Genomic DNA, 72,089 nt, shown 5'->3' with positions numbered 1-72,089 from the left:
TTTCCCTGATTCTCACAAAGCTGAAGTCAAAATGTTAGTTAGCTGGCTCTTATGCGAAGGTTCTGAGGGAGAATTCACTTCCAGGGATGCTAGGCAGTTGGCAGAATTGAGCATGTTGATATAGGACTAAGGTCCCATTTCCTTGTTTGTTATCACTTAGGGGTCTGTCATTCAGCTTCTAGAGGGCACCCGCATTCTCTTGCCTACAGCCTCCTTCATCTCCAAAGCTAGCAATGATGCATCAAGTCCTCCTCATGTGCCGAATGTCTCTGACCTCTCTGTCTAGCCTCTCTCTCTCCACAATTTCTCTTTGCCATTCCTTCTCTTTCTCTTTTTTTTTTATTTCTCTCTCTCTCTCTCTCTCTCTCTCTCTCTCTCTCTCTCTCTCTCTCTCTCCAGCTGAAGAAAGTGCATTTAAAGGTTCCTGTGATTAGATTGGGCTCAACAGAATAAGTGAGGATAATCTCTCTGTCTTAAGATAAGTAACCTTAATTACCTCTGCAAAGTGCCTTTTGCTTTGTAAGGTAACATATTCACAGGCTCCAGAGAATAAGACATGGCTATCTTTGGGGGCCTATTATTTGGCCTGCCTATACTCCACATACTTAGCTATCTGGTTATCTAGATTACAGGGCTAGAGCCCTAGAATTTGTAAAAATTTGACTTTTAGGTAATTTCAAACATGAGACGGCTAACTTATTTTGTATAACCTCATGTAACAACAACAGGAGTGCACCAACATTTTCCTTGAAGCACAGAAAGTAAATTTGTTTAAGGCAAGGGATAAATTTTTGGTGGAGGGTGAGGTGAGGGAAAATCTTGTTTTTATATTTTTATTTACTTTCTTAATCAGGGAAGGGCTATCGCAACAAATTACCGCACACTGGGTAACTTCCGTAACAAACATTTATTTCTTGCAGTTCTGACGACTGAAGTCCAAGCTCAAGATGCTGACAGGTTCAGTGTCTGGTGAGGGCCCTCTTCCTGGCTTGCTTTCTTCCTGCTGTGTACTCACATGGTGAACAGCAAAGAGAGAGGAAGGAAGCTGGCTTGTGTCTTTTTATAAGGGCTCTGATCCCACCCTCATGGCCTAAATACTTCTCAAAGGCCCTTACCTTCTAATATAACCACATTGGGTGTTAAGATGTAAACATATGAATTTGGGGGGCACACAATAATTCTGTCCATTCTTTCATACTGACGAAACAATGGCAGATCAATGCCTGAGGTTACGTGGACTTTGGCCTTCATGACCTTCAGACTTGCCCACGATAGCTGTAGAAGTGAACTCACTTCACTTTCAGAGGTTTCCAGGGTAGCAGTCAAAGAGATCTTATATAAAGGATTTTTATTTCTACCAGGGCCTCTTTCCTCAGCATATTATTGAGTCCAAACAGTCAATGGACCCTCAAGTCATCACATCCACGATGATAAGGTTATGTAAGGGGTGTTCTTGAAGGTGAGCAAAATCATCAAACATCCATAGGGAACCGATGTCTTTTCCCACTCATCCAGTTCTTCCCTCTGCTTCCCCATTTATTCATTTCTTTATTCTTTCATTCCACAATAATCTGAGAAGCCTCTACTATGTGTCACTGACTACACTGATGTGAGGGCTACATTTCTAAAAAGAGTTAGACAATTTTTCATCTTTGAGAAGCCTTTTCTTAATTTTGGAGACAGTTAAGAGACAAATAAATAGATCCATAAAAAAGTAGTTCTGATTTTGAGTGTTTTATATATTATTAATACATTTATAGAGTAATTTTATAGAGAAAGCAACATATATAGAGGCTGGTTGTAACTTTAAATGAATATTGGAGAAGATTTCTCTGAAGGACAAAAATATTCTAAAAGCATATAGCAAAAATAACTAATGCTTCTAGATATCTTAAAAATTTAACTTTTCATAGAAATAAAATTATTTAAATCTCAAACTATGTGATTCAGTAATTGTCTTCTTAGATATGGTAGAGTTGCTGTAATTCAAACTGGCAAGAAAGTAAATATCTTTATTGCTTGTTTTCACTTAAGTGTCTGGAGGGAAGAAAAGACTGACATTTTTAACTTCTTCCAGCTCCTTAGAGTAAAAGGTTGAAACACAAAGTATTTGGTGATTCTGTTTTAGAAAAACATTAAGGAGCCTTTGGATATTCAAAGATACAAAGGAGAGATAAATTCCTTTGCATGTTGAAGGAATATGGAAGAGTCCAGGAGTCTAAGATGGAGAGTAGAGGAGGTGGGTTTATAACTTTACATAGAAAAGGAACTGAGCCACATACAAATATACAAGCCCTGCATTTCACAGATATTAATTCAAAATAGACATTGGGGAAAATGAAGGAAAAAAACCAGGGGTCCCTCCACAAGTTGCTACAGTGTGGAAACACAATGGAACAGTAACAGATGATGAGATTATAAAGAAACTGATAGGACAGAGGCTTGTGAAGGCACAGGAGGAAAGTTGTAAGCTACCCCTTTTCTCTCTGAATTGCCATAGACTACAGAATTCCAGGCTCCAGGTGTCCATGGAATGGTGTTTAAAGAAATTTATTTTAAATTTCAGAGGAGAGATTAGGTTAGTTGACACCAGCATTACACCCATCTGATCATTCTGTCTCTTTAAAACAGTCCGTGAAGTTGGTTGGAAATTTCATCCTCTCCCTATTTGAGATAAGAGGAAAGTTAAAGACAACCTAGAGTTTACTTTTTCATGAGGACAAAGTGTATGTGCTAGATTTTCATTGTTTTGTTTTAAGCTCCTCGCTTTTCTTCTCCCCTCTTCTTTCTCCTCTTCCAGTTCCCTTCCTCTTCCTCCTGCTTCTCTGTTTCCATTTCATTTTAGGGTTTTGGCTTCTCTGTGATACTTGCTCATGCTCTTGCACAATATTTGGAAGACAGAAAGGGGGCAGCAGGTGTTATTTTCTCTTCAGCAGTGGCATCAGACATATGAGGTTTAATAAATATGATTTTTTTTCCTGCCAATCATCTGTCTTTTTACTGCAGGGCAGCTGTGGCAATTGGCCATGGTTCCATTTTCTGACTTATAAGTAACCGTAGCAATTTCTTGATTCTCTAGATCACACCTAAGTTGGTGGTTTTGAAAACTATAGGTGATCTCTCTTGATTTTCACCTCTCCAGTCATTTAGAGATTTTACAAACAATGAATTTCTAATATTAAATTCCTTTCAGTTTTCTGTACTAGTTTCTTCTTTCCTGACTGAAAATGACTGATAAATAGTTATTTTTCTAGTGTTCTTTTAGTACTCTTCTAAAACTCATATTATTAAAGGATTGATTGCCTTGGCATGGAGGCTTAGAGAATATCATCCTCCTTTGTAGCTTCCAGAAGTCTATAAGACACCAGAGTGCCAATGAAATCAGCTTCCATAAAGCTATTGGAATGTGGTCTGGTTCATACACCGAACCTGGAGCTTCAAGACATGTATTCTCAATAGGACATTGCCCTCCCCATCCCCAACTAAGGGGTGAAAACTGCTCTTGAACATTTAACAAAAATTAACTATGTTTTATGTATAAAACACAGATATACATGCAATACTAAACAGATACACAGTAACCTATGATACTAAAATTTCATGGGCTGGGGGTAATTAGAAAGATAATGTTTCAAAAGGCTCTTTAGCTGGGTAATAACAGAAGAAAAAAGAAAACTGTTTCAAGAGAATTAGAGACTAGTTTCAGTCTAAGAAGACACTGGGATTTTATTTCCATTCTACCTCAGAATTTCAGATGCACCATTGTATGCACTATGGGTGCTCCAGTATCATCCAAAAAGATTCTGCAGGCTATTCTAGACCATTGATTTTCAAACCTTGCAATGTAAATCCTAAGAGTTTAGAGATTTTTTTGGCCTTACAATGGTGCAGAAGTGGTTCAAGAATCAGCCAGGTCAGATGAAATTACAGCTCTTCTCTAACTGTAATAAGCTGTTGCTTTTAGAAGGCCAGTTCCCCATAGCTCTATGGATCTAGAAAAAATGAGGACAGTGAACCTGACTATTCTTTTTGGTGAGTGCGTGTATCTAATACATCCTTTTTCCTGCTTCAGAAATAATGGCATTTTTTCCCTTTGTAATTTCTTCAGTTAATCCCACATTTACTTAAGCTGTGTATAATTTCCAGAATATCCCATTTTTATTGACTCATCATTCCTTATCCTTCTCTTCCCTCACAGACCTATATCATATTTAAGAAGACAATGTATGCTTGTTAGAAAATTAGATGCAGACAATTAAATCCCACCAAGAGTCCTTAAACAAGGACATGTGTCAGTCCCTAAGAGAATTGTAGCACTCCTAGAGTAAAGCTTTTGTTAATGACTGTAAATATCATACATTTAAAAATGAGTAATGTTTCTCATTGAGAAATTTTACTAAACAGGAGTGGCTTTATTGATTTTTCACTCTTCTATAGCAGTGCACCCTGAATATGGAAATATTTTTACTCTGAGATGATGAATCATTTTTGGTTTATAAGAGTGCTGTCAGAAAGAGTATAAAGAAATCAATAGACTTGAAGTTACAACCAAAGTTGTTTAAGCAACATGAGATACAAATAGAGTGGAGTTAAATGAATAATATGACTTATGCAGCATGCATTTTTCAAGTAAATTAATGAGGAGTAGTAGATCCTATTTTAAGGAATACACAAAAACCTAAAACCAAAATGAAATCTTTACTATGAGGAGGAACAAAGTTCTTATTGACTTATCTAAGCAGATTTTTGCTAAATATTTGTGTGTCTAAGTATCAAATGTACATATATTGTACTATTTTTTAAATTTCTATTTCACATGGTAATTAGAATTATTAACCATCAAATCTAGAAGGAATCATATGGAACATTTTTTCCAGTGATATTTTGCTGATAGAAAACTATTTTCCAAAATATTAAAAGGAAAAGTAGAATCTAGGCATTCCTAATCATCTTCTCCTGCTCTTTCTGTTTCAGAATCTTGACATGTTTGATGTCAAACATGTCTTTATAGTAAATTCAATGCTTTTTACTTTATATTTTTCTACATCCTCCAGCACAGGGCTTCACAGCACAGAAATGGCCGGTACTTCACTTGTAATGGCTTCCTAGAGTGTTGTGTTGAGGAAGGAGTCCGTGGGATAGATCTTCACGTGGCTGGCATTCTCTGATTGGTCGTTTCCCTTCACTCATGGCCAGAACAGACGGCACAATCCAATCATCTAAAATACCCTCCCTAGTCCGTTCCCTCAATCACAGCCTATTCCCTCTCCTTGCTTAATTGTCTTCCCAGCATTTCACGTTATGTGAAATTATCTTTCTTGTATATTGCCTTCTCCTACAAGAATGTAAACTCCAAGAAGGCAGGTATTTTGTTTTTCTTGCTCACTGTTGTGCTGTGGACTTATTAGAGTCTTAGCATGTGAGAAACAATAATAATTTGTGGAATAATTTTTAAAATACTGTACTGTATTGCATACGCCCTATATATGTTCCTAAATTCATATTCCCAACTCAGCTTTTGTTAATTTAATATCATTTAAACTTTCACTGGAAGTTCAATATTTTAGAATTATTGTTGCAAAATTTTCTTTATCACAAGATATATTTTGGCAGTCATATTTATATACACATTAAAAACGTCTAGAGTAGGTTAGGTTTTCCAAAAGCAGGATCTATCTGTATGCATGTATACACACATGTGTACTTGGATAGGACTTATCTAAAATGGTGTATGAACCATTATTCTTGGTTCATGTATCATTGTGAAGGGAGTAAAAAATTGGCAAAGAGGATTTATTGGATAGACTTTAGCCCTTTTTCTCCCAAAGTCCTTATAAGCAGAGTCTGAGCTCCTATTCTGATTAAAAAAAAAAGAAAATTCCATCATAAACACCATCACTTTCTACTGAATTACATAATGAAGAAATAAAAGCCAGTTATCATAAACCAAATGTGACCATAGTATATTCAGTATGAAACTATTTTAGATAAAAATTTTAGATAAAAATCTATAGCAAAATTTAGTCTTTTTATAGCTGAGTTCAACTCCTTTCTACTAACAAAACAAATTATTTTAGAGTCTGTAATTCATTGTCACTTTATTCTATATTCATTATCTAAACATTTAATATACTAACAATTCCAGACACTATGCTAGACTCCCAGGATAAAAGGATGAATAAGGCCCTTTCTTCAAGAAGTTAACACCCTAATAATTAAAAATACAGTTCTATATCAGATCATGGAAGACTAGAATTTTTCTTCTGGCTTTCCAATTATAACTTTGTACAATTAAGGAAAAATTCTTTATATTAATCAATTAAAAAAAATTAATTGGCTGAGTGCGGTGGCTCAGGCCTGTAATCCCAGCACTTTGCGAGGCCAAGCTGGGTGATCACAAGGTCAGGAGTTCTAGACCAGCCTGGCCAACATGGTTAAACCCCGTCTCTACTAAAAATACAAAAAATTAGCTGGATGTAGTTGTGGGCACCTGTAATCCCAGCTACTCAGGAGGCTGAGGCAGGAGAATCGCTTGAACTATGGAGGCAGAAGTTGCAGTGAGCGGAGATCGCACCACTGCGCTCCATCCCGGGTGACAGAGTGAGACTCCATCTCGGGGGAAAAAAAAAAAAAATTAATTGACACATGATAGTTGCATGTATTTATGGATTACAATGTGACATTTTAATATATTTATACATTGTGAAATTATCAACTCAGAGTAATTAACACATTTGTCACCTCAAATGTTTATTGTTTCTTTTCAGTGAGAATATTTAACACCCTCTCTTTTAGCTACTGTAAAATATGTGGTATATTATCATTAACTTTAGTCATATTGCTGTGTAATAGAACATAAGAACATCCTCCTATCTAACTGTAACTTTGTATCCTACTCATTGACCAAGGTCTTCCCCTTTCCACCTCTTCACCTCCCTACTCCCAGTCTCTGGCAACCACCATTCTACTCTCTATTTCTATGAGTTTGACCTTTTTAGCTCTCACAAATAAGGGAGGTAGTATTGTGTTTGTGTCTCTGTTTCTGGCTTATTTTACTTAGCATAATGTCATCTAGGTTCATTCATGTAGTTCCAAATGACAAATTTCCTTTATTTTAGGGGTGAATAACATTCTATTGTTTATATATACCACATTTTTTAAAACCCGCTTATCTGTTGATGAACATTTTTCATACGTTGGCTACTGCAAATAATGCTACAGTGAACATGGCAATGCAGACATCTTTCAGGCATACTGATTTCAATTACTTTGAGCATATACCCAGTAGTGGGATTAGTTGGTCATATAGTAATTGTGTTTTTGGATTTTTAAGGCATTTCCATACAGTTTTCCAAAATGGCAATATGAATTTACTATACTAGGAACAATGTATAAGATTTTTGTTTTCTCCACATTTTCACCAATACTTTTCCTTTTTTGAGAACAGGCAATCTAACAAGTGTGAAATGATATTTCATTGTTATTTAAATATGCATTTCTCTGATAATTAGAGATTTGAGCATTTTGTTCATATATCTCTTGATTATTTATATGTCTTCTTTTGAGAAATGTCTATTCAAGCCTGAGGCCCTTAATTTAAAGTGATTATTTTCTTGTTATTAATAGTTTGAATTTCTTACATATTTTGGATATTAGCCTTTTATATGATGCATGATTTGCAATTATATTCTCCCAATCCATGAGTTGTCTCTTCATCCTATTAGTTGTTTCTTTTTGTTGTTCAGAAGCTTTTTATTTTTATGAAATCCATGTGTTATTTTTGCTTTTGTTGCCTATGCTTTTGGGTTTTATTTAATTTTTTTTTGCCCAGACCAATGTCTTAGGGCATTCTTCTATGTTTTCTTTTTCTTTTAGTAGTTTTATAGTTTGAGGTCTTACATTTAAGTCTTTAATCCATTTTGGGTTAATCTTTATACAAGGAGTGAGATAAGAGTCCATTCTTATTTTTCTGTGTTTGAATACTAGTTTTTCCAATACCACTTATTGAAGAGACTGTCCTTTACTCATTTTGTGTTCTTAGCACCTTTGTCAAAAATCTATTGACCACATACGTGTGTTTTTATTTCTGGACTGTCTTATTCCATTGGTCAGTATATTTGTTTTTGTCAGTACTATGCTGTTTTGACTACTATAGTTTTGCAATATATTTTGAAATCTGGTTGTGTAATGTTTCCAGCTTTGTTCTTTTTGATCAAGTTGCTTTTGCGATTTTGTGGATATTAATTTTAGGATTGCTATCTCTATTTTTGTAACAAATGCTGTTGGAAATTCAATAGGTATGCCATTAAATTTGTATATTGCTTTTGGTAGCATGTACATTTAAAAAACACCTCATTCCATGAACTCAGGGTATCTTTCTATTTATTTGTATCATCCTCAGTCTCTTTTATCAATGTTTTATAGTTTTCAGTATACAGATTGTTTACACCCTTGGTTAAATTTACTCCTAAGTATTTTTTTTTTTTTTTGATGCTTTGTAAATAAGATGGTTTTTTAAATCCCTTTTCCAGACAGTTTGTTGTTATTTTATAGAAAATCTGCTGATTTTTGTAAGTTGATTTTGTATCATGCAACTGTATTGAACTAATGTATCACTATAGCAGTGTTTTGATGAAGACTTCAGAATTTTCTGTATAATTGTTAACTGAGACAATTTCACTAAACAGGAACAATTTTACTTCATTATTTCTGATTTGGATAGCTTTTAGTTCTATCTCTTGACTCTGCTCTGGCTAGGGCTTCCAGTCCTATGTTGAACAAAAGTGGTGGTGTGACTGGACATCTTTATCCTGCTGGTATTTTAGAAGAAATGCTTTCTGCTTTTCACCATTAGATGTGATGTTACCTGTAGGCTTCTCGTATGTGATCCTTGTTGTGTTGAGAAACATTTCTTCTATACCTAATTTGTGGAAAGTTTTTAAATCATGAAACCATGTTGAATTTTTTTTTTCAAATGCTTTTTCTGCATCTATTGAGACGATCACATTTTTGCACTTCATTCTGTTAATATATTGAATCACATTTATAGATTTGTGTATAGTGAGCCAACCTTGCTTTGCAGGGTTAATGAATCTCACTTGATCATGGTGAATGATTTTTTAATGTACTATTAAAAATGTTTTGATAGCATTTGTGGAGATTTTCTACATCTATGTTATCAGTTACATTGACCTGTAATTTTCTTGTAGTGTCTTTGATTGGCTTTGATATCAGGGTGATACTGGCCTTGTAAAATTAGGAAATATTCCCTCCTCTTGAGCATTTCAGAAGACATTTCAACATTGAGTTATATCAGTATTGGTTATTTTTTAATGTTTGGTAGATGTCAACCATAAAGCCATCTGATCCTTGACTTTTCATTGATAGCAGACGTTTAATTACCGATTCAGTCTCCTTATTTGTTATTGTTCTGTTCAGATTTCCAATTTCTTTTTGTTTTAGTCTTAGTAGGCTATATGTTTCTAGAAACGTATTCATTTGTTCTAGTTTGTCAAATTTGTTGGTATACAATTCTTGATTTAAATTTTTAAATGAATTTGGTGGGTACCTATTAAGTGTATATAATTGTGGGGTACATGAGATGTTTTGATATAAGCATGCAATTGAAATAAGCACATCATAGAGAATGGAGTATTCATCCCCTCAAGTTTTTATCCTTTCTTCTACAAACAATTCAAATGCACTCTTTTAGTTATTTTTAAAGGTGCAATTAAAAGTTATTATTGACTGTAGTCATCCTGTTGTGTGATCACACAGTATGTCTTATTCATTCTTTCTATTTTTTTCTACCAATTAACAATCCCCACCTTCCCTCTAGCCTACCACTATCCTTCCCAGTATCTGGTTATCATCCTTCTACTTTCTGTATCCCACGTTCGATTGTTTTGATTTTGAGATCCCACAAGTAAGTGAGAACATGTGATCTTTGTCTTCCTGTGCTTGGTTTATTTCACTTCACATAATAATCTCCAGTTTTATCCATGTTGTTGAAGATGAAAGGATCTCAGTTTTTATGACTAAATAGTACTCCATTTTGTATATGCACCAATTTTTGTTATCTATTCATCTGTTGATTCACACCTACGCTGCTTCCAAATTGTCGCTATTGTTAACATTGCTGCAACAAACATGAAAATACAAGCATCTCCTGGATATACTTATTTCCCTTCTTTTGGGTGAATATCCAGCAGTGAGATTACTGGATCATATGGTAGCTCCATTTTTAGTTTTCTGAGAAATGTCTAAACTGTTCTGCACAGTGGTTGTACTAATTTACATCCCTGCTAACAGTATATGAGGATTCTCTTTTCTCCACATCCTCGACAGTATTTGTTACTGCCTGTCTTTTGGATTACAGCCATTTTAACTGGGGTGAGATGATAATTCATTATAGTTTTGATTTGAATTTCTCTGATGATCAGTGATGTTGATCACCTTTTCATATGCCTGTCTCAAAGACATGTCTTTGATAAATGTCTATTCAGATCTTTTTTCCATTTTTTGATCAGATTATTAAATTTTTTCCTTCAGAGTTATTTGAGCCCTTTATATGCTCTGTTTATTAATCTCTTGTCAGATGGGTATTTTGCAAATATTTTACCCCATTCTGTGAGTTGTCTCTTCACTTTGTTGATTGTTTCCTTTGCTGTGCAGAGGCTTTATAATTTAATGTAGTCCCATTTATCCATTTCAACTTTGGTTGCCTGTGCTTGTCGAGTATTGACAAAGAAATTTTTCCCCAGACCAATGTCCTAGAGATTTTCCCTAATGTTTTATTATCGTAGTTTTACAGTTTGAGGTCTTAGATTTAGGCCTTTATTTCGATTTGATTTTTGTATATGGTGAAAGATAGGTCTCTAGTATCATAATTCTCCATATGGATATCCAGTTTACCCAGCACCATTTATTGAAGAGACTGTCTTTTCCCCAGTGTATGTTATTGGAAACTTTGTCAAAATTGAGTTCACTGTAAGTGTGTGAATTTGTTTTTGGGTTTTCTATTCTGTTCCATGGGCCTATGTGTCTGCTTTTATGCCAGTACCATGCTATTTTGGTTACTATAGCTCTTTCATAAAATTTGAAGTCAGACAATATGATTCCTCCAGTTTTGTTCCTTTTACTTAGTGTAGCACTGGCTATTCTGGACCTTTTATAGTACCATATTAATTTTACATTTTTCTTTTCTATTCTTGTGAAGAATATCACAGGCATTTAGGTATGGGTTGCATTGAATTTGTAGTGTGCTTTTGTTAGTATGGACATTTTAACAATATTGATTCTTCCAATCAATAAACAGAATATTTTCCATTTATTGATGTCATCTTCAATTTCTTTCATCAGTTTTTTATAGTTTTCCTTATGGTAATCTTTTACTTATTTGGCTAAGTAAATTACTAGATATTTAATTTTATCTGTGATTGTTATACATGGGATTTTTAAAAATTTCTTTTTCAGATTGCTCACTGTGGGCATATAGAAACGCTACTTATTTTTGCATGTTGATATTGTATTCTGCAGACTTACTAAATTTTTTTTATCAGTTCTAATAGTTTTTTGGTAGAATCTTTAGTTTTTTCCGAATGTAAGATCATGTGATCTGAAAAAAAGGATAATTTGATTATTTTTCCTTTCAGTTTGGATGCCCTCTATATCTTTCTCTTTCTCTTTTCTCATTTCTCTAGTAGGATTTCCAATACTATGTTGAATAGCAGTGGTAAAAGTGGGCATCCTTGGCATGTTCCAGAGTGGCTTTCAATTATTCCTTATTCAGTATGATATTAGCTGTGGGTCTATCCTATATGGGTTTTTTATATGGAGGCATATTCTTTCTATACTCAGTTTTTGAAGGTTTTTATAAGGAAGAGATGTTGAATTTTATTAAATGTATCTTAAAATAATCATACAGTTTTTATCCTTCATTCTGCTGATATGATATATCACATTGATTGATTTGCATCAGTCAATGTTGAACTGATGTTGAACCAAGGATGTTGAACCATCCTTGCATCCCAGGAATAAATCCCACTTGATTATGATGAATGTTCTTTCTAATGTTTTGTTGAATTTTGTTTGCTAGTACTGTGTTGGGGATTTTTTAAATCAATATTCATCAGAGACATTGACCTGCAATTTCCTTTTTTAATTTTTGATGTGTTTTTTGTGTGTATGTGTGCAATTTTAGTATCACAATAATACTGGTCTTACAGAATGAATCTGGAAGCATTCTCTCCTCTTCTATTTTTCAGAATATTTTAAGTATGATTGCTATGAGTTCTTCTTTAAATGTTTGGTAGAATTTAACCGTAAAACCATCAGGTTGTGGGCTTTTCTTTACTGGGACACTTTTTATTATGGCTTTAATCTCATTACTTGTTATTGGTCTGTTTAGGCTTTGAATTTGTTCCTTATTCAATTTTGGTAGATTGTTTGTGTCTATGAATTTATCCATTTCATCTAGATTTCCCAATTTATTGGCACATAGTTTCTCATAGCAGCCCTTAATGATCCTTGAAATTTCTGCAGTATCAGTTGTAATCTCTCTCTTTTCATTTCTGCTTTTATATATTTGTAATTTCTCTCTTTTTTTCTTAGTCTGACTAAAGGATTTTCAGTTTTGTTTAACTTTTTAAAAACCGATGTTTGTTTTACTGATCTCTTGTCTTGTTTTCTTCATTTCAAATTTATTTATTTCTCCTCTAATTTCTATTATTTCTTTTCTTCTACTAATTTCAGGTTTGGTCTGCTCCTGCTTTTCTAGTTCTTTAAGCATTGTTAGATTGTTTATTTGAAGTTTTTTCTCTTTTTTGATGTAGGCACTGATAACTATAAGCTTTCCTCTAAGTACTGCTTTTCTTGTATCCTATAGGTGTTGGTATGTTTTGTTTCCATTATCAGTTGTTTTAAATTTTTTTTCAATTTCCTTCTTCTTTTTTTATTATTATTATCCTTTAAGTTCAGGGGCATGTGTGCACAACGTGTAGGCTTGTTACATAGGTATACATTTGCCATGTTGGTTTGCTGCATCCATCAACTTGTCGTTTACGTTAGGTATTTCTCCTAATGCTATCCCTCCTCCGGCCCCCCACCAAACAAAAGGCCCTGGTGTGTAATGTCCCCCTTGCTGTGTCCATGTGTTCTCATTGTTCAACTCCCACTTATGAATGAAAACATCTGGTGTTTGGTTTTCTGTCCTTGTGACATTTTGCTGAGAATGAAGGTTTCCAGTTTCATCCATGTCCCTGCAAAGGACATGAACTCATCCTTTTATATGGCTGCATAGTATTCCATGGTGTATATGTGCCATATTTTCTTTCTTTTTTTTTTTTTTTTTTTGAGATGGAGTCTCTCTCTGTCGCCCAGGCTGGAGTACAGTGGCCGGATCTCGGCTCATTACAAGCTCCGCCTCCCGGGTTTACACCATTCTCCTGCCTCAGCCTCCCAAGTAGCTGGGACTACAGGTGCCTGCCACCTCACCCAGCTAGTTTTTTGTATTTTTTAGTAGAGATGGGGTTTCACCGTGTTAGCCAGGATGGTCTCGATCTCCTGACCTCATGATCCACCCATCTCGGCCTCCCAAAGTGCTGGGATTACAGGCTTGAGCCACCGCGCCTGGCTGCCACATTTTCTTTATCCAGTCTATTATTGATGGACATTTGGGTTAGTTCCAAGTCTTTTCTATTGTAGATAGTGCTACAATAAATATACGTGAGCATGTGTCTTTATAACAGCATGATTTATAATCCTTTTGGTTTATACCCAGTAACGAGATTGCTGGGTCAAATTTCTAGTTCTAGATCCTTGAAGAATTGCCACAATGTCTTCTACAATGGTTGAACTAATTTACACTCTCACCAACAGTGTAAAAGTGTTCCTATTTCTCCACATCCTCTCCAGCATCTGTTGTTTCCTGGCATTTTAAAGATCGCCATTCTAACTGACATAAGATGGTATCTTATTGTGGTTTTGATTTGCATTTCTCTAATGACCAGTGATGATGAACATTTTTTCATAGATTTGTTTGCTGAGTAAATGTCTCTTTTGACAAGTGCCTATTCATACCCTTTGCCCATTTTTTGATGGGGTTGTTTGATTTTTCTTGCAAATTTGTTGAAATCCTTTGTAGATTCTGGATATTAATCCTTTGTCAGATGGATAGACTGCAAAAATGTTCTCCCATTCTGTAGGTTGCCTGTTTACTCTGATGATGGTTTCTTTTGCTTTGTAGAATCTCTTTGATTTAATTAGATCCCATTTGTCAATGTTGGCTTGTGTTGCCATTGCTTTTAGTGTTTTAGTTATGAAGTCTTTGCCCATGCCTATGTCCTGAATGGTATTGCCTGGGTTTTCTTCTAGGATTTTTATGGCTTTTAGGTCTTACATTTAACTCTTTAATCCATCTTGAGTTAATTTTTGTATAAGGTGTAAGGAAGGGATCCAGTTTCAGCTTTCTATATATGGCTAACCCGTTTTCCCAGCACCATTTTTTAAATAGAGAATCCTTTCCCATTGCTTGTTTTTGTCAGATTTGTCAAAGTTCAGATGGTTGTAGATGTGTAGTGTTATTTCTGAGGCCTCTGTTCTGTTCCATTAGTCTATTTCTCTTTTTGTACCAGTACCATGGTGTTTTGGTTACTGTAACCTTATAGTATAGTTTGAAGTCAGGTAGCGTGATGCCTCCAGCCTTGTTCTTTTTGCTTAGGATTGTCTTGGCAATACGTGCTGTTTTTTGGTTCCATATGAAATTTAAATTCCTTTTTTCCAATTCTGAGAAGAAAGTCAGTGGTAGCTTGATGGGGATAACATTGAATTTATAAATTACTTTGGGAAGTATGGCCATTTTCATGATATTGATTCTTCCTATCCATGAGCATAGAATGTTCTTCCATTTGTTTGTGTCCTCTTTTATTTCATTGAGTGGTGGTTTGTAGTTCTCCTTGAAGAGGACTTTCACATCCCTTGTAAGTTGGATTCCTAGGTATTTTATTCTGTGTAGTAATTGTGAATCTGAGTTCACTCATGATTTGGCTCTCTGTTTGTCTGCTCTTGGTTTATTGGAATCCTTGTCATTTTTGCACATTGATTTTGTGTCCTGAGATTTTGCTGAAGTTGCTTATCAGTTTAACAAGATTTTGGGCTGAGGTGATGGGGTTTTCTAAATATACAATCATGTCATCTGCAAACGGAGAAAATTTGCCTTCCTCTTTTCCTAATTGAATACCCTTTATTTATTTCTCTTGCCTGATTCCCCTGGCCAGAACTTCCAATACTTTGTTAAATAGGAGTTGTGAGAGAGGGCATTCTTGTCTTGTGCCGGTTTTGAAAGGGAATGCTCCGTTTTTGCCCATTCAGATATTGGCTGTGGGTTTGTCATAAATAGCTCTTATTATTTTGATATACGTTCCATCAATACTTAGTTTATTGAGAGTTTTTAGCATGAAGGCCTGTTGAATTTTGTCGAAGGCCTTTTCTGCATCTATTGAGATAATCATGTGGTTTTTGTCATTGGTTCTGTTTATGTCATAGATTACATTTATGGATTTGCATGTGTTGAACCAGCCTTGTATCCCAGGGATGAAGTCAATTTGATCATGGTAGATAAACTTTTTGATGTGCTGCTGGATTTGGTTTTCCAGTTTTTTATTGAGGATTTTTGCATCAATGCTCATCAGGGATATTGGCCTAAAATTCTCTTTGTGTGTGTGTGTGTGTCTGCCCGTCTTTGGTATCAGGATGATGCTGGCCTCATAAAATGAGTTAGGGAGGATTCCTTCTTTATCTATTGATTGGAATAGTTTCACAAGGAATGGTATCAGCTCCTCTTTGTACCTCTGGTAGAATTCAGTTCTGAATCCATCTGGTCCTGAATTTTTTTGGTTGGTAGGCTAGTGATTACTGCCTCAATTTCAGAACCTATTATTGGCCTATTCAGACATTCAACTTCTTCCTAGTTTAGCCTTGGGAGGGTGTATGTGTCCAGGAATTTATCCACTTCTTCTAGATTTTCTAGTTTCTTTGCATAGAGTTGTTTATAGTATAGTTTATAGTATAGTATAGTATAGTATAGTATAGTATAGTATAGTATAGTATAGTTTAGTTTAGTTTATAGTAGCTGATGGTAGTTTCTATTTCTGTAGGATTGGTGGTGATATCCCCTTTATCATTTTGTATTGCATCTATTTGAATCTTCTCTCTTTTCTTGTTTATTAGTCTGGCTAGCAGTCTATTTTGTTGGTCTTTTCAAAAAACCAGCTTTTGGATTCATTGATTTTTTTTTAGGGTTTTTTGTGTCTCTATCTCCATCAGTTCTTCTCTGATCTTCGTTATTTCTTGTCTTCTGCTAGCTTTTGAATTTGTTTGCTCTTGCTTCTCTAGTTATTTCAATTGTGATGTTAGGGTGTCAATTTTAGATATTTCCTGCTTTCTCTTGTGGGCATTTAGTGCTATAAATTTCCCTCTACACACTGCTTTAAATGTGTCCCAGAGATTCTGGTATGCTGTGTCTTTGTTCTCATTGGTTTCAGAGAACATCTTTATTTCTGCCTTCATTGCGTTATTTCCTCAGTAGTTATTCAGGAGCAGATTGTTCAGTTTCAATGTAGTTGTGTGGTGTTGAGTGAGTTTCTTAATCCTGACTTCTAATTGGATTGCACTGTGGTCTGAGAGTTAGTTAGTTGTGATTTCTGTTCTTTTACATTTGCTGAGGTGTAGGGTTCAGCCCTACAGGGCCTGTGGGTTTTTCTCTTCATGTGTGGAGATGAGATAAGAGATCATAGAAATAATGACACAAGACAAAGAGATATAAGAAAAGACAGTTGGGCCCGGGGGACCACTACCACCAAGACACAGAGACCGGTAGTGGCCTCAAATGTCAGCCACACTGCTATTTATTGTGTACAAGGCAAGGGGGCAGAATAAGGAGTGTGAGTTATCTCCAATGATAGGTAAGGTCATGCAAGTCACGTGTCCACTGGACAGTAGACCCTTCTATATTTGGTAGCTGAGGCGGAGAGAGAGAGGGGACAGCTTACATCATTATTTCCATACATTTCTCAGAAAGATCAAAGACCTTAATACATTCACTAATTCTGCTACTGCTATCTAGAAAGCAAAGACAGGTGTACAGAGTGGAACATGAAAGTGGACCAGGAGGGTGACCACTGAAGCACAACATCACAAGGAGTCATTTAGGCCTTCAGACGGCTGCAGGCAGCCCTGACTGATGTCAGGCCTTCCACAAGAGGTGGTGTAGCAGAGTGTTCTCTAACTCCCCTAGGGAAAGGGAGACTCCTTTTCCTGGTCTGCTAAGTAGTGAGTGCCTTCCCAGGCACTGGCACTACCGCTAGACCAAGGTCTGCTAAGTAGCAGGTGCCTTCCCAGGTACTGGCATTACCCCTAGACCAAGGAGCCCTCTAGTGGTCCTGTCTGGGCATGACAGAGGGCTCACACTCTCGCCTTCTGGTCACTTCTCAACGTGTCCCTTCAGCTCCTAACTCTGTATAGCCTGTTTTTTCCTAGGTAATAATTATACAACAGAGACTAATATAATAAAGAGTAATGCTACAAACTAATGATTAATAATATTCATATATAATCATGTCTATATTCTTAGCATAACTATTCTTATTCTAAATTTATTCTTTATTATACTAGAACAGCTTGTGCCTTCAGTCTCTTGCCTCGGCACCTGGGTGGCTTTCTGCCCACACTGAGGAATGTTTTACTTCTGATTTTTGGGTCACTTTTAGAATAAGTGCGATGTGGTGCTGAGAAGAATGTATATTCTATTTATTTGGGTGGAGAGTTCTGTAGATGTCTATTAGGTCCACTTGGTCCAGAGCTGAGTTCAAGTCCTAGATATCCTTGTTAATTTTCTGTCTTGTTGATCTGTCTAATATTGTCAGTGGGGTGTTAAAGTCTCCCACTATCATTGTGTGTGAGTCTAAGTCTCTTTGTAGGTCTCTAAGAACTTGCTTTATGAATCTGGGTGCTCTTGTATTGGGTGCATATATATTTAGGATATTTAGCTTTTCCTGTTGAATTGATCCCTTTACCATTATGTTGGTGGTTTAAAATCTCTTTTATCGGAGACTAGGATAGCAACCTCTGCTTGTTTTTTTTTTCTTTCCATTTGCTTGGTAGATATTCCTCCATCCTTTTATTTTGAGCATATGAGATGGGTCTCCTGAATACAGCACACCGAAGGGTCTTGACTCTTTATGCAGTTTGCTAGTCTGTCTCTTTTAATTGGAGCATTTAGCCCATTTACATTTAAGGTTAATATTTTTATGTATGAATTTGATCCTGTCATTATGATGCTAGCTCATTATTTTGCCCATTAGTTGTTGCAGTTTCTTCATCGTGTTGATGGTCTGTATAATTTGGCATGTTTTTGCAGTGGCTGGAACTGGTTGTTCCTTTCCAAGTTTAATATTTCCTTCAGGAGCTCTTGTAAGACAGGCCTGGTAGTGACAAAAGCTCTCAGCCTTTGCTTGTCTGTAAAGGATTTTATTTCTCCTTCACTTGTGAAACTTAGTTTGGCTGGATATGAAATTCTGGGTTGAAATTTCTTTTCTTTAAGAATGTTAAATATTGGCCCCACTCTCTTCTGGATTGTAGGGTTTCTGCAGAGAGATCCACTGTTAGTTTGATGGACTTCCCTTTGTGGGTAACCCGGCCTTTCTCTCTGGCTGCCCTTAAGACTTTTTCCTTCATTTCCACCTTGGTGAATCTTGGTGAATCTTGATAATTATGTGTCTTGGGGTTGCTTTTCTTGAGGAGTATCTTTGTGGTGTTCTCTGTATTTCCTGAATTTGAATATTGGCCTGCCTTGCTAGTTTGGGGAAGTTTTCTTGGACAATATCCTGAACACTGTTTTTTAACTTGGTTCCATTCTCCTTGCCACTTTCAAGTACACCAATCAAGTGCAAATTTGGTCTTTTCACATACTCCCATATTTCTTGGGAGTTTTGTTCATTTCTTTTCACTCTTTTTTCTCTAATCTTGTCTTCTTGCTTTATTTCATTATTTTGATCTTCAATCACTGATATCCTTTCTTGCACTTGATTGAATCGGCTATTGGAGCTTGTGTATGCTTCATGAAGTTCTCATACTGTGGTTTTCAGCTCCATCAGGTCATTTAAGCTCTTCTCTACTCTGGTTATTCTAGTTAGCCATTCATCTAACACTTTTTCAAGATTTTTAGCTTCCTTGCAATGGGTTAGAACATGTTCCTTTAGCTCAGAGAAGTTTGTTGTTACCAATCTTCTGAAGCCTACTTCTGTGAACTCGTCAAACTTATTCTCTGTCCAGTTTTGTTTCCTTGCTAGTGAGGAGTTGTATTCTTCTGGAGGAGAAGAGGCATTCTGGTTTTTGGAATTTTCAAACTTTCTACTTTGGTTTATCCCCATCTTTGTGGTTTTATCTACCTTTGGTCTTTGATATTAGTGACCTATGGATGGGCTTTTGGTGTGGATGTTCTTTTTGTTGATGTTGATGCTATTCCTTTCTGTTTGCTTGTTTTCCTTCTAACAGCCTCCTCAGCTGCAGGTCTGTTCGAGTTTTCTGGAGATCCACTCCAGACCCTGTTTTCCTGGGTATCCGCAGAGCAGCAAATATTGCTGCCTTCCTCTGGAATATCCTACCTCTGGAAGCTTTGTTCCAAAGGTGCACCTGCCTGTATGAGATGTCTGTTAGCCCCTACTGGCAGGTGTCTTTCAGTCAGGCTACACGGGGTTCAGGGACCCACTTGAGGAGGCAGTCTGTCCATTATCAGAGCTGAAACGCCATGCTGGGAGAACCACTGCTCTCTTCAGAGCTGTCAGGCAGGGTTGTTTAAGTCTGCAGAAGCTGTCTGCTGCCTTTTGTTCAGGTATGCCCTGCCCCCGAGGTAGAATGTAGAGAGGCAGTAGGCCTTGCTGAGCTGCAGTAGACTCGGCTCAGTTCGAGTTTCCCTGCCACTTTGTTTACACTGTGAGCATAGAACCTCCTATTTAAGGCTCAGCAATGGTGAACCCCCTCTTCCCACCAAGCTCCAGCATCCCAGGTCAATCTCAGACTACTGGGCTAGTAGTGAGCAAGGTTCCACGGTCATGGGACCCACCAAATTAGGCATGGGAGGGAATCCCCTGGTCTGCCAGTTGTGAAGACTGTGGGAAAAGCACAGTGGGCAGGAGTGTACCGTTCCTCCAGGTACAGTCACTCATGGCGCCCCTCGGCTAGGAAAGGGAAATCTCATGACCCCTTGCACTTCCTGGGTTAGGTGACATCCCACCCTGCTTTGGCTCACCCTCCATGGGCTATACCTACTGTCCAACAAGTCCCAGTGAGATGAACCAGGTACCTCAGTTGGAAATGCAGAAATCACCTGTCTTCTGCATCCATCTCGCTGGGAGCTGTAGACCGGAGCTGTTCCTATTCAGCCATCTTGGAAGCAACTCTTTCTTCTTCATTTCTTTATTGTTCTCCTGATCTTTCATGATCATATTGTTTAATTTCCATGTATTTGTATAGTTTCCAAACTTCTTTTTGTTTTTAATCTCTAGTTTTATTCCATTCTGGTCAGAGAAGATGCTTGACATAATTTCAATTTTTTTAGTGTTTTAAGACTTGTCTGTGACCTAACATATGATATATCCTTGAGAATGATCCATATGCTTAGGAAAAGAATGTGTATTCTGCAACCATCAGATGAAATGTCCTCTAAATTTCTTTTTGATCCATTTGTTTTATAGTGCAGATTAAATCTGATGTTTTCTTCTTGATTAAAATTCTTCATAATAGTCTCATGATTATTTGTATTTCTGTCTTATCAGTTGTAATGCCTCACCTTTAATTTCTGATTTTATTTGAATCTTCTTTTTTTCCTTAGTCTAGCTAAGGGTTTGTCAATTTTGTTTAGAGTTTCAAAAATCTAGCTGTTTGTTTTGTTGATCTTTTCTATTGCTTTCTATACCTAGCTCATTTATTTTTTTCTATTTACATTTTTTTCCCCTCCAATCTTGTTATTCCCTTCCTTTTGCTCACTTTGGGTTTTATTTGTTTTCTTAATTCTTAGTGTTGTAATTTAGATTTGATTACTTGGAATCTTTTTACTTTTTCTACATAGGTAATTGCTGTAAACTTTCCTCTTAGAACTGCTTTTTCTGCAACACATAACATTTGGTATAATGTGTTTCCACTTTCAATTGTCTCAAGATATTTAAAATGTTTCCCTTTAGCTTCTACTTTGATCCAATCATTTTTAAAGAACCAGTAGTTTACTTTTAACATATTTGTTAATTTTCCATGATTCCCCCTGTTATTGATTACTGGTTTTGTACCATTGTGGTTGAAAAAGATACTTGATATAATTTTAATCTTTTTTTTTTTAAATTTATTAAGACTTGTCTGGTGACAAAACCTATTGTCTATCCTGGAGAATGTTGCATGTGCACTTAAGAAGAATGTGTATTCTGTTGCTGGTAGGTGAAAGTTTCTGTACATATCTATTAAATCCATTTGGTCTCAAATATAGTTCAAATCCGTTGTTTTCTTGTTGATTTTCTGTTTGGCTGATCTGCTCAATGCTGAAGGTAAGGTATTAAAATCCTCTGTTATTATTGTGTTGCAGTCCCTGTCTTTTTTCAGATCTCTGAATACTTGCTTTATATATTTAGGTGCTTTGATGTTGAGTGTGTATGTATTTACAATTACTATATCCTCTTGATAGATTGACCCATTTATCACTATATAATGATCTTTCTTTGTTCCTTTTTAAAATTTTTGCCTTAAAGTCTATTTTATCTAAAATAATTTTAGTTACCCCTGTACTGCTTTTGTTTCCATCTGCATGGAATATTTTGTTTTTACATTCCTTTGCTTTCAATCTACGAAAGTTAAGATGAAGGCCTACATATTCATCTTGTAGGCTACATATTCACTCTGTAACTTTTGATTGACAAATTTAATCAATTTACATATAAAATAAGTATTAATAGGTAAGAACTTGCTAGCTCAATTTTTAAATAATTTTCTGGTTGTTTTCTACATCCTTTGTTTCCTTCTTTCTTCCTTCCTTTGGGGTTTGATTGTTTCCTGTAGTCATATAAGCTTTTGACATTTCATTTTTATCTTTTGTGTACCTATTATAGGCTTTTGCTTTGTGGTTACACTGAGGCTAACATAAAGCATCCTATACTTACATTAGGCAATTTTAAATTGATAACAACAATTTTGGTTGCATATACAAATTCTATACTTTTACTTCCCCACCTCCTGTATTTTATATTTTTGTTGTCACTCTTTTAATAATTTGTATTCCTTAACAAATTATTTGGTTCTAGTAGTTTTTAATAGCTTTGCCTTTTGATTTTCTTACTAGAGATATAATTGATTTATTCACCACCATTACATTATTAGAGAGTTTTGGATTTTACAATGTACTTACTTTTACCAGTAAATTTTATACTTTCATATGTTTTCATGTTACTAATTGGTATCCTCTTCCTTCAGCTTGAAGTACTCTCTTTGGCATTTCTTGTAATATAGGAGACAGAGTCTCCTCAATTTTGTTTGTCTGAGAAAGTCTTTATCACTCTTTTGCTTTTAAAGAAAGGATTTTAGGGTACTGTATTCTTGGTTGGCAGACTTTTTATTTGTTTTAAAATGTTGATTGTTTTATTCCACTCTTTCTGGCCTGTAAAGTTTTTACAGAGCAAGCCACTGATAGTCCTATGGAAGTTCCCTTGTATGTGACGATTCAGTTTTTCCTTGCTGCTTTTAACACTTTTTCGTTTTCTTTAACTTTTGATAATTTAATTATAGTATGTGTTGGTGTAGTTCTCTTTAGATTCATCTTATTTGATGTCTTTTGGGTCTTCAATGTCTGCCTTCCTTTTCTTTCCCTAGGTTTCGAATATTTTCTGCCATTATTTCTTTTAATATATTTTCTGTCCCTTCATCTCACTCCGTTTCTTCCAAAAAATTTATGATGCTCTGTAAGTTTTTAAAGCTATTTTTACTAATATTCCTTCTTTTCTTCTTTGTGCTCCTTAGATTGGATGATTTCTAGTTACTTGTATTTCAGTCCCCTAATCTTTTCTCTTGAGTGATCTAGTATGCTTTTGAACCCTTCTATCACATTTTTCAGTTCAGTTACAGTATTCTTCAAATCTATGATTTCTATTTGTTACTTGGAAATACTTGCTATCTCTTTATCAGTTTGCTCTTGCATTGACCACTCTCTTGACTTTGGTGAGCATCTTTATAATGATTATTTTCAATTCCTTGCCAGGTAAATTACATATCTCCATTTCATTAGGATTGATTGCTGGAGATTTACATGTTTTTGTTTGTTTGTTTGGATTATATTTCCCTGTTTCTCCCTGACTCTGTTTTAGCTTCTGCACGTTAGATAACACAAATACTTCTCCCAGTCTTGTCAGACTGGCTTTATGTAGGAAACAGATCTTGCCAATTCATCTAATTCAAGATTTTATGGTGCCTCTCAAATGTATGTGTTTCTACAGATTGCTGTCTCTGTTTTTGGTGGCCCTATAGAGCTTAGAGTATGCCTGATTCTATCAGCACTCTGAGACTAAAACTAATAGGAGCCAGACTCTCTAGATGTAGCTGGAAAGTTTGGGATGTTGGCTGTGTGTTTCAGGTCTTTATATCATCATGATGATGCTAAGCATGAGTCTTTATTGCTCACACTTCCTGCACTAAACTGAGTAGAGGATTTGTGACAAACATCTGTTTTCACATTCAGGCTGCACCCTCTGATCCTGGGGAGACAGCGGTTGGAAATGTGCCCATTGTACATCTATGTCTGTGTTTTCTATGGTATAGTGCCACTCAGAAATGCATTGCCCCATCTACTCCTAGAGCTAATCCATTAAAGAGAAATTTTTTTCAGTAAAAGAAGTTGTGGCACTTGCTGCATGACCAAACTTTCTAGGAAAAAAGTAAGTAGGCCTATATTTATCACTGGGATGAGACAGAGGGAATGCTTATGAGGTGTCGAGCTTTGACTCTAGCTACTGGTGGGTTGTGGTTTGTTTTCTCCAATTAGGTTCCTGATGCAAGTTTATTAGAAGCCAGACTATCAAGTAGACACTGAATGTGAATGTTGTAAATCCCTTCAGAGAGAAAATAGGAGTTACACATTCCCAACCCCTTTCTCCACTGCCCCCAGAGAAAATAGCCCCCACAAGTGTTTGCACATCAATTTAAAATTACCTCTTTATTCTGTGATCTAGAGAGACTTGTGGATGCCTACTCATTTTGTTTCCAGAGCTAAGAAGTTTAGGACTGAGTCCTTTGGGAGGTAGCTGTACAATTTGGAGCAGTTGATGCATAACATTTAACAGAAGGAACCAGGGAGCTGCATTTTTAAAGTCCCTTTTCTGTACTACTCCTGGGAAATGAAGCCCATACAAGTGCTTACACATCCATATAAACCTAACACATTTTTGTGGTCTACATATACTCACACATAGTTTGTCTTTTTTTTTTTTTTTTTTTTTTGCTTTTGAGCTAGGAGGTTTAGGATGTATTCCCTTACGTGGAAGCGTTAAAAGTTGGGGCACTCAATGCAGAAATAAACTCCTTCCAGGAGGGATTAAGTTATATGGAATTTTTGCTGGGGTAAGCCATGAGAGCAGTCTCCAAAGTACTAGTCTGCTTCTTAGGTTGTTGGTCAGGCTAATGTTTGTCTATCTCTTTAATATCCCAATACAAATTAGTTAGGAGCCAGCCCAACAAGTAGCCACTGGAAGAGTGGGTTATTAACCACCTCCAAGTAGAAACATGGGACTTCATTTCTTAAACTCCTTCTCTAATCCGCTCCTAGGGGACAAAGTCTCCAGAAGTTCTCATGCTTTCATATCAAGCTGCTACTTTTTTCCTGTGGTCTAGAGAGACTCAAACGTGTCTAATCTCCTTTACTCTCAGCGTTCATCATTTAAGAGTCAAATTGTGGAGAGCCTTAGAGTTACAGTGCTACATATAAGGTAGAAACTTTCCACAGAGAGAAGGAAAGTTTGAGGATTTCTTTCCCAGTTGTATGGTACAGTGTCTAGGGTGGGATCTATACCCAAGTGTTCCTCACCTTTTTCTACCTGTTTGTGGTGGATGCTTTCTCAGTTGCCCAATGGGTAGAAGTCTCTCAACTTGTCTATGATGTCCTCTCAGAGGGAATTGATTCACAAATAGATGTTTATTTGGCATATCCACGGGTGGAAGAAGAACAAGAAGACCCACATTTGTCCATGTTGCTGATGTCACTACAATTCTTAGCTTTAATTTTGCTATTTATAAAATTGGTGATAATAATAACTGCCATATAAATTAATAGAATTGCTGTGTCACAAAAGGTTATGGTATAAAAACAATTTCTGAAAAAATCAGCTTTCTTTATAAAGAAATTTACAATTTTAAAGACATTTTCTTTTGCATAATTCCATTTATGTGTAGATTCTGATTATTAATATTATTTTTCCTTCTCTCATGAGCCCTTTTGGGAACCTGGTATTGATAATAACAGAATCTCTGAAATCTCAGAATTAGAATAAATCTTGAGTCAGCCTTTTCATTTTCTCTAAGACTCACATAAAGCTTGTCTCTAAAATGTAACTCCAATATCCATGAGATTAACCAATATTAAGTTGAACACTTATAGACTGCTGAAACTCATGATCTGTCTGTATTTAAGGTTTTATTTATGACACCTCAGGTCTTTCTTCCTTTAATTCACAGCCATTTATACTATTTTTGCCTTCTGTTGCCATTTAGAAATCCTTTTGCATGACAGAGTAAAGTATTTTCCTTTTATCTGCTGCTTTCTCCTATTCAAACTCTAAAACCCATGTATCTTCACTCTGACTGGTTCCTTCACTATATTGCCCATTTGGGGTAACAGGTCTGTCTCTTGCTCATTAGCAGTCTTCAGGTAAATAGGGCCAAGTGTGTGGGTCTCCTTTAGAGCAGTCCCCAGTTCTTGATTTAGAAGAGATTTAAACTGAGCCTTGTTTCTTCCCTTTAGAATCCAACAGAACTCTACTTCCCAGGTTATGCCATGAGGGAAAAATTACAGTAATGAAGGAACAAACTCACATTAAAATAAACAGAAACTCTCACATTCTTTGATCATAAATACTTCCAGTTTTTAGCATTTGTGGCCCTCCTGTGTCCTCCCTCCTCCCACTCTATACAAATTAGGTCTTCCTGCTCCTACCTCATGCCCACTATTGCCCTTGACCTCTATGCCCCATCCCCTCACCTTCATTCCTTCTGACTGCACACCTGGTGATAGCCTTATCTACTGCATGCATTTTGACAATTCTACAAAATTGTTTCCATCAGTTCATAAGTGCACAAACATGCCCTTGCCTCACTGATTTTATAGAAATCAAATCAAATCAATCCCTCATATGCACAGTTGTGACTAAGTTCTTTACTTATCTTTAAACTTTTGGAAAAAAAAAATCTGTAATTGCTATATACTCTTTCTCACCTCACGTTCTTTCCTCCAAATCCACTCAAACCAGACTTTATTTAATTCCTATCACTCCACAAATTGTCAGAGTCCAGATCACCAATGAATATATTGTTCCAAATGTATGGTAAATTCTCTCCTTTAAATTTCTTACTTGATTTCTCAGCAGCATGTGACACAATTAATGATTCTTTTCTTTTCGAAATATCCTCTCTTGGTTTCTGGGAACCTTCACTCATCTGGTTTTTCTTTTTATTCTCAGACTCATTTGATATTATTTGCTGCTTAACCACTCAGTTTTAGTGTCCCTGAGGCCTGCCTTGCACTACTTTCTCTATCTAAAATGTAAGTACCATGTGCAAGTCAATGGTTTCCAAATATGTTTCTTTATTTCAAGAATAACTCTGAATTCCAAACTCATACTTAATAGTTGCTAACTTTATATTTCTTCTAGTATGTCTAATCTGTATCTTAAACCTTGACCTTGTTTATCCTTCATTCTTCCCCAGTTTCAATCCTTGTTGTTACAAGGCATTGCAATCTACATATTTGCTCCAGCCAAAATTCTAGAAATTGCTTTTGTTTATTCTCTAGCCCATCCTTTCATATCCACCATCATTAGATTTTTTTTTTTTATTCTACCAATAAAATGTATCCCAAGTCCATTCATTCCTCATCCACCTCTCTCCATTCACATTTTTATCTCCTCACAGTTATTTTTGTCCTGGATTTATCTTTGTCTTGAGTGACTGCAACAATCTTGCTGAGTCTCTCTGCTCCTATGTTGGCCTCTCTACAATGCATTTTTAATGAAGCATTGAATATAATACTTTAAAATATAAATAAAAACAAAATTATAAATATTTTATTTCATTCCACTAGAATATACATTCCAGGAGAGCCAGGGCTTTGTCTCCCATATTCACTGTTATATACCTGCTCCTAGAATAATAGATGAGAAGTGGTTGATTCTCAGAAAACATCAGTGAATAACTGACTAATGAATATATTTTCAAGAAGAATGTTGTTAGGCAGGCACTGAAAGTATTGTCACTGGAAATACGGGTGAGAGACCAGAATTTTCTACCTTGTCAGCAGGTCTCTAATTCTCTCTCCTGGCTTCTTTATTCCACTTGTCTCAATCTTTCTGCGTAACTATCTCCTTCTGCCTTCTCTGTTTTCCTCCTCTTAGCTCTGTCATTGCTTTAATTAAGTTTTCACTCCATATGCTGCTTGTCTCAGAGGAAAAAACTTGTCTGTAATGTTCATCAGTGGGATGGGCCCCAGGGAGAGTAGCAATGTGTCCTGTTAACTGATTTTTGAAATAAAGAATACTTGCCAGGGAACTCAGCATATATGGAGTTCTACCAGGAATTGCTTGTTTTTTTGCAGGGCATGGCTGTGAATTCCTACACTGGCTCAGTCACGCCTCTGGCCAGTGTGTCAAAATCTCTCAAAAGCAGAATGCCCAGACTTGAACTCCAGTTCTCCAAGAATTAGTATGCTCTTTTTATCAAGCAAATACTTCACTCTTAGAGCTTCACTCTCCATAAGATATTTTGGCAAACTCATCACATTTTTTGACTCACGTGAGCTAAAGTCTCTTTTCTACACATGTTGCCATTATGTGATATCTCACACACATAAATGGTTTAGCAGAGTATATGGTATATAGCAAACACTTAAAATGTGGTATTTTAATAATTATTTAATTTATTACTACTAAAACAAATAATAACCAATATCCTTTGGACACTTTCCTCCTACTCCCTATTGATTCAATAAACTCTGTTATTATGCAGTCTATATTTCTCCATCTTATTCACAAGTATAAATGTTTGTTAAATGGCTTTCTAAAATCCAGATATAATATATTTATACTGTCTTCCTAACAGTAAGATAATGAAAAAAATACTCCAAGTTTTTAAAATATATTATCTCACTGGAATTAACACTGGTTTCTAGTATAGGAAATGATTTTAACTATGGAACACACCGATTTGGGCAGCATTTAAAGTTGTAGATCATTGCAAGTGACTAGAAGATTGGGTTCTCAAAAAGAAAATGATCTTCTGCTTTCTTGTCAAGTAAATTAAATCTCCACAAATGACATAGAATTATATAACAGTAGATACTTGGAAGTAATACAAGATTTGTCTCTCTTTGTAAAATACCTTAACATAAAAATTTTCCCTTTTGGATATTCCATTCATAATTGAATTGGCAAAATTGCCTTGGTCAATATGAACAGTTAGTATATGTTTTCATTGTATGCCTCCCCCAAAATTAATGATAACAGTGTTGGTCATTTTTTAAAAATTATCATTCTGCACTAAAATATTTTATATAAATGAATTCATCTTGTTGACCTTTACTATTTCTACTCACATAATTTATTCCTGATCTTCTCTATTCCTCCCAACTTTCCTATCCACACCCACTCTCCTATTAAACACAACTTTGTTGCACTGTTAGCACATTCTCCCTAAAGGGTAAACTAGCTAAAACACTCAGAAAAAAACTAGAATGAATACTTTTGAGAAAATGTGAATGAAATATCTGAGTAAGTATTGGTAAAAGTTAATAAGACTATAAACAATTGAAAAGATAGGTTAGAAGAAAGATCTGAGAACAAGGCATTTTAGTATTAAAATAAAATTATGCTTAAAGTTTAAGTATTTATAATATTTTATTTAGTTTTTTAGAATGTTTGTTCATTGATTGTTGGTTTTTCCTCAAGCTCTGCTCAAAAGCCTTTATTTCCTTACTCTCCTCAGTTCCCCTAGATAGTTTGTAAGCTTCAGTTGCCATTGATACCTAAATAGCTATGACCCACCCAACAGATATTAATAAGAGGCTTCATGAATCTTCATACAATTATCAACTCTCCATCTCCCTTTGTGTTCCTCCAGGCACCACAAATATGCATATGCTCAAAAATGGATTCACACTTTCCTCCATGAACCTACTCCAGGATGTCCCAAATATGCCATGCTTTCTTCCTGTTGTGCAGATCTTTGCATTTCCAATCTTTCATCTGGAGATACTCATCTTTGTGTGTGTGTGATTTCTGCTTATTCTTAGGTCTAGAAATAGACAAACATTCTTCCAGAGAGGCTTTTCCTGACTTAGTTTGTGATATAGGCTTCCTTCGGTGCTTCCAATCACAAGGCACTTCATCTCAGTTCAAACAAAACTTCTATTTCAATTGCCTATGTACATGTCTATACCACTGAATGGTCTAGCACCTTGTCTGTCTTGTGTCACTTGTGTTTGTTTATAAATTAGCGTGGTATCTTTAAAATAGTAGGCATTCAGTAAATAAATCCACTTATTAAACCCTTCTTAAACATTTACTATGGAACAGACACTCTCTTAGATAATCAAAATCATATAAGTACTATTAAACCTTTTTCTCAATTTCGAGGGCAACTAGGAGAGAGTTCTGGTAGTCAAACAATTACACTAAAAGATGAAGTATTGTAAAAATCATAGGACAGGTACAAACTTAGTGGTGGCAAAGTTGTGATAGGATAGAAAACGAGGTTATACCAAGGATCAGGATTCATAAGAAAAAAGATAACAGATGGCTGAATGAGGAAGAAGAGATTTTTTTTTTTTAATTCTGTAAAAGAAGTGTTTATGGAACAATTTTATTGAATATCTACTATTTACCAGTTGTTTTGCCTCAGGATATTTTATACACATGATCTAATTTAACTAATTTGACTAATCATAACAAATCTATGATGTAGTAATTACTGGATTCTTATTCCAAGCTCATTGTTACCATTTATCAAAGAAAAGATAAAATAATTTGCTGGTAAGGTGCTGAGTTTAGAAACCTAGATCTGCTGACTCCAGATGAAATGTTAATTAGTGAGTCTTTAAATGATGAAGGGTTAAAATCGATTATGTATTCAGGTACTGAAGTGAGGGCAGATTACCAGTGGGCAAAACAAACAAACAAACAAACAAAAACTAAGTAAGTAAAAGAGTTGAGTTCTTTAGGTTGGAGTATTGTTAAAGAATCTTTTAATGATCCATGTGTCTCTGAATGTAAATTCATCTGCTGTTCAAGTTGTGGCATGGTAGATGCTCCAGTAATGATGCATATATATCTTGTTGACTAAATAAAACAGTGCCTAGATTATTAGCAAAGACACTATAAAGGGAGTTTTAAATGGCATGCTAATATGAAGAAATCATTAAGTAATTTAAGCCTGGAATTGTGCTAAGAAGACCTCATGTGTTTTTGAAAAAAGAAATAATAATTTAATTCATATCTATAAAATAAAATAGAATAAATTCTCTAGTGCTAAGCAGCAGCAACATTCTATTAAGACATAGGATAAATCATGAGTAAGAACAGGGAACCACCACTGTCTCACATAAATCTTTTTAAATAGTACTTACTAAAATTTATTGTGATTTTCTCTTTACCCATCTATCTACCTAAACCAAACCATAATTTCTTAAGAGAAGCATCTAGGTATAGTACATTCTCCATTTTAACCCAGCATCAGAGCAGTTGTGCCACATAGTAACTTTTTGTTAAATATCTATTAAGTAAACATTCAAAGTAGTTATGTGAGCAATATTCTAATTCTAGAGGCATCCTTGTGGACATGTGATAGGGAGATTTATTTTGTCTGCAATTCACGTTTCTATGAGTTATATGAGTTTCATGCTCAACTGCTAAATTAATGTGAAGGTAGAATAAGGTTATAACTATTGAATTTGGTTTCATACAAAAATATTTGTGAGCATCTGCTATTTTCCTGGAATCATTCTATTTGGTCGAAGTATATCAATGAAGAAAATAGACCTAAACCCCTGCCCCGGTACTACCTAAAGTTGAAGATACATCTTTTATTTTATCATTTCCTGCCTTTGATGTCTATAAATCCTGGAAGAAAGCAAGCCTCCAATAGTTAGAATTCATCAAATGAATCTCATAAAATATGTATTATTTATTTTATTTTTGCCATACCTTTAACCAAAATAATTTGATTTCTGCCAAATAAAAATAACATTAATAGTTTAAACGGCATTAAAGAACCCACTAACCATAACCCATCTGCCAAATTAACCACATTCATAGTTAATGAATTAACTACTTAGTCATATATCATGTAGAATTTTATTTGAAACCATTGTCTTGAGACTTCCTTCAAAATATTCTCATGCTATGGCACTTTTTAAAATCTAGTGTAAGAAACTTGCATGAGACAGAAGTTTCATTTAAATACAAATGACTGGTGAATTATATGTCATCCAATATTTCCATATCTCACACTTTCTGTTCTTTTGATGGTTTGGAACACCAATACATTTGGAAGAGAGATAGTTTTCTAGTTATGCTGACCATGCACTGAAAGGGCATTTTGTCTTATCATATGTCTTTAAAATGTTACTGTTTTAGTCACTTTCATCTTATCATTCAAGCAAAAAAAAAAAAAAAAAAAAAAAAGAAAGAAAAGAAAGAAAGAAAAAAAGAAACCTGACTAAGCTTCCATGGAGGACAAAAGTAAGAATAATCGCCAAAAGTTATCAGTGAAGTAAGCATAGGCTCCATGAAAAGAATGAACCTCCAAATAGTTCTAGTGTCTAACAAAAAGTAGTCTCCCTTGAAAAATTGTCTATTGCAAGTTCAAATAGAGGAAAGGCAAACTTCTATTAATGATACCATAGGAGGAGTTTGTATTTTGGAAAAGAGAGTGAACTACAGTGTGCTTCTCTAACTCAGCAAGGTATGGAAGTCAATATAAAAGTTTGTCAATAAAACAGATTTTAGGGTTGCAAATTCATCTATCTTTATTTAATATGTCTGGGATATTGAAGTTTTCTTTCTTTTTTTTTTCTTTTTTTTATTACACTTTAAGTTCTAGGGTACATGTGCATAAAGTGCAGGTTTGTAACATATGTATACTTGTGCCATGTTGGTGTGCTGCACCCATCAACTCGTCAGCACCCATCAACTCGTCATTTACATCAAGTATAACTCCCAGTGCAATCCCTCCCCCCTCCCCCCTCCCCATGATAGGCCCCGGTGTGTGATATTCCCCTTCCCGAGTCCAAATGATCTCATTGTTCAGTTCCCACCTATGAGTGAGAACATGCGGTGTTTGGTTTTCTGTTCTTGCGATAGTTTGCTGAGAATGATGGTTTCCAGCTGCATCCATGTCCCTACAAAGGACACAAACTCATCCTTTTTTATGGCTGCATAGTATTCCATGGTGTATATGTGCCACATTTTCTTAATCCAGTCTGTCACTGATGGACATTTGGGTTGATTCCAAGTCTTTGCTATTGTGAATAGTGCCGCAATGAACATACGTGTGCATGTGTCTTTATAGCAGCATGATTTATAATCCTTTGGGTATATGCCCAGTAATGGGATGGCTGGGTCATATGGTACTTCTAGTTCTAGATCCTTGAGGAATTGCCATACTGTTTTCCATAATGGTTGAACTAGTTTACAATCCCACCAACAGTGTAAAAGTGTTCCTGTTTCTCCACATCCTCTCCAGCACCTGTTGTTTTCTGACTTTTGAATGATCGCCATTCTAACTGGTGTGAGATGGTATCTCATTGTGGTTTTGATTTGCATTTCTCTGATGGCCAGTGATGATGAGCATTTTTTCATGTGTCTGTTGGCTGTATGAATGTCCTCTTTTGAGAAATGTCTGTTCATATCCTTTGCCCACTTTTTGATGGAGTTGTTTGTTTTTTCTTGTAAATTTATTTGAGTTCTTTGTAAGTTCTGGATATTAGCCCTTTGTCAGATGAGTAGATTGCAAAAATTTTCTCCCATTCTGTAGGTTGCCTGTTCACTCTGATGGTAGTTTCTTTTGCTGTGCAGAAGCTCTTTAGTTTAATGAGATCCCATTTGTCAATTTTGACTTTTGTTGCCGTTGCTTTTGGTGTTTTAGACATGAAGTCCTTGCCCATGCCTATGTCCTGAATGGTATTACCTAGGTTTTCTTCTAGGGTTTTTATGGTATTAGGTCTAACGTTTAAGTCTCTGATCCATCTTGAATTAATTTTCGTATAAGGAGTAAGGAAAGGATCCAGTTTCAGCTTTCTACTTATGGCTAGCCAATTTTCCCAGCACCATTTATTAAATAGGTAATCCTTTCCCCATTTCTTGTTTTTCTCAGGTTTATCAAAGATCAGATGGCTGTAGATATGTGGTATTATTTCTGAGGACTCTGTTCTGTTCCATTGGTCTATATCTCTGTTTTGGTACCAGTACCATGCTGTTTTGGTTATTGTAGCCTTGTAGTATAGTTTGAAGTCAGGTAGTGTTATGCTTCCAGCTTTGTTCTTTTGACTTAGGATTGTCTTGGAGATGCGGGCTCTTTTTTGGTTCCATATGAACTTTAAAGCAGTTTTTTCCAATTCTGTGAAGAATCTCATTGGTAGCTTGATGGGGATGGCATTGAATCTATAAATTACCTTGGGCAGTATGGCAAATTTCACAATATTGATTCTTCCTATCCATGAGCATGGTATGTTCTTCCATTTGTTTATGTCCTCTTTTATTTCACTGAGCAGTGGCTTGTAGTTCTCCTTGAAGAGGTCCTTTACATCCCTTGTAAGTTGGATTCCTAGGTATTTTATTCTCTTTGAAGCAATTGTGAATGGAAGTTCATTCATGATTTGGCTCTCTGTTTGTCTGTTACTGATGTAAAAGAATACTTGTGATTTTTGCACACTAATTTTGTATCCTGAGACTTTGCTGAAGTTGCTTATCAGCTTAAGGAGATTTTGGGCTGAGACAATGGGGTTTTCTAAATATACGATCATGTTATCTGCAAAGAGGGACAATTTGACTTCTTCTTTTCCTAACTGAATACCCTTCATTTCTTTCTCTTGCCTGATTACCCTAGCCAGAACTTCCAACACTATGTTGAATAGGAGTTGGTTATTGAAGTTTTCAAAGTGTATTTTGGACAGTCATGGCCTTGTTGTTTTCTAGAAGTGACTTCAGTGGTCACCATCTAGTAAGGAAGATAATTACATGGGTGGGAGTAGGTAGGATTTTGGAATGCCAATCTATACTACAATCCAAAAATTGATTTTTTAAAAATTTAGGAATGTTGTTATTAGAGAAAGATTTTCTTCTCTTACAAATGGTAAAAACCTGTCATCATGTATCATCTTGAAGTTTATTTGTAATGTGAACATCCTATAAGATATTATAATCTATATCACCACCATTTGTAGTAAATTAACTTCACCACTAGTAAAAGTGAGCTGTTTTGATTGGACATTTAACACAGCAGCTTTGGGACAATCTGGGAAATCAAACAATGATGTTCAGTCTCCTGCTGCTATTCACTTGGCAGATAGAAATCACTTATCTTAGTCTAGACAGAGAAGCTATCTGCTCTGCCATTGCATCCAGAGGATGTGGAGGTAAACAGATTTCTCTACTAAAAGTTCCTTTTTCTGCCACAATTTATTTAAATATAAGAATTTAAAGACAAATCAAACAGCAATGCTACTGTGTCGTGTGAAAGAGTTTTCGATTATGTATCCACAAATACAGGGAAGATTTCAATAGGAAATCATGTCAAATAATATTTCTCCTAGCATCTTATAACTTTAAAATTCATCAGCACAAATACTCTGGAAGGTCTCTAATGTTCCATTCAATCCTTTGACAAGGAAGGACATGCAAAAATTATGATGAGTTGTGGTTGGGGAAAGAATTTAGAAAATCTGAAAGAGAGCCTGTTTTTCTATGGAGAAACAATCCGAAATCCAACAACATCATTAAATAAATCTTAATTTAAGAATGGTACAGCAGAGTAACTTTTAAATCCTAAAGAAACAGAATATAAAAGCAATATACTGTGTTCATATTCATTCACATGTGCATTCAAAAAAAATAAATTTACAGCCTAAGATATTTGATTTTCCATAGTCATCTACCCATGTTAACTTTATTTTATTTTTCTTATTTTCATTTTTCTTTCTCTACTTTAACTGGCTTAAATACGAAAAGAAAAGAGCAGCCTGAAGATACAGAACAACAGTTTCTGCTTTGGAGACAAAGTGTAGATTACTCAGGTCAAATAATTTATTTCCTCAACTGATTCAATTCATCAAAAGGAAATTTATATTGGAAGAGAAAAATAGAAAAAAAATCAATAGCCTATTATACATTATTAGCTGTTCAAGAGCAAAATGAAATATCATGTTTCCCAGGTTCTCAATTAAAGCTTTTTGAAAACTGATAAAATTAAAAATATTAGGAATAATATTTATTATTTTCATAATTTATAATTTGTGTTTGAAATTCTGAAAACACAAAAGAAGTCTATTCTTTTTTTACTTTTTCAAGTGAAATGAATCAAATAAAAATATCAGGATTTAATATATAATATAGCAGCAGTCCCCAGCCTTTTTGGCACCAGGGGCCAGTTTTGTGGAGGCAATTTTTCCAGGATCGGCGGCAGTGGGGGGAACGTTTTGGGATGAAACTGTTCCATCTCAGATCATCAGGCATTAGATTCTCATAAGGAACACACAACCTAGATCCCTTACATACACAATTCACAAAAGGGTTCCTGTTCCTTTAAGATCTAATGCCATCACTGATCTGACAGCAGATGGAGCTCAGGCATGCTCCCTAGCAGGGCCCTCACCTCCTGCTGTGTGACTCTGTTCCTAACAGACCACGGACTGGTACCAGTCCCTGTCCTGGGGATTTGGGACCCTGTAATACAATAATGTATCTTTCCACTTAGAGTTCTCCTAGCTTCAAGCAAAAATCATAAATAAGGTGACATCAAAAAATAAAGAAAAGGTGCTGATTATTTGAATGTATTAAAAAATTAGATATTTAGGGACCATACACTATGCGAATATTCACACTGATTGTTGAAGATTTTTAATATTTTATTGCAGTTAGGATTTTCAGAAATAGCAATAATAAATTTCCCTCATTATTTTACAGAACCACAGAGCTATAGAGAAAAGGGTTGTAGACAGACTAGAATTTTTCCTGCATTATGAAACATTTCAGGAATTGTTCATTAAAGGCGAGAGTTTGCTTTGACTCATTAGTAACTCTTCTCTACATAAATTAAAGATTTATTTTATAATAATAATCCCCAAACTGGTAATATAATTTATGTTTTCACAGGTCAGTTGACAGTGAATGTCTTTGTTCATATACCTATGATTTATTAACTTGATTTTTTTAGGTAAAATTTCACAGTCAAAGGCCAATCAGCTTAGGAAAGCTATCCTGAATATATATAGGCATTTTGGATTAATCCCTGCCTTTTATAAGTTTGAAATTACTGTAAGAAGGCCAGTTTTTATTTTGAAAGGAGTCAGAAAAATTTGCTAGTATTGGGTGTCTTCCTGAACAGTTTATACCTATCATTGCGAACAGTCTGCTTCTTGGTACTGAACATTTTAATGACACAGTGGTGAAGTGAACCTTGGTGGAAGATATGGAGTTAAGAGTAGAGAGCCAAGAATGGATGGAGAGGAGCAGGTAGCGTTCCCCTGTAGCTTTCCAAGCTTGTCATTTGGCCACCCATCTATCCTGCACAGTTCCTTGAAGGCTGTCAGTTTGAAGAAGTTGTTTGAGAATTGTTCTCTGAAGTATCCCAAGATTCTGAAAATAAAAACAGCAGCTTTTATCCACAGGGATGAGAAAACTGGACTAACTGAAGGAGCCAGAATATGAAAATCCAAACTGAAAAATACTATATTTTTATCTTTCTTGATGTTTTCTTAGTTGTGTGTCTGACCTAATATATTATTAAAGAAAAAGAACATATGATCCTAAATATTTTGTTAGAGAGGTTGCAAAAAGCTAGAATAAAATGCAAGTAGGTTAAGTTTCTAAAAATGCACATTGGTTAGGTAAAACCTTAAATGTCACACAAATTAAGAATAGACTCTTACTCTTCTAAGCATTAGTTTTGTATTTGATTCACACTGAGTTGTGTTTTCATGACATCAATATTTTTATGATCATTAAAATAAGACTTTTTGGTTCTATAACATATTTAATTAATATTTTTAAATAATTTATTATGTACTTTCTACTTTGGCTGATAGACATGAGTTTCTGAAAACATAATAAAATAGTTTGTACTACCCAAAAACTGTTCAGGCAGTTTAAGATAATTGATGTTGAGATGAGTAAACATGGCAGTATATTAAATAATAAGTATTATGTAGTTATTTAATTATAGAATAGGACAACATAAATAAAACATGGCATAATAATTAAGTATAATAAGCTTGACTCATATACGATGTTGTAATAAGGAAATATTTGGTAAACATGGGGCCATTCTATGTCTATGTGAATAAACAACTTTATATTAACATATGCACTATTATGTTTATGTATAATTGGCATAATTTGCCTCGAACCTCGCACCAATAAGTAATTTTGAATGAAAACAAATTACTATGAAATAACTGGTCCATACCTACTAGATATATGTAGGCCTGACTTCCAGTGATAGAGAAAATGGAGGTGATAGCTATACTGCATCTGAATATAAACATACATTTATACAATGAAAGTATACTCAGAAATATAACACTGAGAGTTCCAGCCAAGACGATGGGTTGAACACACACTTCTAATTCTTCTCCTTCAAATTTATCTTGACATTTCAGAAAATAATTATTTGTTAACTGAATAATGCTATGCAGCCGTAGAGACAGAAAAAAAAACCCATTCGCGTGCCAGCGTGCTATTTAGAAATATGAATTCAAAGGCCAATGACAACTACCAAAAGAGTTGAAATTGGTTGCCTCTGGGAGAAAAAAGATAAAATTGTGAAGATTTCTGCTATCTTTTCCCTTGTAATATGTATTTTGTTTTAATAAAATTATTTAGTTTTTCATTGTGTGACTATATGTTCAATAAGCACAAAATATTAAAAATTTTTTTAAAAAAAACTTCTAAATAAGCCACTCCCCCTACAAATGGGCAAAGGACCTGAAAAGGCGATTGAGAATAGAAGATACCTGAATGACTAATGAATATATGGAAAGGAGCTCAAAACCATTAATCATCAAGAAAATGTCATTTCAATTCATAATGCAATACTATGACACCCTCAGTATGACTAACAGCAGTAACAATGACAAGACAGAACCAACTATTGGTAAAGATGTTGAACAAACTGAATTTTCATACACAGTTTTGAAAAATGCAAATGGTACTACCACTTTAAAAAACTATTGGCAGTGTCTCCCGAAGCTGACTATTTGCAAAACTTAAGACCTAATAATTCCTTTCTTACGTAATTCCCAGCAAAAGTAAAGCTCATTTACATTCATATGCCCGTAAAAAGACATACTCTGGAATCTTCATGGCAACACTTTTAACAATTACCTACAATTTTAAACTATATGAATGCAAATTAATAGTAGAATGGAAAATGCATGTTGATATATTCATACAGTTAAATGCTGTACAGTAATGAGAATGAAAGAGCTACAATTACATGAAATAATAAAATGGTTAGATCTCACAAAGAATGTTGAGGGGAACAAGGCAATCGTAAAAAAAATACACACTATAAGATTCCATTTATATGAACTTAAAACCCAACACAACTAATATATGGTGTCATCATTCCAGATAGTGTTTGGCTCTATTTAGTGGATTGTGACAGAATTGGAGATCTGGGTAAGGTTAATAGGGTGCCAGTAGTGTTCAGTTTCTTCAATTGGGATACTGATTATGTGAGTGTGCCAGCTTTGTGAAAATCCATAAAATTATGATGAGAACATGCTTTTGTATCTGTTAATTATCAAGATAGAGTTAAATATAATTAATAAAAAAGAACATTTCCTAGAACTAAAGATATGTATACATCCTCAAACTAAACCAAACAAATGAACAAAAAAACCCAACGTATTGACAAGCAGGCTGAATGCTCATTTGAGTAGAGACATGAATGACAAAAAAGAGTCCGTTTCAAGAGTTTTCCATTCAGAAATGGCAAATAGGAAGGTGCTATGGTAGAATCATGACTAGCAAGTTTTGAGGAAAAAAAAGAAGTTAGTTATAGATGACAGAATGAGAGTGCTCAGAGAGAGATCAGATTGTAAAAGAACTTTGTCTTTTTTGTTTTGTTATGGAGTTTAAATTGTATTTATCATGAGGGTTTTACACAAGGTAGTGATATAAACTGATTTACTTTTTTAAAAGATCACCTTGGGTGTTTAGAAGAGAACACGTGAGAGGGATAAAAGATGGAGATTATTTAGAAAACTATTGTATTAGTCTCTGTGAAAAAAGATGATTATGACTTGAAAATGGGTTTTAGCAATGGAAATTAATAAAGGTGAATAGAATCTGGATATATATTAGAGGGAAAAATGCTAATATCTGCTTACATATTTGTCTGCTTGAATAAGATAAAGACAATTTAAGAATTACTCCCAATAGTTGACTTGGGCAGTTGCATTGATGGTGGCCTTTACTGAACTGGGTTGTATAGGGGTATCAACAATTCAGAGTAGCAAGGAGCAGGATGTTTTGTTTATGTTGAGTGTGAGACCTTCAAATATATTCTCACAGCTTCCTGATTACTTTAAATAATAACCAGTTATTTTATAGCAGTGATAAAATCATCCCATGGTTAGATGAAAACTGAATCCTCAGATCATTCACTACACCTTTAGAAGAGGGCCAGTGCCTTTTCCAAAACTAGCTTGTTTCGGAGATTATGGATTTTCTAAATGATGCATCCATGCAGTCAATATTTTCTTTCAGTCATCTGTGTTTTTAACATTAATGAATTCAACATGGTGCTGATATCCATGTTGACTTTAGTCTATCATCAAGTGTTTGTAAATATACCTTGTGCCAAATTCCTCTTCCCTTAGGAGAGGTTGCTTATGGGAGCTTGCTTGGGCCCTCCTGTAGGTATTTCCGTTAACAGTTTGCCCTGCTTGTCCTCCAGATTCACATGCCTGTAACTGAATTAGAGGAAAACAAAGCCTGGGGCTAGGTGATCATACCTCCTAACTCTTACCTGATAAACCATTGCTGTGACTGCAAAAATCTTTACAATAATCTATAAATCTCTTTCAATTGCTAGAAAAATGAATAATCCCTTACTATAATAATTTAATGTCTCTAATGATCCACTTTTCACTGAAAGGTGATAACATTTTCATCAATGAAGTAGGTTTATGTACCCATCTCTCTAGTACACCAGGGACTGGGTACGATAAGCCAAATTTCATTCCTCTTTAATGAAAATAATTTCTTTATTAACAAGGTTAGAATTTCATTTGCTAACATTAGGTCTTCAAACTTCTTTGCATATTCAGGTGTTCGTGAACTCCATTAGTAGAATAATGTGTTCAACAATCACTTCACATGGGACATTTTACAGGATCAGGGAGCCAGTATATTTTCATTAACTAAATTTATGAATATGGATTGTCTGACTTCCCAGTCCACTGACATTAACTACAAATGTACTGTACCGTTAAATGACTTTGTTTCCTTTCTATAGGGAACCCAAATCACGTCCATGGAAGTTCTCTCTCTTTCTCTCTAGAGCGTAGTAGCCAGAATAAGGAACTTTATTTTTCTTTTCCTTTCTTTTTTTTTTTTTTTTTTTGAGATGGAGTTTCACTCTTGTTGCCCAGGCTGGAGTGCAATAGTACAGTCTCAGCTCACTGCAACCTCTGCCTCCCAGGTTCAAGTGATTCTCCTGACTCAGCATCCTGAGTAGCTGGGATTAAAGGCATGCGTCACCACTCCCGGCTAATTTTGTATTTTTAGTAGAGACGGGATTTCTCCATATTGGTCAGGCTGGTCTCGAACTCCTGACCTCAGATGATCCGCCCGCCTCGGACTCCCAAAGTGCTGGGATTACAGGCATGAGCCACCACGCCCAGCCAGAATTTTATTTTTCATAACTGATAGTACATTTTCTATGAAAAATAGTTACTTCGCTTTGAAATTTTCTTTATTTCTGCAAGTTGAGGTGTCTCATTATTTCAACTTCTATAAAATTAAAGAATTATTTTGCTTTTAATTAGCATAGCTATGTGTTTGTATCTTATCCTTTGTGTCTATTCCTGAATCTTCAATCATAATTTGACGTAATCTTAAAATGCTGACCTGACATGAGTACATACAGAGAAGTGGCATAGGAAAACTCTAATAGGGTAAATCCCTGTGAAACACTATAGATTTGGGTTTGCAACACTGAATAAATAATTAAATTATTCAAATACTAGTTCATTCCTTACAGTAGAAATTATTTTAGTTAATCCATTCATTCTTTAAATAATCATTTTACACTGGCTTTTCTTTAAATGTTGAATGAATTAGACACTATTATGTTTTAGTACATTGTTAGAGTTTAATTCATAATTTTATCCTCAAACAAAACATGTTTTGTGGCAAAAGTAGGTAGGTAAGATAAAAGTAGAAAAGATGGCTTGATGCTCATCTTTATTTAAGTCAGACCAAAGCATTCCATAAGGCATGGTGCAAGGAAGTGGCTAAACACTCAATAGCTAAATTATAGAGAGTTTTATGTGTTATACTAGAGGACTTACACACACACACATATACACATGTTCACGCATCTATTTCCTTGAGTGAACATTTCCGTTTTCTAAACAGTTCTGCTAGCCTTCTGTTTCTACATTCTAACCAAGCGAGCAGAACTAATTAGAAAATGGTGAAGAGTGCCAACATGGATTTTCAAATTTCTGAGTAATGTTTTGAAAAATAGAAAGCACTTCTCTTAGAAGCAGTTGCTATTGTGTATAGCGATATATTGGATGACAACATGACCTGAAGTTGAACTTTCAATGACTTTTTTAAGCATAAAACATTAGGGAGAATCACTTTGGTAAGTTCCCCAAGCAATCTAATAAAATATTTCTAATTAGTAACTGTTTTGAATATGAAAGCTTTCTTCTCTATTTCTCTCTTTCCCATCCCCTCCCTGGAAACAAAATCTCAGGAAACTTGAATAGCTGGACCATGAAACCATAACAAAATAGCTTTTATCCATCTGTTGACCAGTAAAGTACATAGGAGGAAATGAATTACCTGCTTTAAGCCACTCTTTGAAAACCCAAATATAATTTGATGGAAAATGCCACACTCAACTTCAGGTTATCAGGGTTCATCAGCTTGCAGACATGGCTTTATTAAAAATTAGGCGTCAAAATGATGTATTTTGTTATCATATCTAAACATCCTGGCTGCTGTTCTGTATCAGATTCCCATAAAAGTACAGAAAACTAAATGATAGATAGCTATGTGGCTTATTTTATTTCAAACAGAAAAATTCAATTTCTGAGAAATGAATTTGTGGTAGTTGGCCTTGACAAATATACAAATTAAAAATAGAAAATGAGCAATATATGTGGTAATTTAATTTATTACTTTGTAAGCTACATCTGATACATCTCAAGGAAAGGAAATTATTTTAATGTGTATAATGTGGTGCCAGCTAGTTCATATCTGATTTTGGTAAAGTGGAAAGAAACCAAGAGGGAAAAATGTAGGCTAGAATTGTATGGATTAGGAACAGAATTGCCTAAAGTATTAGAGGGTAGTTTGGATATTTGAATAGCTTTATTTTTCTTAATTATTTATGAGTATTAATGCGAATAAGTCATGTGACCTTCTAGGACTGAAATCCCATTAGTCCAGGACTATATATTTTCTACATACTGAACAGCTAGCAAAGACCTCACATTACGATCTTAATCTCTATTAACCTCTGGCTGGTTGTGACCATTTTTGGCTATGCTTCCCAATTCAAGTTACTTAAATTTTATTGTTTCTGAGAAGTCATGAACTCTTGATTTTTGTTTCTCTCAAAGTAACTATTTTACCTTTTTAGTTAAGTAGCTTTAATGTTAAGTTTAAAAAATAGTTTGTTAAAAATTTATTTTAAATCACCCAAGATATATATTGATATTGGCTCTTTACCTCTGTTGGGCACAGAAGCTTTTTTTTTTTAATTTGTTGGGCACAGAAGCTTTTTTAAAATTAGTTTAGGAGACTACTATGATCTCTGGACATGAAGGTGTGATCTCATGAGATTTAAGGCCTGCACAATTTTGTGTCCCAATGAAATAATTATGTCCCCTCATAGCAAACAGATATTATCCCTATCTGATTTGTCTCAGGGTGTTGTGGGTGGATTAATTTGGCTAATGGACCAAATCTGAGGCTGAGTCTACATACCTCAGATGTTAGGAAAAACTAGGGTCCCGAGCTCAAATATAAAAGTGTGTACCTAGGACTATGTTCTTTTCAGAATGAGAGTTTCTTGAGGGAGAAAACTTGTCTGTTTCAGCTTTGCATTTTCAGTTCTCAGAACAATGTATGGCACATAGAAAGCAAACAGTAAATGTTTCAGAGGTGAATGACCACATGGTGAATTGAATGAATGGATTGATTTATGAACCCATCAATGACAAAGATCATGAAGAACCCAAATGCTTTCTTGGTGCCTGCTTTTCTACTGGCATTTTGTTTGCCTACCTTTGCATTTCCCTTGATCCTTCGACAATTTTATGAATTTATTTAGTCATCCCTATTCACATTTTATAAAGGATAAAACTGAGTCTAAAGGACAAGAAGTGGTGTACCCACTAAAAGAAAAGCAGTAAACATTGGAACTCATATTAAAGTACAACATTCCACCTTCAGAATATAAATTTCATAATAGTAACATAGTATATTGGTACAGTATATAATAACTATATGTATGAATAGACTGTCACAGGTGACAACCAAATGTATCAATAAATATAAACATACTTTGGGTATTAAAATCCCTGTAAAAATGTCATAATGACTTCCCACCTCTATATTCTGATATGTGAGGACACTCATCAGGATTTGTTTTCTTTATTTTAGTCTATTATAGTATTTGGCATCCATTAAGAAAATACAAAATACCAAATGGTCTCCAGCTTTTATAAAAATAAACTTCCCTGAACATACAGAGCCAACTCTAGTCATCTCCTCATCTGATCTTCCATAATTACATATACTACTTATATTTATCATATACTGCTTTAAAGAAATACCCATGGGTTCTTGGAAAGCAAGGAGAATACCTCTCATAGACCTGTGCCTCTCATCAAACTTCACCTGGATTTCCAGAAAATAAGTGCTCTTAAATTATTGTCGCTCAAGATACTTTTAAAAGACTCAATAATACAGCTTTTTTCATATTTTTATTAAAAATAAAAAGCGTCTACTCAGATGTATATATTTTGTTCTTTATTTTGAAGCAAAGAGCAAAACAGCTGAAATAACTGTGGAGCTCAGTGTTTAATAAAACTGATTATAAATCTGAGCTAGTACTAAGCATTTTTATGCCAAGTAAAAATATTCTTTAGAAAGTTCTCAAGTAAACATATTAGGCATATCACAGAAATATATTCCTGCTTTGGACTGTTTTACATCATTTTCAAACATTTTCTGAACACCTAATTGTATATGGTGTTGTATTACATTATGTTACAGACAACTGCAGATATCCAGTCCCAGCACAGCCAGAGTTGGGACAACTTTGAAACTAGTGTTCACCAAAGAATATTGATTCTGATAATTTGTTAACATCTTATAAATCTTATTAGTATAAGTGCTAGAAGAGTCTCTCCCTTTAATAAGCTAGAGGCAGAAGTGCAAAAAATATTTTCTTTCTTTTAAGTTATAAGACATCCAACTTTTTATCATATATAAAAAGTTGGTAAATACCAAGACACGTCCTCTTTTCCACTATTAACCTAGTCAGTATGAAAATACTGGAAGATGCTTTTGCACAACTAAAGACGATATAGTATTACTTCCCGGGAAGAAGTAGCAAGGGTACTATGTTTTGTTTAATACTGCTACAGCCTATAAAAATCTACTAGGCCAAAGGGATGAATTCTTGCCTGAGGAGAGGCAATATCCCACAGGCATTCTATAGCCCTGTTTGGTTGCTAAGGAAAATGCCCCCATAAAACTAACTCTGCAGGCCTTTCAAATTAGAAATGTCATCAGCCATTACCTTAATGTCAGCACACTTTAACTTAATGAAATGCATTTCATGCTGTTATCACAAAATGCACTTGTGAGAAGCAATATGGTACTAATACAAATAGTGTAACAAACAGAGATGTCTTGTTCATTGATTTAAAAAATAACCATATTCTCTATGTGCATAAACACATATCAGTACCAAATTCAATTAGCGTCTCATTAGTACTCATAGTTGTACACTCTTTTCCTGTACTTTCATCTATTGTTTCATGCAGTGGTTTTGCAGGTAACCTGTATCCTGGATAAAACGTGAATTCCATCTGTGAGCTTTTGAGATAAACGTGTCAATGGACCCCTGAGAAGAACAAGGTGATGACACAATAGGATCAGAATTATAACTCAAAACTGGCAAGTAATTTGTGCCCCAGAAACTACTTTCATGTTTACAGGCATTTGAATTTGATAAAGATTTGCTCTTGATCATCACCCCTTATTTATAATGCAAGGACCCTGGTGTCAAGGAGTCTTGTTATTTGCAAGAGATTGTAGCACCATCACAAAGTGCCACTACAGCACGATAGGTGTTGTCATATGAATGAGAAAGAGGCACTGTATGCATGCTGAATTCTCTGCATCACTAAAGCCTCAATGTAGAGTCTGAACAGATAATGGTGAGTGGAATCTGAGAAACTTCAGTGCTTCTAAGCCAACAATTAGGATGGATAGCATTGCTGTAATTTAAAGAAATAATTAGGACTCACCTTGAATTATCAAAAGAAGTAACTCTCCAGCTTCTGCATGATGGACAGGTGAGTATAAACCTAGAAGGATGCCAGACTGTATCACTTGCTTTAATAACATCTCACAAGACCTTAATTCCTCAAAGTATTTCTCGAAAAGGTGCTTGAAAAGCTAGAATGGATCTTACATGTCCTATTGAGTGACCCATAAATCCCTTAGGTAATGGTTAGAGAATGCAACATTTGATTTTATTCTAGATGGAACAGTTCAGGAATTCAGAGTTGCTGCAGAGGAGGTGTTCCTGATGGAGGCATGTGTTTGAGGTTGCAAAGAAAAACTTGACTTTGGAGAAACTTGACTTCATTACATGACTCTGAAAGAGTGAGTGGTCTTTTAGTGATTCACTCTATTGGCCTTTCAGTCTGTAAAGAGTGGGTTGCCAGTTAATCCAGTCATGAAGGATTCCAAAGAGATCTGTACAAGGGAAACATAAAGTGCACATTAGGCTCAACCACACTAAGAGATGCCCCAATTAAGTTGGCAATGTAGCAGAACTGGCTATGCAGACAGATCTGTTTGAGAAAAATGTAGTGGTGGTTGACCCTCCATAAAATGGTAATCATCTCCTTATTTCCTTATTATTTTGTCTACGTGTTGGGGTCAGATATTCTAAATGTTCTTTAAATATATTTTAGGTGATCCTAGTGTTACACATTTGAAAATGATAATGTGGCACAATTTTTCATCAAAATATAACCACAATCTTGATGCTTCAAATACACACCTTTCTAATATTTGATGAAAGATATGGTGGATTCATTGGCAGCTTCCTAATACCTATTTGATAAGTGCATCCTTTGTCAGGATGCTGCCAAGATAGTGCTATTTAGTGACAGGCTTCAAATGTATACAGCCAATATAGAGCTTCTGAGGTTATTAAAATTCTTCTGGAACAGAGTAATAGATGGCTTTAATCCTTTTTAGGCTGGCTATAAAGTTGTAATACTCTGCTGACTCTGCAAAATAACCTAAAATATAGACTTATACCTTTTCTTATGTGCGTGTTTCCAAGATCTATTCATCAGCTTAATGACTGATTTTCCTGAGGTTGGTTTTAGGGCTTGGAGCCAATCACACTGAAACTATTTGGGAGAAAAGGAAAACATTTCACTGTCAAATATCTTGTGTATCTTAATAAATTGTGTGTATATATATATCTTAATGTTGTTTTGTACATGTTTTACAAGTACCATCTTATCTTGACTTAGTAAGCACTTCCGTTCTCTCATGGTAGGGTTAATCCAAAGCAAATCTTCAAATTAACTGGTATTTGTTATTGGCATCTCCTCTTCCATTGAATCCAGAAGCAAAACAGTGTTTTGGCAATGTAAAGTTTCTGATAGCACCTCGGCTATAGCCCTCTTCTTCCCAGCAAGCCTTACCTGACCGCATGTTTCCATTCTCTCCTAACCCTGTTCTTTGCTTTGTAGAGAACAGCATTTTGACAGGTCCAAGAAGGCTATTATGATAAATAGCTTCAGACATTAGCCTTCCAATGGTGATTTCATGTTAATAGCAAGCTCCTGGAATAAATGTCTCAAATTAAAGTGATGAATTATTGAAGATGTCACTTCATAAAATGCATCTGAACACTTGGGGAGAACTTTTGAAAACAAAGTCCCTCTCTATTTCTTGCAAATATTTACAGATACATCACTATCTACTCCGACTGCTTGTAAGAGTATGTACACATATTTAAGAGTAACATTGAGGCTGCTTTTTTTTCTGATATTCATGTTTGTATATACCAACAATGCAAATTAATATTGGCTCATGATTAATATTAATTAATGAGAAGATTATTTTACTTAGAGTTTAAACTGTTTGAAAACTAGCTCCCAAATTAAAATTATTTGGGCAGACTTGACTAAAACTACTATACAATCAAGTATGTATTTAAGAAAACACTTATAAAGGATATACCCAATTTTGACTGTATATGTATGTGTGTGTGTGTGTGTCACAAATGGATATATATATATACACACGCACACACACATTCAGAGAGAGAGAGAATTAAAATAATGTAAGGTTTGAATTGTGCAAAGCTAAGAATTTGTCAAAGAAACATACATATGTTTCCAAAATAATTTTACAGATGTTGTTGTGAAAAAAAGAATGATGAAGCCAGGTGTGGTGGTTCATGCCTGTTCAGCATTTTGGGAGGCCAAGGCAGGAGGATCACTTGAGGCCAGGAGTTCAAGACCAGCCTGGACAAGATAGTGAGAAACCATCTCTACAAATATATATATTAGATATGTTAAAAGTTAGTCAGGCATGGTGGTGTTATTTATAATATTTATATATATTTATATATATTTATTATATATATAATACATATTTATAATATATACATTATATATATTATAAATATTAAATATATTAAAATTAGCCAGGTATGGTGGCACTCACCTTTAGTCTCAGGTACTCAGCAACTTGGGAGACTGAGGCAAGATAATCACTTGAACCCAGAAGCCGAAGGCTGCAATGAGCTATAATCCCTGTGCTCCGCTTCAGCGATAAAGGGAGACCATGTCTAAAATTTAAAAAGAATGACAAGGTATAGAGTCATATAATTATTTTACTTATTGTGTATCTTTCTCACACATACGTGCAACTCTACCATTATTATAACAATTAGTGTCAATAAAGAGTTTGGCCTTAAACTCTCAAAATTGATAGCATATGAGAGATAAATCTAAAATCCATAAAAATACTTATAAAATCCATCAAAATCTGAAATCCATCAAAATACTTATAAAATCCATCAAAATCTAAAATCCATCAAAATACTTGTTTTTCATGTGGACAGACGTACAGTTGTTTCTTTGGAATTTCACATAGCCAGCTATTTGCCCTCTGCAAAATGATCGTCATTTGAAAAAATAATATGCTGTTATGACATTTCTGGAAACATCAAACTATCTTAGAGAATAATATTAGACTTTGTCAAAAACCACAAAAATATGACATTTCAAAAACTTGGACATTGAAAACTTTGTATATATTTTATGACCTTTTAATGTGTCTTACTCATATGGATCTTTTAAATAGAAGCTAAATACCTTTGTGGCTAGCATTTTTGTCTCAAACCGTTTTTTCCTGGCAGCTCTGGGTGCTCCATAGAGGTATGTACCTTTCCTGCTTGGGCCCTGGCAGCATTTTGAGCACACTGATTTCTGTCAGAGACCTTCAGGCAGTAGCCTCGGGTTAACATGTGAAATGCACATTGTAACACTGAGTTTGTCAGCCCTCAACAATCTCTGAAAAGTGGAAAATCTTGGAGATTCCCTAGGAGAAATGAAAGAGTAACTCTGCATTGAAAAATTTAAAGATAGCTCCTTCACCTCTTCATTCCCTTTCCAGTCAAGGTAATATGTACAAGGTATGAAATCCAAATCAGTATGGCAGAAGTTGGGACTGCCATATCACTTGCTTGATCTTTTGATGAGATTATGTCACTCAGCTATGAGCACTAAAAATAAGGAAACATGACTGCAGCGTTCTAAAAGGAGGTCCATCAGATGAAAGACACTTAATTTATTGTATTTATGGAGGCACGTTTGCATCATTGAAATTGGGAAGTCCACTGCTGAATAGATTTAATAACTTGAGTAGTAACGTTTTCATTTCTTTAAAACAGCTAAATTTTTTTCAGCTAATATGCAGTAAATACTATGTGGAAGATATTCCACAAAACAAATATTAGAATTTAATTAAAGATTTTAAATTAAAATAAAATCATTGAAATTTTAGTTTTAAGCAAAATGAAGTAAGCACTCATTATCCTGACTCTTTCACTGAATACTGTTATAAAATCTGGATAGGCCTGTAATCCCAGCACTTTGGGAGGCCGAGACGGGCGGATCACGAGGTCAGGAGATCGAGACCATCCTGGCGAACACGGTGAAACCCCGTCTCTACTAAAAAATACAAAAAAACTAGCCGGGCGAGGTGGCGGGCGGGCGCCTGTAGTCCCAGCTACTCGGGAGGCTGAGGCAGGAGAATGGCGTAAACCCGGGAGGCGGAGCTTGCAGTGAGCTGAGATCCAGCCACTGCACTCTAGCCTGGGCGACAGAGCCAGACTCCATCTCAAAAAAAAAAAAAAAAAAACTGGATAGGTGCATGGAGCAAGTACGAGAAGACTCCAAAACTTAAATAGTAGCAGATGGTTAGAAAAGAAAGTCAAAATACAAAGTAACACTGAAATGACTGTGAACTTATCATTTATATCTACCTGTGTGGTATCTGTCAACCTGATCTCAGAGCTGCTTAAAACCTGGAAGTGAATACCAATGAAGAAAGGGAGAGCTGCAGGAGATGTCTTCTGGTTCTAGTTTGAGGAGTCAGAAAGAGGACTTTGAATGGTAATGATGGCTGTAGCATGGGCCTGCAGTTACCCAAAACTGTTAAGGAGGGGAAAGTTCTTTGATCAGAGAAGTTGTGGTATTAAGAAGACGAGGTAAATGTTCATTGCTTTTACTATTTTTGTCCTTCTGCCATTTGGCCCCAAACATGGTTGCAATGGAATTAAGAATTTAACAAATAGGGTTAAATACAGTGCAGCTCCCTGACTGGGGGGTATAAAAGCAAGCCCCGAGAAAATCAGAAAGAACCAAAAAGATTACAGAAAGACAAAAGCTTAGGAAGGTGATCTATAAAATTGCTTGTTAATCTTCTGGGTTCAATCCTGATTTGAGTATGCATGGATCTGATGTTAAGCAGCACATTTTGAAAACTGAACACAGATATAAACTATCACTTCTGTCCCAGACTTGCCACTGGATGACCCGCATACAGGAAAGATTTAAATAGCACAGAAAATCTTCAAAAAGTAAACTGAAATTAGAGCCACCGCATACAGGTTGGAACTTGTGACCAAAATCTGTATCAGTTAATTGCCTACCACAACAAACAAATACATATAATTTAAACAAGACCAAATGGCTCATAACATGGCATTCAAAATATGCAGAATACAATTACAATTTTTTAGACATAGGAAAAATCAGGAAAATCTCAACACATGTGGGGATGAAAAACCTATATACTAATGGAGTTTGCAATGTATGTAGATGTAATATATGATAACTACAAAAAGGCAAGTAAAATACCTATATCATGGTAAGTTTCTAATCTTCCCACTTGAAGTGGTAAAATGCTGATTTAAAGTGAATCATGAAGAGCTAAATATGTACACTGTAAAAACTAGAGAAATCACTAAAGCAAAACAAAATAAAAACAAAACAAAAAATCCAAAACTATACAAAGGGATATGGTCAAACACCCAATAATAAATTAAAATGAAATACTAAAATGTGTAAATCAATGAAAAGAAAATAAGAAAGGTGAAAGGCAAATAAAAAGAAGTAAATAAAGAACACAATTGTAGACCTACATCCAAACATAGCAATAATCATATTAAGTATAAATTGTCTGAACACACAAATTAACTCTCACATATTATCAGAATGAATTTTTAAAAATTGTAATCCAACTAGATTCTATATACAAAAAGCTGACTTCTAATGTAATGATACTGGTAGTTTAAAATGAAAAAAGATGGAAATATAGGTATGTGTGTATGTGTGTGTGTGTGTCACACATGTCAAATTACACAAACCATAATCCAAACAAGACCAATAATCTGATGTGGTTTATACAAATTTCAAAGTGGAATTGAGAGCAAAGAAAGTTACAGAGAACATATAGGGATATTACACAATTTTAAAAGAAAAAAATCTCCAAGAAGACATAAAGGAAGGAAAAACTGACATAGCAAAAGGAACTAGACAAAATCTACAATTGTAGTTGGAGACTTCACTCTCACCAACTGGATTTAATTACATTTATAGAACGCCACCCAACAATAGTAGCAGGCACATTTTTGTCAAGTGTTCATGAACACTTACCTTACTAAATCTTTAATTTGCCTTGTCTTATTCTATTTTGTGCTACTATAACAAAATACTTGAGACAAAGTAATTTTTAAATAGCAGACATTTATTTACTACAGTACTGGAGGCTGAGAAGTTCAATTTTGAGAAGCCTACATCTGGGAGGGCCTTCATGCTGCCTCATCCCATGGTGTAAGGAAAAAAGATGAGATAGCATGTGTGAGAGAGTGAGAGAAAATTTATAGCCTCAAACCCTTTTATAAGTGGCATGAATTCATTAATGAACGTAGAGCCCTGGTGACCTAAACACATCCCATTAGGCTCCACCGCTCAACACTGTTGCATTAAAGATTAAGTTTCCAACACTTACCTTTTTGAGGACACATTCAAATCACAGCATCAAAGTAGACCATATTCTGGATAATAAAACAGATCTTAAATCATTAAGATAATAGAACTCATACATAGTATGTTCTCTGAATATAATATAATTCAACTAGAAATTCGTAAAAGAAAGATAGCAGGAAAATCACTAAACACTTGGAAATTTAGCATCACTTTCTTAAGAATCTATAGTACAAAGTAAAAATGTCAAGAAAAATTAGAAAATATTTTTAACTGAATTAAAATTCAAATATTACATATAAATGTATGTGATATGCAGCTAATGAAATACATAGAAATAAATTGATATTAAATGCTCATATTACAAAGGAAGAATGATCTCAAGTAAATAGCCCAAATATTCATCTTAAGGAACTGTAACTAAGCAAATGGAAGGTAAAATGAAGATAGAAACAAAAATCAATAAAATTGTAAATTTAAAATCCTAGAGAAAATTTTAAAAATCAAAAAGTAGTTATTTGAAAAGATTTTAAAAATTGATAAAACTCCACTGATATTAACAGGAAAAAGAAGAGAGTAGACACAAATTACCAATGTTGACAATAAAAGCAGATATTACTACAGAAACCACCCAAATGAAAAGCATAACTTTAAAAAAAATTACCAACAAATCTACACATATATTCAGCAACATAACTAAAATATACCAATTCCTAGAGAACCTCGAACTATCAGAAGTCACCAAAGATATGATAAACCTATAATTATTATATAAATTGAATTGATTCTCACTCTGTCACCTAAGCTGGAGCGCAGTGGTGTGATCTTGGGTCACTGCAACCTACGCCTCCTGGGTTCAAGCAATTCTCCTGCCTTAGCCTCCTGAGTAGCTGGGATTACATGTGTGTGCCATCATACCTGGCTAATTTTTTGTAATTTTAGTAGAGACAGGGTTTCACCATGCTGGCCAGGCTGGTCTCAAACTCCTGACCTCATGATCCACCCACCTTGGCCTCCCAAAGCGCTGCAACTACAGGTGTGTGAACATTTATTCTGAAAAAGAAATCTTCAGTTCTGGATGGTTTCACTGAGAAGTTCTACTAATCATTTAAAGAAGAAATAAAACCAATTTCTTTCAGAAAATAGAAGAGAGGAGAGCACATCACAACTAATTTTATAAAACCATTACTACATGAACAGTATCAAAATGAGTCAAAGGCACTCTGAGAAAGATTAACTACAGAGAAATGTCACTTATGAATTTAGATGCAAAAATCCTCAACGACATTACCAAATTAAATCCAACAATATGTAAAACAATACTGTATTATAATAAAACAATATTTACCCTATATATGGGAAAATTTTTTAATACTCAAAAATTAATGAGTGTAATCTATCATATTAACAGTCTAAAGAAGAAATGGCACATGATCATATCAACTAATGAAGAAAAGTATTTGACAAAATTAATGATTGATTCATAATAAAAACTAGCAGAAAATAAGAAATTGAAAAAAAAATTATCAACCTGATACTAGGCTTCTGGAAAAACAATACCACTAACATAATTATTAATTTTGAAAGAGTGAATGCCTTCCTCCTAAAATTGAGAGCAAGGCAAAGATTTTTCCTGTATTATTCATATTTAACACTGTACAAGAGGCCTAACCAATGTATTAAAGCAAGAAAAGAAATGAGATATACAGATTAGAAAGGACTTAATTAAACTGTACCTATCTATATACACAAATTTCCATTCAAAAAACCCATGGAATCTATTGAAAGTAACTCCTAGAAAATAATTAGCTGGCATAGTCACAAAATACAAAGTTAGCATTGTAAAATCTTTCTTATTTCAATATAGTTGGAACAATAAGCAAAATTTTTCTTAACTAATATGATTTACATTTGCTCCCCCCAAAAATGAATCAAAATTAGGTATGAATTTAGTTAAAATGTGCAAGATCTATATGCTAAAACATTACAAAAGTTGATGAAATTAATCAAAGAACTCATGCTATGGTCAAGAATGGAAAGACTCTAAATGGATAAAATTCTCTGTTCAAAAGATACAGAGTGATTGAATAAATTAAAGCAAAACAAAACAGGACCCAGCTATACGCTGCTTATAAGAGAATCACTTCAACTTTATGGGCACATCATATGAAAGTGAAGGAATGGAAAAAGATACTCCAGGCAAAGAGAAACTAAAAGAAAGCAGCGGTAACTCTCTCTCTATATATATATATAATATACACACACACATATATATATAAAAAATATATATATAAGCAGAATTACCTTGAAGTATCAGAAAAATAGAAGGAGACAAAAAAGTTCATTACAGTATGATAAAGGTGTAAATTTAACAAGAAGATATAACAATTATAAATACATATGTGTCCAACTTTGAAGCTCCTATATATATTAAATATACCAAACAAATATTAACAGATACTAAGGGAAAGAGAGACTGCAATACAATAGTAGTAGTGAACTTCAGTATCACTTTCAACAATGAACAGTTATCCAGATGGAAAATCAATAAGAAAACACTGTACTGAAATGGAACTTCAGACCAAATGAACCTGACAGACACATACTAAACATTTCACCCAACAGTAACATAATATACAGTCTTCTCAAATGCACATAGGACATTTTCCACAACAGATCATACGTTAGGCAGCCAAGCAGATTGGACAAACTGAGACTGAATCATAGCAAGAATCCTTTCCAACAACGGTAGTATAAAACTAGAAATCAGTAACAGGAAGAATTTTGGAAAATTCACAAATACATGGAAATGAAACAATGTATTACAGAAGAACAAATGAATCAAAGAAGAAATTGAAAGGAAATTTAAAAAAAAAAAAGCTTGAGATAAAGAAAAATGCAAACACGGCATACCAAAATTATGAAATGCAGCAAAAGCAGTTATAAGAGGAAATTTTATAGCAATAAATACCTATATCAAAAAAAGAAAAAGAAAGAAAAATTCCAGATAAACAACCTAATGTTACAACTCAAGAAACTAGAAAAAAAAAAAAAAAACTAGGCCTAAAGTTAGTAGAATAAATAAGAAAAAAAGATCAGAAGAAAAAACAGATGATGTAGAGACTAGAAAAACAAGAAGAAAAAGTAATGAAACCAAGAGTTAGTTTTTAGAAAAAAGGAACAAAATTGAAAAATTTTTAGCTAAACTAAGAATAAAGAGAAGACAAAATCAGAAATGAAAGAGGAGACATTACAACTGATAATACAGAAATACAAAGGATCATAAGAAACTACTAAGAAAAACTATATGACAACACATTTAATAACCTAAATTCCTAGATAATAAAACCTACCAAGACTTAAAAGAAATTGAAAATCCGAAGAAACCAACATAAAGTATGGAGATTGGGTAAGTAATAAAAGGTCTCATCAAAGAATAACTCAGGACATAATTGTTGAACTCTACCAAATATTTGAAGAACTTAAAACAATCTTTTCTTCTCAAATTCTTCAAAAAAATGAAAGAGGAGATAATACTTTCGAGCTCATTTTTAGAGATCAATATTAACCTGATGTCAAAGCCCAACTAGGGTATGAAAAAGAAAATTACAGGTCAATATCCCTGATGAACATAGATTTAAAACTCCTCAACAAAATACTAGCAAACTTTATATGGTTTGGCTGTGTCTCCACCCAAATCTCATCTCAAATTATAATCCCCACGTGTCAAGGGAAGGACCTGGTTGGAGGTCATTGGATCACAGGGCAGTCTCCCGCATGCTGTTTGCCTGGTAGTGAGTGAGTTCTCAGGAGACCTGTTGGTTTTAAAATGTGGTAGTTCCTTGTGCTGTCTCTTTCCTGCCACCTTGTGAAGCAGGTGCTTGTTTCTCCTTTGCGTTCTGCCACAATTATAAGTTTCATGAGGCTCCTCAGCCATGCAGAACTGTGAGTCAATTAAACCTTTATTATTTACAAATTACCCAGTCTCAGGTAGTGTCTTTATAGCAGTGTGAAAATGGACTACTACAAACCTGAATTCAACAGCTCATCAAAAAGAATTATTCACCTTGACCAAGTGGAATGTATCCCTGGGATGCAAGAATGGTTCACAGTGTGCAAATCGTTATATGTGATACATCACATTAATGGAATGAAGAAAATAACTACATGATCATTTCAAGATGTGGGAAAAGAATTTGACAAATTTCAGCATCTTTTCCTGATAAGAAAATTTTTCAACAACTTAGATATACTTGTAATGTACTTAACACAATAAAGACCGTTATTAAAAAGACCACAGGCAACATCATTATCAATGGTGAAAAGTTAAAATCTTTACCTTTAGGATCACCAAGAGGATAAGGATGTCCGGTCCTGCAACTTTTATTCAATATAGTACTGGAGGTCCTGGACAGAGCAATTAGGGGAGAGAAAGAAATAAAACATCCAAATCATATAGGAAGAAGTGAAATTTTATCTGCAGATAACATGATCTTATATTAAGAAATCCTAAAGACTCCACCAAAAAAAAACTATGAAAACTGATAAACAAATTTGCGCAGTTCAAGACACAAAATCAACATATACAAAAATCAGTAACATTTCTATACATTAACAAAAATTATCTAAATATATAATCAAGGAAGCAACCCCATTCACAAAAATTATCAAAAAATAAGAATATTTAGGAATAAATTTAACCAAAGAGATTAAAAATTTGTACAGTGGGATTTACAAAATATTGATGAAAGAAATTGGAGAAGATACAAAGGAAAAAGTATCCTGTGTTCATGGATTGGAAGAATAAATATTGTGAAAATGTTTGTACCACCCAAGCAATATAGAGATTCAATGTAATGCCTATCATAATTCCAATGACATTTGTTATAAAAATAAATAATCCAAAATGTACATTAAGCCACAAAAGACCCTGAATATCCAAAGTAATTTTGAGTGAAAAGGACAAAGCTGGAGGCCTCACACTATATGACCTCACAATCTACTACCAAGCCATAATAATCATAGCAGCATAGTACCAGCCTTAAAAGAGACACAAAAATAAATGAAGAACAGAGATGCCAGAAATAAATCCACACATTAGATCAACTGATTTTTCCAAAAAGATGTTAAGAGCACACAATAAGAAAGGGCAGTCTCTTCAATAGATGGCAAACTGAATATCCACATGTAGAAAAATGATATTAGACTGTCATCTTACATCAGATACAATAATCAACTAAAATGGTTTGATAACTTAAATATAAGACCAGAAAATGTGAAGCTATTTAAAGGAAGTAGAAAACTCCACTATATTTGCCTAGGCAACGATTATTTGAATATGGCCCCAAAAGCACAGACTGCAAAAGCAAAAATAGATGAATGGGATGACAACAAAATAAAAAGTTTCTGCACAGCAAAGAAAACAATCAACAGAATATAGAGACAATCTACAGGATGGGAGAGAATACTTGCAAACCATACATCTGAAAAAGACACAATATCCAACATATATGAGGAACTCAAACAACTGAATAGTAAGAAAAACACACTTTAAAGGAGAAGCAAGGGACCTGAAGAGAATTTCTCTTTTTTTTTTTTTTTTTTTTTAATTTATTTATTATTATTAAACTTCAAGTTGTAGGGTACATGTGCACAACGTGCAGGTTTGCTACATATGTATACTTGTGCCATGTTGGTGTGCTACACCCATCAACTCGTCATTTACATCAGGTATAACTCCCAATGCAATCCCTCCCCCCTCCCCCCTCCCCCCTCCCCATGATAGGCCCCGGTGTGTGATGTTCCCCTTCCCGAGTCCAAGTGATCTCACTGTTCAGTTCCCACCTACGAGTGAGAACATGCGGTGTTTGGTTTTCTGTTCTTGTGATAGTTTGCTAAGAATGATGGTTTCCAGCTGCATCCATGTCCCTACAAAGGACACAAACTCATCCTTTTTTATGGCTGCATAGTATTCCAAACAAAGGCATACAAATGACCAGCCAGGCATGAAAAAGTGAGCATGAAAAAATGTTCAACATCACTAATCAACAGAAAAATGAAAATCCAAACCACGATGAGATGTAACCTCATACCTGTTAGGTTGACTCTTATCAAATAGTCAAAAAACAACAAATGTGGGCAAGGACATAGAGAAAAGAGAATCCTTGTACATTGTTGGTGGAAATGTAAATTGGTACAGCTATTATGGAAAAGAGCATGATGATTCCTCAATAATTAGAAAGGAAATTACCATATTATCTAGCAATCCAAGTTCTGGGTATATATTAAAAGGATATGAAATCAGTATGCCAAAGAAACATTGCACTTTTAACATTGCACTTTTATATTTATTGAAACAATATTCACAATGGCCATGATATGGTATCAAATTTAGTATTCAGCAGGAAATAAATGGGTAATAAAACTGTGATATGTATATGTGTGTGTGTAGAGAGATATATATATATCTGTGTATACATGTGTAGATATATATATCTACACACACATACATATATATATCTACACACACACACATACATACATCAGCAGATAAATGGGTAATAAAATTGTGATATGTATGTGTGTTTGTGTGTTTCAGTTAGTAAAAATAAGCTCAAGAGATCTGTTGTATATAATGGTGACTAGAGTTAATAAAAATATATTGTATATTTGAAAATTGCTGAGAGTAGATTTTAGGTGCTCTTACTACAGAAAAATAATAAATATATGAGATATGTTAATTAATATATGTTAAGTATGCTAATTAACTTAGTTAATTAGCCAGATTTAGTCATTTCACAATGTATATAGATTTCATGTTTACACCTTAAATGTGTATAATTTTCACTTGTCAATTAAATAATTTAAAAAATAAAAATTGGAAAACCTAGCATAGTAAAATTTTTAATTTTTTCCATGCATATATATATAAACATACATGCACATATACATATATACATGTGTATATGTGTGTGTGTGTATATATATATATCTTTAACACAACTCCACACAAAATTCTAGTAGAGACTTGCAGTTACAGACAAATGATTTTAATGTTTACATGGAAAGGCAAGTGAACTAGAATAGCCAAAGCAAATTTGAAAAATAATAAAATTGAGGTATTATACTACTTGATTTCAAGACTTACTATGAAGCCACAGTAATAAAAAACAGTGTGGTATTTATTAAGAGAGAGACACATAGATCAGCAGAAAAGGAGGGGGCAAGGCTTTAATTCAAAAGTGTGTAGGGAGTCCAGATATAGACAAAATTCATTTTTGGTGAGTATTCAAAGATAATTAAATGGATTGGGAGAAAATACCTGCAAATCTTGTATCTGGTAGTAGCCTTCCATAAACAGCTCAATTTTATAAAGGGCAAATTACTTGGCAGAAATGTGATCTTAGGGTATAACTGAATGACAAATGAGCACATAAAAAGAGTGTCATTAATCAATAGGAAGATGAATATTAAAACGATGGTGAGATACAACTCCAAATGATTCAGATGGGTAAAACTGAAAATAGTGATGATACCAAGTGCTGTCAAGGATGTGAAGTGACTGAAACTCTCATGCATTGATGTAAGGAATAAAAATTGTAGAGTTACTCTGGAAAACAACATTTCCAGTTTCTCTAGATTCCAATCTCCACCAGTGAATGGGTATAGCTATATAACATGGTCTAGCTATAAACCATGGTATAGCTATATAACACAATTTAATTCAGCAGTAAAAAAGAACAAATAGTTTAGATGAATTATTCTCAAGGATATGCTATTAGGATAAAGTCAATTTTAAAAGTTTACATGATTCTATTTATATGACAATCTCAAAAAAGATAAAAACTATTGCGATGAAGAAACAGCTTAGTGGTTTCTAGGGGTTATGGTTGGAATGATGGAACTGTTGGGTTTTTTAAATTTTTTACATGATGCAAATATTTCCACCCAGCCTATTTAATTACCTGTTGGTGGTGATGGTTACACAAATAAACATATTTCAACATATATACATTTTATAACAGTCATAGAATTTCACAATGAAAATATACACATATTTTCACAATTATAGAACTCTACAATAAAAAAAATTTTACAGAATGTTAATTTTTAAAAATTACAAATTAAAAAAATACATAAATAAGAAATACAGTGATTTTATCACGACCATGATTTTTTTTCTTTAGGCACATAGAGACTTTAATTAGAGGTCTTTGGATATGTTTTGGGAGGTAGGGTGGTAGAAAAAGGCCACTGCACTCTATCTCAGTAAATCTAGATTATACTCCAACATTAGTTTAGTTCAACCAATTAATTAAAGTAAGATTAAGGCAAGGAGCACCTTTCAATCTATTTAAATAATAAATGCATAAATATATTTATTATATAAAATTATATGTGATACACTTTGGGAGGCTCAGGCAGGCAGATCACCTGAGTTCAGGGTTCGAGACCAGCCTGGCCAACATGTTGAAACACCATCTCTACTAAAAATATAAAAAATTAGCTGGGCATGGTTACGTGCAACGGTAGTCTCAGCCACCCAGGAGGCTGACACGAGAATCGCTCAAACCTAGGAGATGGAGGCTGCAGTGAGCAGAGATCATGCCACTGCATTCCAGCCTGAGCGACAGAGAGACTCTGTCTCAAAAAAAAATTATATGTTATAGATTATATTTTATATATGTTGTCATGTATATTGTTATATATTATTTTTATAATAAATAATACATGTGTTATATATAATATAAAATTTCATTTGATAAATATGTATTTTTTATATATTCATTATACTGTATTATAATATATTCATCCTGTGTGTATATATATACGTGGCATATATATAAGATATCCTAGGTGATATCCAAGGTCTTTCAATATGTTAATTGAAACAAAGCACATATATATCCTATATAAATTTGTCATTTTTATTTTTATCATATATAAATTTTATCATATATAAACTTGTAAATTATTGTAGAAGCTATGTTAATAAGGAAAATAGAATATACTAGAATGGAGGGTAACAATAACTTTATGCAGGTAAAATCTGAAATCCAAAATGATACCAAATTCTAAACTTTCTTTAAGCGCCAACATGATGCTCAAAGGAAATGCTCGCTGAAGGTTTTTGGATTTAGAAAACTTAACCTATAGTTGCTATAAAAGCCTATTGGCATGGCTCCCAGAGACTTATGGGAAATTAAACCTTGTCTTATCTCTGCAGGTTTAAATTTAGGGAATACTTGGTTCAGGCTCCTTTAGCTTGTGCTGCTGAGACATGCTCAGCATGAAAAATGCTCAGTCCTGAGAGTGTCATACTTCATTATGCTCTTTAGTCATAACGTACATAGCATAAGACTAAAAACAGTGACATCTCCAGCTTGGATGTCGCTGTCCGTAGCCTACAAGCAGAACTGCTTCAGCTAGGAAAGGGGCAGGTGAGTTTCCTGAGGTCTGATTTAATCCTCTTTCACTTTAAAAATAGGTCGTAGAGGTAGAAGCTTCCACCTCCAGGTCCTGGGAAACTGTTGCTGATCTTTCAGTTCTGTAGCTTGTCTGGATTTATTTTGCCACGTTTTGAATAGGTAAACTTTCTATGTGTCTTTTCTTTCCATCATTCCGAATTTGTTCTTCATGTGGGTCACAAAGTCCCTCATGATACTTTATCATCCCAGCTTCCTCAGAAAAGAAGACTCCAAGTTACCGTAGAGAAAACTATCCCAGGGGGAATTATTCCGCTGTACAACCCCAGTAAGGTAAAATGCGGGGAAAAAAAAAAAAAAAAAATTCTCTAAGACAAAATGGCTGATATCACCTTCTGTTTGCTTGTCCCAGGGAATCTCAAGATGAGTGGTGAAAAGAGTAGAAGAATAAAGTCAATACAACCTGAGAGCTAGAAATGTGGTCATATTTTCCTTTCATATCTTTCTTCCTCCATAATTTTGAGCTGTGTTTGCTTTTTCCTAACAAAGCAACTTGTCGCTAAAGAAGGAAGTGTAGGAATATCCAAGGAGAGGTATCCGTGGTAGATTTTAATTAAGAAACTCTCGCATTAAGCAAAATAGGTAAAGAGGCTTTACGCGTTTCCCTTTTGAGTCGCTCAGCCAAATTCGTCAGTGTAAAGGACGAGGCAAGTATTTAGTTCAAAGGTATGTACAGGAATGGCTTTTCTTCTAGAGTGTGCCTTGTACTGCACTTCTTGAAGATCTGCGATACTTGGAATCAAGGAATTGTAATATACCAATTAAATTGGACGTAGACAGGGCTGGTTGTGGTGGCTCATTCCTGTAATCCCAGCACTTTGGGAGGCAAAGGCGAGCAGATCATGAGGTCAGGAGATCGAGACCATCCTGGCTAACACGGTGAAACTGCGTCTGTATTAAAAATACAAAAAAATTAGTAGGGCGAGGTGGCGGGTGCCTGTAGTCCCAGCTACTCGGGAGGCTGAGGCAGGAGAATGGCATGAACCTGGTAGATGGAGCTTGCAGTGAGCCGAGATCGTGCCACTGCACTCCAGACTGGGTGACAGAGTGAGTCTCGGTCTTAAAAAAAAAAAAAAAAAATTGAATGTAGACAGGTTCTTCTCTTATACAGTCAGATGAAATAAACATCTCATGGATATTGTTGCTTTCATTGTCTGAGGTCACTGGTTTTTATTAAAAGTAAGCATTAAGGAGATAAAATTTGGTTTTATCCACAAGCATCCTTGGCATCAAAGCCCACGGCCTTCCCCTTGATAACTCAACAAGATAACTTAGGTCATTTGAGATGTGTTTCTAATAAAGGATGCTTCACCTGTAATTATGCAGGAACTTTATACATATTCACCAGTAACAGTGTGTCCTTCATTTTTGAATAAACTAATTGTCATTTGGATCTCTTGGGTGACTCAGGGTAAAGCTATTTAAGCTGTTAGCGGAAAAAATATGATAAAATTTCTGCAGCTAATATATAAGCAAACTTTCCATATAAAAATAATGGTAACTTTAATTTTTCTTAAGCTAAAAGATTCCCATACTTTTACATTGTTTCATCTATGTCTTTCAAGTGAGAGACAAGTTTGATAACAAATGTTTAATACGGTAAAATGATTTGGACACAAACATCTTATTTGAACACACCAAGATAAGTTTTGAATTTATAGACTCTTTAGTAGAATATGATATCATAGATTATGAGTTTGGTAAACTGAAACTCAGAGTCAAATTTTAGTGATAAATTAAAACATGATGATATGCTTTGGATCTCTGTCCCTGCCCAAATCTCCTGTCAACTTGTAATCCCCAATGGGAGATGGGGCCTGGTGGAAGTGATTGGATCATGGGGGTGAATTTCTCCCTTGGTGGTGTTCTCATGGTAGTGAGTGAGTTCTCCTCAGATCTGGTCATTTAAAAGTATGTAGCGCCTCCCATCTTTCTCTCACTGCTGCTCCCACCATGTAATATGCCTCACTCCCACTTTGCCTTCTGCCAAGATTGTAAGTTCCTTGAGGCCTTTCAAGAAGCTGATGTCACTATGCATCTTAGATAGGCTGCAGAACCATGAGCCAATTAAACCTCTTTTCCTTATAAATTACCCAGTCTCAGATATTTCTTTATAGCAATGTGAGAACGGACTAATAATACATGATAATACTTTAAAGTTGATGAGAATGAAGGGTATTTTTTTCAGATGCTGACTATGCTGCTGCAACCACCTGGATCTCAGTATCCACATTAACATCCCATAGAATGAGCAACTAGATTTTCACTTATCCCTTTCCCTGAATATATTTGTCTTAATTTTCTTATTGTAAAGATCACTATCTTTAGAAATGCAGTCAAGGCTTAATAATCCAGTACACAGTAACATCATTAAAATCTATAGCCTAAGATGAAACCATGCTACAATAGTAACTTTCCAGAATTCCTAATAAGACTGAAGATAAGAGTCAAGTGGGCACCTATAAAACTGAATTTAGTAGTCAAATTTTAAGATACATCAGGAAAACATATTTTGGCCTTTGAAAACGGTGGCTCACGCCTGTAATCCCAGCACTTTGGGAGGCCAAGGCGGGCGGATCACAAGGTCAGGAGATCGAGACCATGGTGAAACCCCGTCTCTACTAAAAAATAGAAAAAAAAATTAACCGGGCGCAGTGGCGGGCGCCTGTAGTCCCAGCTACTCGGGAGGCTGAGGCAGGAGAATGGCGGGAACCCGGGAGGCGGAGCTTGTAGTGAGCCGAGATTGCGCCACTGCACTCCAGCCTGGGCGACAGAGCGAGACTCCGTCTCAAAAAAAAAAAAAAAAAAAAAAATTTAAGAAAACCTGATTCAATAGTTTTGAAACCTCAGCCTAGAAGTAGACTGCTCTCAAAAGCAAACAGATTTGTGGGCAGTCAAAACTTGCTTTGCAGTTAATTTGTAAAATTCAAATTGCTTATTCAGTACTCTATAAAAAATGATGCTTTACAATTCTTGAAAATTTATAAAATTATGTCCACTTCAATCTTTCCATTAGGTAAGATTAGATAATATTACTACAATTAGGTAAAGTGAGCCTATCGTGCTGTGGTGCAATAAAACGCGCAGAAAGAAAGAAACAGAGAGAGGATAAAGGGACCGGACTGCCCAGTGTCTAGGAGATCCCCCGTTTCAGGAATTTGAGCTGAAAATCTTTCATAAGATGGTACAAGTTATAACAGCTGAAATGCATATAAGACATCTAAAATATGAGTTGTCACATTTTGAAGTCATATAAAAGAGGGCATCTGTCCAGTTTGACATTCTTTCATTTATTCAAGCTGACTAGATTAGATGACCTTCTCAATGACAACAGTGTCCACACCTCTTCAATTGCTATCAAAACCTCTCACAAATCAAAATATGCCCCCCAAATATATTTCCTACTTCTTTGCATAAACCATTTTGCACTTTACCATTTTTATCATATTTCAAATGAATGGAAGACAGTTCTAAAAATTTAATATTCTTTCAGTGTACTGCAGGTCTGAGATAAAGTCAAATACAGAATTCAAGTAGTTTAATTATTATTTTATGAACTGCTTTTCCATCAGTTTGGAGATTGAAAATTGTAATAATTAAATTAATTGCAGCAATGTGAATTAATTTTTAAAATATTGCTATCTATGTGTTTTAATAATAAACTTTGTATTTTTATGTAGGTAGTCATATGTAAAAAAATTTAGAGAGTAAAACTATCTTACATATTGTCATTCATTTTTCTTTATTCGGTTAAAGAAGTACTCAAATCCAAGAGCCCTTTAAAGAAACAACATAAACACTGATTTGGAAATGATAGTTGAAATTATTTTGATTTTTATATTTAAATTTGATTGTTTTATTATTCAGTAATTGCTAATTGGCTTAATATCCTGTGTTAATTTAAAAAATTTTAAAGATCAATGATTAAGAGCTAAGTACCTTCAATAACCTTCTTATACATTATTGTGTTTTTTTCATCTCTTAATAATCACATGGTAAAAATCTGATAGACTCAAACTTCTTAAACCACTTAGTTTCAGTGAGTATTTTGTGTTTGGGTAGTTGTTGTTGAGTCTACCATTTACCTTACAATAAAAAGGCTGAACTTCTTCTCTGCCTGCCCTTCAGACATGTCTTCATACCTTCTTCGGGATGGAAATAAAACTCAATCAAACATGCTGGAACATATTTACACACAACACTCTTAATCTGGCTTTTTCAAAGGTTTTTTAAAAAACTAAAATGTCTTCTCTGTTGTGGTTTTGGTTTACTTAGATAATAAGCATAACCAGAAAACACTGAACACATGTTTATAGAACAACTTGTTATTTGTGTAAAACTGTCCATCATACTATGGAAGATACAGAGATAAATAAAACATAGTCCCTATTCCCCAGGTATGTGGGAAAGTATAAACTGGCCCCCACTGATTACAGTGAAAAACCAATTTCACAAAACGTAGATTTTAAAATCTGTGAAATTTTTGTATGGGATTCCTGAAAAGTAAGACAATGCTTAGAGCTAAAGCAACAGAAAACATTTTGTCATTTATATTGAAACATAGAAATATAAACAGAATTTGAAGAATTACATTATATTTTACTATGTATAAAGCACTCTCATATTCAATATCTCATCTGTTTCTTTAATCTTGTGAAGTAATCAGAATGGTTACATCATCACTATTTTGAGGATAGAGAAAATTTGTTTACAAAGGTTAATGATTGGTTAAAAATCAGTAACAAATCTATAATTCAACCTAGAACTCCTAAATAAGCCAAGTTTTTGTTTGTTTTGCTTTTAGCTTTTCCTTCAGAAAAAAAAATAAATAAATAAAGGTTGTTAAAAAAAAAAAGGAAAACTTTTCTACTTCCCTAAGAAACTCACAAGAAAGGCAAATTCATGATTATATTCCTGAGTGCCTCTTTTAAATATATTAAAAATACTTTTTTCTCACAGCAATCTAAGTGATCCTGAATCATTTATGACCATAAATAGTCAGGATCATGATTTTATAGCTTTCTGGACAGATAGCACTTTCAGCATAGTGAAACACCATTTGTAGGGAGCTTCAGATGACTGTCAAAAGGAAACAGGTATCCTACTAAAATATTAACCAACACCACATTCTTTGTAATATTTAAGGAAGTAATTCTAAATATTAATTTCAACTACTGGTATCAATATAAAGTTTATTCAGCAAGCTTTTATAGCATTCACTATGTTAGGAAGATGTAAAGAACCCTTGAGGTTCAACCTTATTATTTTACATACACTGAAGAAAAGTACCCCATAAAGTTACACACCTGGTTAACAGTTTCCTAAATATTTTTTCATCGTTATTTTCATAAGCAAAGATAAAGTGCTTGGATTTTTAAAAATAGATTTCTTCTATTTTGATGGCATCTCTAATATTTTCAAAGCAATCTCTTAACAGATTCATATTCTTGTGTAATATGTAAATATTAACGCATCATCTTAGCTTTTATGTTACCCTTGCATTCAAAAATATTTATTGACCACATAATATATTTAAAATACTCTTTAGGTAGTTTGTATTTTGTAACAAATCAGAGAAAATACAAACTATTTGAACAATTATTTGTTCTGTTTGGTTTTGCCTTGTTAAATACTATTGCTCTTATATTGTCCCAGGATAGGATTATGATTGTTGCATCTGAGAATAAGCATTTCATGAAATAAACTTTTTAAAAAATATTGACAATAATACTCATTAAGCACTGAATATAGTACCAGCAAGGGCATGACATAGGTTTCACCGACCCCACTTGGGACAATATGCAACGTGAGGCTTAGACATGTAAACAACCCACTGAAGATCACAAAAACAATCAGTGGTGTAGCTGAACTAAAACTCAGGTTCTTGTGACTGAAGAGCCCCACCTTTAACCACCATGTCCATCAGTTCCGGTATCACGATAGTTTAGGTCTCTCTGTTCTAAAAGTTTATAAAAATGAAATCATACCAAAGATATAGAAATAAAGTAGGGTGGAAGTGGTTTTCCCATTGAAGGGGGTGATTTTGTGGCTGTCAGTGTTTGGAATTCTTTAATTAATAAACATACTCATTGTCTGCCCCTGAGCACACTGCTTCCATTGCCTTTACTTTTGGATGCCTCAACACCCCCATGGCATGTACTGTCCTGTGACTGTCCTCTTTTATGTGGCATAATGTCTGTGAAATTTACTGATATCATTGCAAATATTACTAAGTGGTTCCCTTGCACTGCTGAATAGTATTCATTGTATACATGTACTGCAATTGTTTACTCTCTATTTATGGCCATTTGGTTCGTTCTTAAGTTTGGATATGATAAATAATTATACAAAAATATTATTGTACAAATCGTTATGAACATGTTTTCTTATTTGTTGAGCATAATCTTAAAAGGAGAATTATTAAATCATAAGGTATATGTATGATTAAATTTATATGGAGAGATAAATAGTATTCCAAAGTATATCCATTTTACATTCCCACCTGTATGGTACAATGCTTTCAATTTCTCTGCATACTGTCCCCACACTTGGTATTATTAGCCTTATTAAAATTTAGCAATTATTTTGTTCGTGCAGTATATAGTAAGTCATCACTTAATACCCTCAATAGATCCTTGAAAACTGCAACTTTAAGTGAAATGACCTGTAGGAAATCCATTTTCCCATAAGCGAATTAATATAAACCAGAGTTAAGTTCCTCTAGTATATTTCTGGTCATGAAAACACCACCACCAAACTTCTAAATGAAGACAAAAGCACTTCTAATATTAATCTTTGAAATAAATGTGAGCGATGCATACATTTAAGAAATATTAATAAAAACAAGTAAGATAATCATTTACCTGCTTAGACAAGTTCAGGGTTACAGGTGGTTGGAGCCACTCCTGGCAGTTCAGAGCTAAAGAAGAACGACCCAGGACAGGATGACATCCCATCAGAGGGTGCACTCACACCCACACTCACACAGATTAGGACTATGTGGACACGCTAGTTCACCTCGTGTGCACAGCTTTGGGGTGTGGGAGGAAGTCAGGGTACCTAGAGAAAACCCACATGGGAAAAAAGAGCAAACTTTATACAGATGGTGGCCCCATCCTATGAGCAATTTTTTATTCATTCTCAATATTATAATGAAAGGATATTCAATGAAACACTATTTGAGAGTCTGTATTTCACTTTTGTTTTCTCTGAAACCACTGATGTTAATCAACATTTAATGAGCTGAATAGCCATTTGCATATCTCCTTTAGGAAACATCTAGTCAATCTTTTTTTATTCTATTTATATAATGTTGGATTTCTTTTTGCATTATGTTTTATAAGTGATTCCTATATATTCTGGATATAAGTCATTCACTAAGTATTTTGAAAATGATCTTTTGAAGAACAGAAGTTTTTTTTTTTGTTTGCTTTGATGAGGTCCATAGCACCATTCTTTTTTCATTTATGGTTTATTCTTTTCATATAAAAAATTACTGTATAAAAACTTTTTCACTAAACAAAATTACTAATAATTTATATTTTATTTTTCTATGAATAGATATTTTATATTTTATGCTCACATATTGTTCTGTAATCCACTTCCATTTAATTTCTATTTGACTTTTGTATATTTTATGACAAAAAGATTCAGGATCAGCATAGTCAATTGTTCCAAAAGGATTTTGAAAATATATTATCTGTATTAAATTAATTTTGATATTTTGTTGAAAATCAATTGACTATATATGCATGTGTCCATTTCTCAAGATTTCTCTTTCACTGATCAAATTTCCATTCTTACATTAATACCATAATATGTTGATTACTATGGCACTATAGTACATTTTAAAGTACATAGTGTAAATCCCCCGAAATTTATCTTCTTAAAGTTTTTGGCAGTTCTCAGTTCTTTTCATTTCCGGAATAAAATAACTGAAATTTAGAGATATTAAATAGCTTCCCCAAATTGAGATGAACAGGTCCAGGAATTAAATGCTGGTTGTTGTAGTTCCTGAAGTCATTAGTAACTCCCTGAGTAACTAATAACCATCCAAATCTACTAATAAATTGCTTAATTAGTCACTGAAGACATAAACCTAAACTCATTTCCTTTTTAAATAAATCTATTTCATTTTTCAGCCAGAAATAAACTATGCTTATTGATAAATTTATTTTAACATTATTTAATAAAATAACTTTTTAAAAATACTTTTAAATTCTGGGGTACATATGCAGAATGTGCAAGTTTGTTACATAGGTCATGGTGGTTTGCTGCACCCATCAACCCATCATCTAAATTAGGTATTTTTCCTAATGCTATCGCTCCCCTAGCTCCACCCCCTGACAGACCCCAGTGTCTAATGTTCCCCTCCCTGTGTCCATGTCTTCTCATTATTCAACTCCCACTTATGAGTGAGAACATGCGGTGTTTGGTTTTCTGTTCTTGTGTTAGTTTGCTAAGAATGATGGTGTCCGGCGTCATCCATGTCCCTGCAAAGGACATGAACTCATTCTTTTTTTATGACTGCATAGTATTCCATGGTGTATATGTGCCACATTTTCTTTATCCAGTGCCACAATAAACATACCTGTGTATGTGTCTTTATAGTAGAATGATTTATAATCCTTTGGGTATATACCCAGTAATGGGACTGCTTGGTCAAATGGTATTTCTAATTCTAGATCCTTGAGGAATTCTCATACTGTCCTCCACAATGGTTGAATAAATTTACACTCCCACCAACAGTGTAAAAGTGTTTCTATTTCTCCACATCCTCTCCAACATCTGTTGTTTCCTAACTTTTTAATGATTACTATTCTAACTGACGTCAGATGGTATTTCATTGTGGTTTTGATTTGCATTTTTTGAATGACCAGTGATGATCAACATTTTTTCATATGTTTATTGGCTACATGAATGTCTTCTTTTGAGAAGTGCCTGTTCATATCTTTTATCCAATTTTTGATGGGGTTGTTTGTTTTTTTATCGTAAATTTGTTTAAGTTCTTTGTAGACTCTGGTTATTAGCCCTTTGTCAGATGGATAGAATGGAAAAATTTTCTCCCATTCTATAGGTTGCCTGTGTGCTCTGATGAGAGTTTCTTCTGCTGTGCAGAACTTCTTCAGTTTAATCAGATCCCATTTGTCAATTACGGCTTTTGTTGCCATTGTTTTTGGTATTTTAGTCATGAAGTCTTCGCCCATGCCTATGTCCTGAATGGTATTGCCTCGGTTTTCTTCTAGGGTTTTTATGGTTTGAGATGTTACCTTTAAATCTTTAATCCATTTTGAGTTAATTTTTGTATAAGGTGTAAGGAAGGGGTCCAGTTTCAGTTTTCTGCATATGACTAGCCAGTTTTCCCAACACAATTTATTAAATAGGGAATCATTTCCCCATTGCTTGTTTTAGTCAGGTTTGCAAAGATCAAATTGTTGTGGATGTGTGGTATTATTTCTGAGGCCTCTGTTCTGATCCATTAGTCCATGTGTCTGTTTTGGTACCAGTACCATGCTATTTTGGTTACTGTAGATTTGTAGTGTAGTTTGAAGTCAGGTAGCATGTTGCCTCCAGCTTTGTCTTTTTGCTTAGGATTATCTTGGCTATGTGGGCTATTTTTTGGTTCCATATGAAATTTAAAGTAGTTTTTTTTTCTAATGCTGTAAAGAAAGTCAATGTTAGCTTGATGGGGATACCACTGAATCTATAAATTAATTTGCGCAGTATGGTCATGATGCTGATTCTTCCTATCCATGAACATGGAATGTTTTCCCATTTATTTGTGTCCTGTCTTATTTCCTTGAGCAGTGGTTTGTAGTTCTACTTGAAAAGGCCATCACATCCCTTGTAAGTTGTACTTCTAGGTATTTTTTTCACTTTGTAGCAATTGCAAATGGGAGTTCACTCATGATTTGGCTCCGTGTTTGTCTGTTTACCAGTGTATAGGAATGCTTGTGATTTTTGCACATTGATTTTGTATCCTGAGACTTTGTTGAAGCTGCTTATCAGCTTAGGAAGGTTTTGGGCTGAGATGATGG

The sequence above is a fragment of the Chlorocebus sabaeus genome, chromosome 8 (genome assembly GCF_047675955.1).
Source record: "Chlorocebus sabaeus isolate Y175 chromosome 8, mChlSab1.0.hap1, whole genome shotgun sequence".
Classification (NCBI taxonomy): Eukaryota; Metazoa; Chordata; class Mammalia; order Primates; family Cercopithecidae; genus Chlorocebus; species Chlorocebus sabaeus.
The sequence above is the reverse complement of the archived record's forward strand: the minus strand, read 5'-3'. Positions refer to the sequence as shown.